The sequence below is a fragment of the Arachis hypogaea genome, chromosome 19 (genome assembly GCF_003086295.3).
Source record: "Arachis hypogaea cultivar Tifrunner chromosome 19, arahy.Tifrunner.gnm2.J5K5, whole genome shotgun sequence".
Classification (NCBI taxonomy): Eukaryota; Viridiplantae; Streptophyta; class Magnoliopsida; order Fabales; family Fabaceae; genus Arachis; species Arachis hypogaea.
The window spans coordinates 159195775-159256722 of NC_092054.1; the positions used below are offsets into that span (position 1 = coordinate 159195775).

Below are 60948 nucleotides of genomic sequence, written 5' to 3' on the forward strand. Positions count from 1 at the left end.
GGGCCCACAAACCACGCAGTCCAGAAGATATCCAACAAGATATTTTGTGGTAGGCCCATGATTGTACGGTATGGACCAAAGCCCCTTTGCTTGGATTTCCCTTTCCATCTGTGTCATAACTCATAACGCATAACCATCAGTCATTTGTTGTAGAAATAGATCCTTTCAATTTCTTTAACAATTTAGAGGATAAAGTATAATTTTTAATTTTTTAATTTTTTAATTTTTTTTAGTTTTATTTATAAAATTAATAATTTATCACATTTTATTTTTTTAATGATTAAAAAAAATTAAGAAGATCTATTTGCATTTATTGCTACTGCACTTTGATATCTTTATTGGATTTCATTGGTGGTGTAAAAAAAGGCAATTGCATTTCAATTATTGATATTGTGTGTAAGTAATAAACGGTAATTGCTACAGTGTTTAAAGTTTAATGTTTATTACCTTAATTTGTTAAAAAAATTAAAATTAATATTTAATTTAAAACTGTTATAAAATAACTAAATAAGGAAGATAAAATAAAGAAATATAAATGAAAGACTCTAGTATTAATATTCACTAATATTAATATCATCCTACCATAATAACTATAATTTATATATTAATACTATATTTGTAATATGAAGAGAAAGAAAAGCTTCGTAGAGAGAGAAGAAATGCTTTTATTGATGTGTAAATGGCTTCTGATTAAGCCTTCTATTTATACTTGTGAAAGTCTAACTTTCTTCAACATTATTAATTATAATCTATCTTGAGAATGTTAGCTTCTCATAGGAATGGGCATCCACGTAGTTATCCTTATCACAACACTCCCCCTTGGATGACCATTTAGGATTATTGCCTCGTTAAAACCTTACTAAAGAAAAACCCAGTGGGAAAAAAACCTTAGTAAAGGAAAAAGAGTACAATATCCTTTAGTGATGGGGACTGCCTCATTAAAAACCTTGTCAAGAAAAACCCAATGGAAAAAAAACCTGATCAAGGGAAAAAGAGTACAGTCTCCCCCTCTTGCCGACATCATTTAATGTCTCGAAATCGGCGCATTCCAATCTCATGTACCAATCTTTCAAAGGAGGATTTTGGGAGTGACTTTGTAAATAAATCTGCCAGATTGTCACTTGAACGGATCTGTTAGACATGAATTGTCCCTTGATTTTGAAGGTCATGAGTGAAGAAGAATTTGGGAGAAATATGCTTTGTTCTATCACCTTTGATGTATCCACCCTTAAGTTGAGCAATGCATGCTGCATTATCTTCAAACAGGACAGTTGGAGCTATCTTATGATCAATCAGTCCACATGATGATAGAATATATTGAATCAGACTCCTCAGCCAAAAACACTCGCGACTAGCTTCATGAATCGCTAGTATTTCAGCATGATTAGAGGATGTTGCAGCAATCGTCTGTTTTGTGGACCTCCAAGATATAGCTGTACCACCATATGTGAACATGTATCCTGTTTGAGATCTCCCTTTATGTGGATCAGACAAGTATCCGGCATCTGCATAGCCAACTAGTTGTGACTTGGATTCATAGGGATAAAACAATCCCATATCAACCGTTCCATGAAGATATCGAAAAATTTGTTTGATTCCACTCCAATGTCTTCTGGTTGGAGAGGAACTATACCTTGCTAGTAAATTCACCGCGAATGATATATCAGGTCGTGTATTATTAGCAAGATACATTAGCGCTCCAATGGCACTAAGATATGGTACTTCAGGACCAAGGATATCTTCATTTTCTTCCTTAGGACGGAATTGATCCTTCTCCACATCCAAAGATCTTACGATCATTGGTGTACTTAATGGATGTGACTTATCCATATAGAATCTTTTCAAGATCCTTTCTGTGTATGTTGTTTGATGAATAAAGATCCCACCTTTTATATGCTCGATCTGCAGGCCGAGACATAACTTAGTCTTTCCAAGATCTTTCATCTCAAACTCTTATTTTAGAGTTTTTATAATTGTTGGAATCTCTTCAGGAGTCCCAATAATATTTAAATCATCAACGTACACAGCAATTATAATGAATCCAGATGCAGATTTCTTTATGAAAACACACGGGCAGATATCATCATTCTTGAATCCGTTTTTGGCTAGATACTCAGTAAGACGATTATACCACATTCGTCCAGATTGCTTTAGACCATATAAAGATCTTTGCAATTTGACTGAGTATAACCCTTGCGAATATTCATTGGATGGTTTGGATATCTTTAGTCCTTCAGGCACTTTCATATAGATATTCTGATCTAATGAGCCGTACAAATAGGCTGTTACCACATCCATTAAATGCATATGCAGTTTATGATATGCAGATAAACTGACCAAATAACGCAATGTTATCGCATCCACTATAGGGGAATACGTTTCTTCATAATCTATGCCGGGCCTTTGTGAAAAACCTTGTGCCACAAGTCGGGCTTTATAGCGCACAACTTCATTTTTCTCATTTCGTTTTCTCACAAATACCCACTTATATCCAACAGGTTTTACATCTTCAGGTGTACGGACTACAGGTCCAAAGACTTCACGTTTTGCAAGTGAGTCTAATTCAGCCTTCATGGCTGCTTCCCATTTTGGCCAATCATTCCTTTGTCGACATTCTTCAACTGATCTTGGCTCAAGATCCTTACTCTCATGCATGATATTTAATGCCACATTATATGCAAATATTTCATTGACAATTGTCTTATTTCGGTCCCATTTCTCTCCTGTAAAGACATAATTTATCGAGATCTCGTCATTTTCACAATTTTCAGGTACCTGAACGTCTTCTGGCGTTATATCAGAATTTTGGACAACTGCAGGTGTCTTTACTATGTCTTTTTCAACAGGAATCGTATTTACCTCTTTTCTCTTTCGAGGATTTTTATCTTTGGAACCGACAGGCCTGCCACGCTTCTGGCGTGTATTTGCTTCAGTGGCAGTTTGTCCAACTGGGACATCAATTCGAATTGGGACATTTTCTGCCCTGCCACGCTTCTGGCGTGAATTTGCTTCAGTAGCTACTTGTTCTACTGGGACATCAATTCGAATTGGGGCATTTTCCGCTGGTATATAAGATTTGGTTATCCTCTTTGTATCGGAAAACGCATCAGGCAATTCATTTGCTATTCTTTGCAAATGTATAATCTTTTGAACTTCTAGTTCACATTGCGCTGATCGAGGATCTAAATGCATCAACGATGATGCATTCCAATTAAGTTTCTTTTCAGGAAGCTTATTCTCTCCCCCTAATGTTGGAAATTTTGATTCATCAAAATGACAATCCGCAAATCGGGCTTTAAATTCATCTCCCGTTTGTATCTCAAGATACCTCACTATAGAGGGAGAATCATATCCAACATATATCCCCAATTTTCTTTGGGGTCCCATTTTGGTACGATTAGGTGGTGCAATGAGAACATATATTGCACACCCAAATATTCTTAAATGGGAGACATTTGGCTGCTGGCCAAAAGCTAATTGCATAGGAGAGAACTGATGGTAACTCGTTGGGCTCAAATGAATAAGTGCTGCGGCATGTAAAATAGCATGCCCCCAAACCGAGGTTGGGAGATTTGTTCTCATAAGCAAGGGTCTAGCAATTAATTGGAGGCGTCTAATAAGCGATTCTGCTAACCCATTTTGCGTGTGAACATAAGCTACTGGATGTTCAACACTTATTCCATTAGCCATACAATAAGCATCAAAAGTTTGGGAAGTAAATTCACCAGCATTATCAAGACGAATTGCTTTAATTGGATTTTCTAGAAATTGTGCTTTTAATCGAATAATTTGAGCCAGTAATCTCGCAAACGCCAGGTTGCGAGAAGATAATAAGCACACATGTGACCATCTCGAAGATGCGTCTATCAGGACCATAAAATATCTAAAAGATCCACATGGTGGATGAATAGGTCCACATATATCACCTTGAATCCTTTCTAGGAATTCAGGGACTCAAATCCAATCTTTACTGGTGATGGCCTTAAAATTAACTTCCCTTGAGAACATGCAGCACAACAAAATTCACTAGATTTAAGAATCTTCTGGTTCTTTAGTGAATGTCCATGGGAGTTTTCAATAATTCTTCTCATCATGGTTGTTCCCGGATGACCCAATCGGTCGTGCCAAGTTATGAACTCATTTGAGTTAGTAAACTTCTAGTTTACAATGGCATGTGATTCAATTGCACTAATCTTGGTATAATACAACCCAGATGAAAGTGAGGGTAATTTTTCTAATATAATCTTTTTATTTGAATCATGAGTTGTGATATATAAATACTCATGATCTCCCTCATTCATAGTCTCAATATGATATCCATTTCGGCGAATATCTTTAAAACTCAACAAGTTTCTTCGAGACTTGGTAGATAACAGTGCATTATTTATTATAAATTTTGTTCCTCCAGGAAACAAAATTATAGCTCTTCCGGAGCCTTCTATCACATTGCCTGAGCCAATAATAGTGTTAACATATTCCTCTTTTGGCACAAGATGGGTAAAATATATATCACTTTTGAGAATAGTGTGCGAACTTGCATTATCCGCAAGGCAAATATCTTCAGAATATGTCCTTGCCATTTTTCTTCAAAGAACAAATGATAATAATGATAAAATAAGTAGAAGTACATGCACAGTAAAATTATTCACATGAATACTTAACAAACACATATATTAAACTATTCCATCATTAATCAAATGGCCAATATTTCCTTCAAGATCCTCAAAGAAATTAGATACATCATAATGAGTGGTGGAATTTTCATCATTTGAAACAAAATTTGTTTCCTTTTCTTTGTCAGCCTTTTTCAAGGATGCTTGAAAAAGATCAACTAGGTGCCTTGGGGTACGACAGGTACGTGACCAATGGCCCTTTCCACCACAACGGAAGCATTTATCCTTAATTGATTTACTTTGCCCATTGTTTCTTTCTTTATCCCACTTCCGGTGAGATATTTTCTTATGAACATAATTTCTTTTTCTTCCATAATTTTTTTTTGTTACCAAAATCTTGCCATTTACCTCTTCTGGGGTTATAATTTGCCGCATTTACTTCAGAAAATGGGGCGGCGCCAGATGGGCGCGCTTCATAATTTCTTAAGAGCAACTCATTGTTGCGTTCAGCAACAAGAAAGCAAGAGCTCAAAAATTTTTAAATTCTTTTTCTCGATACTGCTGCTGCAGGAGCACATTCGAGGCATGGAAGGTCAAGAAAAAATTTTTTTCTAATATATCGGGCATGAGGAAGTATCACCGTCTTTTCATGATTATACCTTTTTTCAGGGTCTTTCCACAGATCTGCAGGATCTTTTAATGTGGGATATTCATTTTTCAATCATACTTCAAGATGATGACGAAGGAAAATCATGGATTTGGCTTTATCCTTCTGGGATGTATTATTTTCAGCCTTAATGGTATCTTCAAGATCCATTGAATCAAGATGGATTTCAGCATCTAATATTCATGATAAATAATTGTTTCCAGATATATTAAGAGCATTAAATTCAAGATGAAAGAGCTTCGACATAATGAAAATTTGTTACCTGGAGTCTTCCTAAAATTTCTTAGAGCTTCGTGCTGATAACGTGTTATAAAATAACTAAATAAGGAAGATAAAATAAAGAAATATAAATGAAAGACTCTAGTATTAATATTCACTAATATTAATATCATCCTACCATAATAACTATAATTTATATATTAATACTATATTTGTAATATGAAGAGAAAGAAAAACTTCGTAGAGAGAGAAGAAATGCTTTTATTGATGTGTAAATGGCTTCTGATTAAGCCTTCTATTTATACTTGTGAAAGTCTAACTTTCTTCAACATTATTAATTATAATCTATCTTGAGAATGTTAGCTTCTCATAAGAATGGGCATCCACGTAGTTATCCTTATCACAACAAAAACAATATAAAAATAAATAATTTTTAAATACTTAATATTTATTTAAAAAGATAAATTTGACAAATTCAAAATCAAAATAAAAGGTGCCAGAGAATTGAGCATAATATATTTTAATAAAAATAACACTTTTAATTTATATCACTTATGAAGAAATTAATACGTAATAATTTATTCAATTGATAAAATCAAACATTTTTATTTAAATGGCTCTTAGCGTGTGTCAATTTGCGCATGTATGTATGTAGTTTTTATCCCAACTCAACTTGTACTAATCCCTTGTTTCCTGTTTTCTGCTTCCGAAATGAATATACATGTTCTATCATTTCAAACCAGTGGCCCATTCCATTCCAATCCAGTAAAAAATTCCTTTAGTAAAGATGACCACACTATACTACATACATCCTTCAACTAATTAGCTTCTAGACTTTCGAGTTCTTACTTCTTATTCCCACGAGACCTGAATCCTGAATTGAACGTGTTATATATCACAAATGCCTTATTTAAGCAACCAATCGTTGAATCAGTATTAATGGACATTGACGCCGTACATGTACATGTTGGAGAAGCTGTTGGGCCAACAAAAGAAGCCACCATAATGAGATGCTCTTAGCAGAATTCGTAGATTGTGGCAGAGGCATTGTACCAAACTACCAATGGCCAATATGTTTGTCTTATAATAATCGAGATTAGTCTCAATGTAGTTCCTGAAGTTGCACTCGAGCCTCAAAGTAGTCCCTAAACTTAAAAGTTCCTCAGAGTCATCTCCGAACTTGCACTCCGGGACTCAAAGTGGTCCTTCCGGCCATTTCAGCACACGTGGCGCAACCGGAAAGCTTAGCTGGCAGCGTGGTTGACACCTGGGACTCACAGAAACGACGTCGTTTCACGCTCACTACGTCCCTCCCTCAACGTTTCCATAACGTTTTGTCTCCCTCCTCTCTACACACAAAACAAACACAACACAGAGTGTGGTTTCTTCTTCTCCCTCCGTCAATCTCCAATGGCGCATGTGCTCCTCCATTAACCAGACCGATTTCAGTGGAAGACGTTGGCTCTGGAGCATCGTTGCTTTCCTCTCCTTCATACACAAAGTTGGGCAGCCTTGTTTCTCTGAAAGAGGTAAGCCAAAAATGAAAAAAAAAATGTGGTTCCTCTGTTTTTTGATGTTGTTATTCATCTAATATTCACAAAGTTCAGGCTTTTTTTTCGATTGTAATTGGTGGGTATGAACGCCTCTGTTCTTTTCTCTGTGTTAGGGTTTGATCATTATTGGCTTTCGTAGTGGTTTGGCCAAGCAAAATTGTAGAGTAGGAGTGTTTCTTGTGTTTTGATGATATAAAAACGTGTTCTATATGTGTTAGGGTTTACTGTTCTTAGTGGAGGAGTTTCCAAACTGTTAATGTGTTTGAGGAGAATGACTCTGATCAATGTATTTGTTTAACAGAGTTTGCATGATCACAGTAGAAGTAAAGATTTTTAGGGAGTTGAATTTTTTTGTAACTCTGATAATGGATTCTGAACTTGACTGATTAGTGAGAGTGATGATGAAAATTGTAGAAGAGAAAATTCATGAATGGTTTTAAACGATGATAAGCCATTATCTGAAGTTTAGCTGAAATGTGCTTCTGTTCTTTATGTGCTTCATTTAACTATTTTTCTCTTGGAATACACAATTATGATACTGGTTAGCTTTTTTTTTGCCAAAAAGTTTCCAATGACTACACTTTTTCGAATAGAAAAAAAAGGTCCTAATGTATATTATTACTATTCTTGAATGTCTTGAAGGCGTGAGGAAGCATTGCCTATATTCAAGAGGAGACTCTTAGGTGCCTTGCTGGAGTTTTCTGCTCAAGAATTGCAGGTTCAGGTACATTAGTTTTTGTCAATGATCTTCTTTTCAAATATTTTATTTATGGCATGTAGGCACAATTGTATCCTTTTGTCTTCTGATTCTATTTTCCTCATCAATCATTTTGGTTTCGAATGTCCATGCTTATCCAAAAATAAATAGCTTCACTCATAGTTAAGCACACCTAGTTAGTGTTTGAAAATGGTTCTTGTGATACAAATATAGTCAGCACTTATATAATATCAGCTCCATTATCAAATATCTCTAGAGTTCTATTAAAAATGTAAAAAATACTCTGCTAAATTGATAATAAGCTATGAGTCAGCCTCATATGATTCGCATGACTTAAAGCTAGCACCTCCATTAGGAAAGAACCTGATGAAAGCATGAGAGTCAATTTTAACTATGTAAAACTAAGTAAACATTTATCAATAACACTAGAATCTGTGGCGATTGGCACTTTCAATACTTATAATTTTCACCTTACAATTTTCAGTCGGATTTTTTAAACCAAAAAATTTATTCCATAATAATTAGAAATTATGTCAATAATAGTAGTCGATTGTCTTTAATGACCAAGGTTAACTTTTTGAAGTTTGATGTAGCAGGGTTTGAATTGCCTTGTTAATTTATATCAATTCTACACTTGTACCTATTTGGTTTAGAATTTTGCAACCTCCATATCAGGTTGGGCATTGCATCATTCCTAAGTCATCCTTCTTATTGTGGTTTTTTAGCTAAAAATGGTGAGTTTAAGTATATAGTTACAACATAAAAATCACTAAAAATATGCAAAAGTAATCATAAAATTAGTGTATGAATTTTTCTTTTCAATTTCCATTTCTGGAAGCATGCCACTTTATACACCAATATATGCAAAAGTAATCATAAAATTAGTGTATGCTGCTTTATAATAGTATACATTATTCTGTTCTATGAGTAGTGTTAGGAGTGGTTGGTTTATCTTGTGTGTGTGTGCTCTTTTGTGTGTCATAGTTGTTGTGGTTTAAAGTGTAATTATTGTGATTTGATAAAATCATGTGATTCATAGTTGGTGTGTGCTCTTTTTTGGTTTTTGGTTGAGTTTGTACAGACTATCTAAAAAAAAATTAATTTTGTAAATATTGACTGCTAAGTCTTTGGAATATTTTTCTGAAATTCCACGGGTTTGTTCAGATAGATTCTACAAGTAATTTCTTATCAAAATAATTATTCTACTTTGGCAACTGCCTAGGTTTTGGCAACCATTTTCTTAATAAAGTAATGCTACAATTGTGCATCCATTCTAATGGTTATGGCATCTAAAATATTATTTTGCTGCCCCCGTTATTTTTGGTTTTGGGTTTATATATTTTTTCAGTGTAGTTAGCCAAGCGTGAGCCTAAATGACAAGGCTAACTGAACTGAGATTTGGAAAAATTTTTTCTTTTTATATATATTTTTAATACATCTTGTTTAAGGCATATCTATTAGTATTTTAAATTTAAACATTAAAATATAAATTGTAAATTTTATGTCTTTTAGAAATAAAAAACATGAAAAGCACAACATAATAATAGGTGTTGGAACAAAGACAAAAAATGTATTATTCATTATCCATTCATTATCCATTCTTTAGGTGTGATCAATTAATTTTTTTTTTTAAATATTGGCAGATGGGTGATCCGTTAATTACGATTATATTTCACCATGGAGGGTCGTTTATCACAGAGGCCGATGGGAGTATGTCTTACAACGGTGGAGAGACTTGTGAGTTGCCGGATATTGATACAGACACGCTGGATGTATTCTTCGTCCGAGACTATCACAAGAAAATTGGGTATGACAAGGTTAGCCAAAGTTGGTGGCTGGTGCCTAATCGGCCTATGCAAACTGGTTTAAGAGCAATAGCAGATGATAATGAACTGATGGAGATGTGTTACCTGGCTCAGCAGAACAAGAGGGTTATTCATGTGTACTACGAACATGGAGTATCTGAGCCTGTGTATATTGAGGAAGCAGAACCAGTGGTTTCTGGCAAGGAGGTGATGCTGATACCAACAATTATCCCCACCCCAAAATTCACCACCAATGCCACAGCTGAACCAATTCCCAGCACAACACCATGCAATCCAACTTCTGAACCAAAGAATACTACTGAATCCACAAAACCAAAGGAGCCACATACCTCATTGGCTGCTGGTAACCGAAACAAAGCAGGAAAAGTTTTCCCCCAACCCACTGCAAGTCTTGGACCTAAGCCCAATCCACCACCAAAGAGAATGGCCCAACCCAGTAAAAGCAAGCCCAAAATTCCACCAACAAAAATGCCCCAACCCACAGCAATTCCGAAACCTTGGTCCAAAGAAAAAGAAACCAAGAAGACTAAAACAAAGAGAGGCTGTAAGAATGTAAAAATAGCAGCAGCAGCATGTGGAAGGAGGCCACTGACAAGAGCTGCTGCTACTGGAAATATTGCAAGAACAACTGGTAAAGGAAAACAGCCCAAGACAGCCTTTGTTGCTTTGTCTAGTTCAGAGGGATCCTCAGACAGCCATGACAGTGACGATAGTGCAGAGGATGAAGCATATAGGCCTGGTGGTGATGGAGTGTCCAGTGAGGAAGACTTGCCTCCGGATAGGTCAGCAGGAAAGAGTAATGTGAAATTGAGAAGTAAGCCAGGGAAGAAACTTATAAAAGGAAAGAAGTCTGTTATGGTTGAAGATGATGGTCCTGTTTGTGCAGACTCAGATTCTGAGGATGATGAAATCATTTTTGGACCGATTCCTAAGTTTGGATCATCATTTACTCCTTATCATGATGTGCAGGATGATCCTTATAATGACTCTGATGGTGGAGACTCATGGCACTCAGAAGAAATGAAGACTCCTCCAAACTCTGAGGATGAGTTGGAGGAATTTGATTCAGATGATGTATTCCCTGCATTTAGAGAAGGAGGGAGGTTTGGAGAGCTTAGGCTAGAGGTTGGAATGACTTTCACTACAAAAATGGAGTTCAAAGAGGCTGTGCGTGAATATTGCATACAAGAGGGTAGAAGGATTTGGTTTAAGAAGAACGATAACGTGAGGATGAGAGCTGTGTGTAAGGATGCGAGTTGTGGTTGGCTTGTGTATGCCTCTAACAATACTGAGAACAACTGCTGGCAGATCAAGACATTCATGGATGACCACACCTGTGCAAGAGAGACCAAAAATAGACTAGCTAATAGGAAGTGGCTAGCCTGCAAATTGGTGAAGAAACTAAGAAAATATCCGAACCTGAGACACTTCGAGGCTGCACAATATTTTAAGACTAAATGTGATCTGGAACTAAACAAGTCTTCACTGACCAGGGCCTTAGGAGATGCTAGATCTGTTGTGTATGGTGATGCAGCTGCCCAATATGGCATGGTGAGAGATTATGGGCTGACACTACTGAAAAGCAATCCAGGATCCACTGTCACAGTTGGGGTTATACCTCAGCCCAACCCTGATGATGATCCAATTTTCGAGAAGATGTATGTCTGTTTGGAGGGATGTAAAAAAGGATTTCTGGCTGGTTGCAGACCCCTCATAGGCTTGGATGGGGCTTTTCTGAAGACCCGGCATGGTGGTCAGATATTGTCTGCAATTGGCCAAGACACAAACAATCATATATATGTTATTGCCTATGCAATTGTCCCTGTTGAGAACACTGAAAACTGGAGATGGTTCTTGGAATTACTCCATCAAGACCTGGGGGATTATAAGAAGAACAACCTCTGTTTTATCTCAGATATGCAAAAGGTATGCAATATTTATTGGTTGTCATTTAAAATGATGTTTACACACTGGGCTGCTGATTATATATGTTGAATTAATCTATTGTGACTTAAAATGATGTTTATACACTGGTTGTGACTTAATACTTCTTAGTTATAACAAGTCACTTATTGTTACTTATTAGTTACCTATTAGGTGTGTTTCAACATGATGATAATAACACATGGCTGCTGTCTATAGTTGCTAAATTAATCTATTGTGACTTATTTATACAGTGGTTGTGACTTAAGAATTCTAAGTTATTTAGTGTCAACCTATCTATTGTAGTTATCTATCTGATGTTAATACACTGGGCTGCTGTTTATATATGCAGAATTAATCCTAGACTGATTATATGCTGCATAATGTTCTGTCAATCTGTTGTTACTCATTTATCCTGTTCTGCATAATGTTCTGTAACAGTGCTGTGTAGGGACTAGTTTGATGTCACTTACATAAGTGTAGGGACTACTTTGATGTCACTTGAACAAGTCTAGGGACTATTTTGATGTCACTTATATAACTGTAGGGACAGATTTGCTGCCCGATAACAACTATCTGACCCCTTCTTTGGTATCTGAAACAGGGCCTTATAAATGCAGTTAAGGAGGTTTTTCCAGATGTGCATCACAGATTCTGTGTTTGGCATCTGTGGAAGAACTTCAACAAGCAATGGAAGGATCTCCAGCTTAGAGGGCTACTCTGGGATTGTGCAAGGTGTACTAGCCAAGATGGCTTCCTTGATATCATCAAAAAGATTGAAAGGGTTAATAAGGAAGCCTAGGAGTATTTGAACAAGTGGCCTAGAGACTCTTGGAGCCGGGCATTCTTCAGTAATGCACCTAAAATAGATAACATCTGCAACAATGCCTGTGAAGTCTTCAACTCCAAGATCAAAGATGCTAGAGCTAAGCCTATTATCACACTCTTGGAAGAAGTCAGAATGTATGCAATGAGATCGATAGCTAGGAACAAGGTGAAGCTGAATTCGAACACTGGAGTTCTACCTCCTATACAACGCAGCAGGTTAGAAAAGATACGGAAGGAATCAAAAAATTGGGTCCCGATGTGGTCTGGTGATGCAGATTATGAGAAGTTCGAAGTACATGGCTGGCCGACCAACATGGTTGTGGACTTGGGAAAGAGGCTCTGCACATGTGGTTTCTGGCAATTGAGTGGTACTGTTTTTTAAATTCATTGTCTTAGTCTTATTATCATTATCAACCTTTGTTGTAGGCTTACTATTGTTGTCTTCGTTGTTGTGTGAATGTTGTTTAGGGATGCCATGTGTGCATGCGTGTGCTGCACTGGCAAGGGCTGGTAAGAGACCGGAGGACTACTGTCACCAGTGGTTGACCATGGAAGCATATAACAACACATATGCCTTCCATATCAATCCAATTCCAGGTCAAGCACTATGGGAAAAGTCACCATATAACAGACCACAAGCACCAAAATTTAGAAACAAGCCCGGACCACTCAAGAAAAAAAGAAGAAAAGATGCTGATGGGGAGCCAAGTGGGAGTAAGAAGTTAAAGACGAAGATGAAAAGAATATATAAAAAAGGTCGATGTCGTTGTTGTGGCGAAGCAGAACACACGAGAAGGAACTGTCCAAAGAGGGCTGCTGCCGAAGAGGCTGCTGCAGCTGCAGAAGCTGCAGCTGCAGAAGCTGCTGCTGCAGAGGCTGCCGCTGCACAACCCACTGCTGCTAATGGTGGTGAAGGTCAGGCCAACTCTGCTGCCCCTGTCCCAGAAGCCCCAACCGAAATCAATCTTGACCAAAGTCAACCACCCTCGGAAGCAACTGATGACTCTCAACAGGTTCACGAGCTTATATGATTTTAAATTTATCATACTCACATCCTTATATAGTTTACTAACTATATTACATTTCTTGGCTGATAGGTTCTACCCTCACCTGTTAGGCCGCCAAAGCTCCCTTTAAAAAGAAAGTTAGCCAAGGGTTGTGAAAAACCAGCTTCAGGAAGTAACAATCCACCAGTAACCACCCCACCTGCTGCTACCCCACCAGGAAGTAGTCATACATCAAGGAATCTCCCACCTAACCCTATGCAAGGTGCAACACAGGGAACTGCTACAAGGCTTGCAAATTTCATGAAGTTTGTGCCCAATCCTGGATTCAAGGCACCCAGACACAAAAAATGAAGATTAAGATGATTATGTTTAGGGAAAGCAAGCTGTTTTTTTGTATCTATTTTGCTGAAGTTGTTTACAATGCCTAAAACATTGTCCCAGTGTTGGGGATTTTAGGAAAAGCAGGCTGTTTTTTTGTATCTATTTTGCTGATGTTGTTTACAATGTCTAAAAGATTGTCCCAGTGTTGGGGATTTTAGGGAAAGCAGGCTGTTTTTTTGTATCTATTTTGCTGGTGTTTTGGCTCTATAATGCCTTTTTTGAATCAAACATTACCAATATGAATATGAATTATGAATTATGATTTTATTCAATTGAGTTTTCTCAGCCTTTTCTTTATATATTATCCTCTGTTACAAATCTAAGACTAGTTCAAGTGCTGTCCATTTCTATTTCATTGAAAAGAAGTCCAGGAATAGAAGTATGCATATAATCAAACACCTTAATTTTCATTTCTTTCAAACGAAAGGATAGGAACAACTACATGAACAAGGAATGCATATAACATGCATGTCATTTGTTTTTTGCTAGATACAGTTGACCCTGCTGTCTATCCAGCTTTAATACAAGAACACCAATTACAATCAGCAGCATGAACACAAACATCAAAATTCCCCCCATTTTTAGAACCCTAAATTCAGCTTCTAATTTACCAAATTTCCAAGCCATCTTCAACTTCCATTCTTCATCATCAACTGAATATCTTGTTCTATCATCACATGGCATGGCATCTTCCAAAACTTTATCAACCCACAAAAATAATCCACACCATTTCTTCCCAATGGTCTGCACATAAAAAAAAATTCAATCAGAAAAATTTATATCCTCCAATACAGCATTCAACAACAACAACACTTACATTGTAGTTTGGGCAATCCAGGAATGGTCTCCCTGGATTAGAATCCGTCCCTGACCACCGGAGCACCGGTCTCGACCCGCAGGCACACCATTCTGGCAAACGAGCTTCTCTATTTCTGTTCATTCTCCTCATGATGCTTCCAAATGATCGTGGGTTGTTCGAGCTCCCAGCTGCATTGCTCGTGGTAGCCATAACCGGCGGGTTTCAGAGAGGGAGAAGAGAAGAACACAGCACCAACGAGAAGAGAGCAGAGTGAACAATGTGGCCTTCAAATTTGGGGATTAGGGTTTTAACTTCACTTGAGGGACCAAATTGAGTCGGAAGAGTTTACTCTGCCACATCAGCTAGCCGTTGTGAGTCCCACATGTCACCAACGCTGCCAGCTAAGCTTTCCGGTTGCGCCACGTGTGCTGAAATGGCCGGAAGGACCACTTTAAGTCCCGGAGTGCAAGTTCAGGGATGACTCTGAGGAACTTTTAAGTTCAGGGACTACTTTGAGGCTCGAGTGCAACTTCAGAGACTACATTGAGGCTTATCTCTATAATAATCACATCTCAATTCCCAACTTAAATTGGGTTGTAAGCCTTGTAATAAAACCTTTTGTCTGTGTATGAAAAAAAAAGAAGCATAATTCATAGATTAATTAGTAACATTGGCTTTCAAATTTTACTTTAGCATTCACCATTTGCACGTACGTGTTTTTTCTTTATAAAACAAATTTACTTTTTAAAATGATCATTTATGCTGTTAATATAAAAAGTAGTTATTTTTATTGATATAACATTACGTAATTAGATACATGTGTAAAACTATTTTATACTAATAGTGCATTAAAGTTAAATTCTTATTATTTGTTAAATGGACATTAAAGTTGAAATAATAACTTGGGCCGTGGAATAAAATATACAATAATAATATTGTGGGAAGAGATGAAATTATATTAGTTAGCGTGAATTATCATGTTGCATCTAACTAATAACACGTGCTCAAGTGACCATGACGATGATGCTATTGATAAACTATGATTTATTTCTTGACATAGTTGACTTCCACTCTCCATCTTTGATCCTTTGTCACTAGTCACTAGTTGTTCTATTATTATTTTGTTTAAATAAACCTCATTAGAAGTGAGCCTCACTAATCACTACACAAGTTCTATATATAGCTAGCCACTTCATTCTCACTTCACCCGTCAAGCTCCTCATAGTCCTTTCCCTTAATTAGCTTATTAGCAAAACTTGGCCAACATCCTATAAATAATGAATGTATGTGTGAGACCTTTTTATTTTGTATCATTACCCTTTAATATTATTATTATTATTTTTGTTTTGTATATGGAGATTGTTATTTATTGGTTAGTATCCTAATAAATGTTTGATTTTGGTGCGTGAGACAGGAAGTAATACTAAGGGTGGAAGCACTACATGAGAGGAAATGTAAGAAAAAAGCCATGAAGATAGTGTCGAATATTGCAGGGATTGAGTCAGTGTCAGTGGACATGAATGAAAACAAGTTGACTTTGACTGGGGAAATGGATGCTGTGGAAGTTGTTGGGAAGCTGAGGAAGCTGTGTCACACCGAAATACTGTCTGTTGGACCAGCCACAGCCACAGCCACAGCCAAACAAGAGCCAAAGAAGAACAATAAAGAGCATACTACAAATCTGGAAGCTTCTATTCTACCCATTCAAGCTTATCATTATTATTACACAAGTATGGAGGAGAATCCCAATGCCTGCGTTATCTTCTGATAACTTATTTCGATTATCCGTTTTCAATTTGCTGCTGTTATTTCTTTTTTTGATGTTTAATGTTTTCTTGCTCTCTCAAAATGTTGGTTATGGAAATAAACTGATGGCCTCGTTAATGAGAGCAACTTTTAATTTTCTCTTCATCATTTGTAGTTACTTATGATTGCAAGTAGTGATTTTAATTTTTAAGTAATGGAAAACGACACAGATTTCCAAGTGGAATCCAAATTCTAAACTTTTTTTTTATGTTAACTTAAATCTAGAACCAATCAACTTTTAAAATAATTTTACATGAAAAATATTACGAATCTTAATTTGTTCTCTTAATTATTTTTTTAATTTTTAAATAAAAATGTTGAATATTTTAACCTTTTTTATATTTTAAAAAAAAATTAGGATTTTGATTTTCAACCGTCATTCATTTTACATTACTGTGTTAGCTAATTAAATATTCTCAATAAAGAAAGGAAAAGTATAGGGTACCAACATATTATCTGTCAACTTATTGTCAACAATAATTAATTATTATATTTTAAATACATATATAAAGAGACACATCCGGAAAATATATCTATAAAGACACTTCTATTAAACACAGCCATACAAAAATATTTTTATTAGACACATCTACAAAGACACATCCATAAAACACAATTATACATAAGAGTTGGCAGAAGTTGGCAGATATGCTATTGGTAACGTAGCGGGACCGATAAAGAAAATGCTTAAAAGAACATCAGCTACATCAAATGACCGTACGTAGGTGTTTAAATTAGGTGCAAGTTGTATGATTATAGATGGTTTATACCAGCAATTTAATGTATTTAATTTAATTTCATAACCAAATATACAAAACAGAACAAAGAACCCGCACATGCTAGAAGGATTGCTCAGAGTATATTACTATATTGTTTTGCTATATAAGCAACCAATCTAAAGATTGATCCACTTGAATTATATTTATTATTTTCTTAGGATTAAAAAGGAAAAATATAAATATTAGGGGGTAATATTTTTTATTAATATTACTCAAAGGATAAAGAGTTTGAGATTGTTTTAGATACCCATTAATAATCAATATGTTTATCTGGTAATCAGATTCCGAAGGACACTTGCATGCATTTGCTGACTTCCTTCATAAACTATTAGCACCAAACATGACCACTGTACTCTTATACATAAAAATAAATATATTTTTTTGTCTAGGTTAAATGAATTACTATTCAGATTTACCATGCATAGACTCAATTAATTTGGCATCCAAGGAGAAGAGCAGAGAGATACTATATGGAGCTTATATTTGAGGCACAAATCAGAATTCCCTTTCATTTTTCATGGCTTGGCTATGTTTTAAACTTTTAATCTTTTTCTTATTATGGGGCTACGTGTGGGCACTTATTGACACATATATCTTATCTCTCTATATGCATGGTCGTGGGGCTTTATTGCAGCAGATATTTAATTTGTTGCCCTTTTTTAAAGATATTTCATTTCTACTTAAATTATTAGTAAGGAGTAAGTGGAAACCAACCAAAGATGACTTATTTAGTTAGTCTCGCCTTGTCGATATTGTTGAACAATAAACTTTTAAATGAAATTTTAATATGCGAAACTAGTCTTTGGTATGCTGGATAGTTGAAAAAGTTAGCTAAAAAAAATATCCAACTATTATTAGGAGTAAATAGATAGGATAGGATTAGAGACTTTTATATAAACTTAACTCTATTTTATATAATATTATTATATAATTTGATAATAATTTAAAATTGAATTAATTTTTATGTAAAAAAATATTAAATTATCAATTAATAATTTTTTTAGTGGTTACAGGTCTTTTGCATTTAGTAAGAAATTTTTGGTTCAACATTCATTTTGAAACATATTTTTGTATAAATATATAATATATACATATATAGAGTGTGAGTTTGTCGGATAGGGTTGATGCTCAACCCAGACAAAAACCTTATTTACTGCGAATCGAATTAACAATCCTACTCGACCGAATTGGATACCGGCGGATACGGTGCATATTACCGCCCCCTAACTATAATAGCTTAGTGTAAAAAATCAATTTAAATTACATAAATTCTGTTTTCTAGGTCAAAGATGGGCCTATATAAAAAATCCTGAATGAGGGTTTGAGAGTGCTTGTTTTAGAGTTTAGACCGACGAGAACAATAATTGTTTTTCTTTTTTCACGCGAAAAAAAAAAGGAATTGAGAATGAGGGTTTTTTATTTTCAATATTAATAACTTTGATTGATTAATTGATTGTCCTTGCATAATAAATAGGACTGATCAAGCTGAATATTTAAGGTGGAGATTATAATAAGCTAATAACAACAACAATTAAGGCGAAAAGAATACAAGAATGATCTTATGAAAACCAATGTCTACCAAGTGTTTGAGACAAGTCATCAAAGGTAAATATCAGCCTTAAGTTGTTCAATGAAGACTAGACTCGGATCCTTTCCTGGATGATCTTCGTGGAGTCAGCAAGTTAATCCTGATGCTGAATCAGAGAAAGTTCATTAGGAGAATTGGAAATAAGCGTGATCATGCCAATAAGTATAAGTTAATGTAGGTGTACTCACTTCTTTTGAACATGAACATATTCATCAGTTTCATCCAGTATGTCCCCCTTGTGAAGAAGGTAAAACAAGGAAAGTAATCAGCATCATCATCGTAGAGAAGAGCTGAACCTAAGAGTGCGTTTTATCTAGTCACAACATTTTCCTATTTGTTTGAAGTCATTTCATGATTCATAATCCATTATTAACTTCTAACTTTACTAGCTAGCTATGAAAGGGTAAACAAGAGAATACCTGCAACAGTTCCTCCATAACATCCTCCATTGTGATGATTCCTATCACTTCCTCGTCCAAAACAGTTGGAAGAACTTGTATTTCTTCTTGTGACATCGTATAACCACTCTCTTCCTCCCACTTTTTGGAATGTTGATGTTGTTCATTGCCTGCCTCCATCATCATCTTCTGAAATGCTGGACTTGGACTATTAAATTCTATATCGCTGGACTCACAGATACAAACTCTCTGACTCTTTTCCAGATCAAAGGAAGAATCGGATTCTGCAGTAACCAACCACATTGAAAAACATGAACCACTTCTTCTTCCCATGCTTGAATCTTTTTGTAATGCCTTAGGATTTTATTTTATTACCTTTAGTATTTTGTGTTGCATTTGATATTTTATTAGTGAGTGTGTTGAGAAATGTAGGCGCACCGGCAGCATGGGCTACAGCATTGTTGTTCTCTGAGTCATTCTCACATTTCAAAACAATGGCCATATGGCTGTGACCCTTTTGGAATTGGTTCAGTATCTCATACAGTGGCCAATTTTCATAAACCCTGCTACATGAGTATCTTCTTAGTATCATGCACCTAACCTCCTTCGAGATTTAAATTATGACACTCGATAAAATCTGATATTTGGGGAGGTCCATTACAAGCATAGCAAATTTAGAAATGTTACGTGTATTATTACCTAACTTGAGAGGATCTAAGTGTTTGATGAAAAGATATCATGATTCTCATACCTGGGAATTTTTCTGATAATCAGATTCTTGATTGGGGTTTCATCTTCTGGACGACAGAACATTAAATTCTTAACCTGTTTAGTTAAAACAACATGAATAAGCAATGATTAATATCAGGAATTCAAGATATAGAAACTAAATCCCCATAACAGTTTCTTCTGTTGCTTACCAATATAAGGCCAATGATGTTACTTGGGTATCCAGAGTATAGAGGTACACGACTATGCCCTTTGTTCATGATCAATGTCATTGTATTCCTGATGAGTTGACAAATTAAAGATGTGTAACTGTGTTTAGTTATTGACAGATCGACAAAATGCATGAATGTCACTAATCTGAGTTTTTCACACATTACATGTCCAGTTTGGAATTTATATCAAGAGAAAAAGTTTCAGATATTGGTGTCATTGCATCTTTGGCAGTCTTATCAGTCAAATCCATGGCACCTGTGATTATAGAGGCTTCATGACAGGACAACTCTCCACCTTTTCCTGCCTGTCATATGAATTTTTATTTCCCTACTTTGCACTTATGCTTTAAATTTAAGAAAAATGTTTGAGGGACTCATATACCAACCAAGCAATGGTATATGATACAAAATACAAAGGATTATAGGAAACAAACCATGTCTGCATGCAAGTCCACAAATGTTTTTAACTCAGATCTTCTCAACAGGACTGAATGCTCCTTCCCTAGAGCCCAATCCAGGATCTGCTCCAATAGGAAGATATTCAGAGGATTAATATTAAAAAATATTCTCCAAATAGAGCCAAATTTACCTTACTAGCTGGATAGGATATAGGGAAGAAGATCAGAAGAAGCAGTTGAACAAAGGGTGCCATTTGTGCTCCTAAGGTTAGTCCGTATCGAGAATATACAGCTTGAGGCACAATCTAGCATCGTTAATTCGAGGATAGGTTAATAAAAATAAAATTATTAATATCATGTTTGTGAGAGAAAGAAATTCACCTCTGCAAATAATGTGACCAGGGGAGTTGATATAATAATAGTAAGCCAAGGCGGCATGATTGGATCCATGAAGATTGGCAGTGCCTTAAAAAAACATGACAATAACATTCATGTATCATAATTATTGGGATTTTGTTGACAGGCCTATTTATTAGAACTTTTATGTAGCATATAGCATACCTCCATGGCCAGTGATTTACCTAAAAGGAGGGTACACAATACAAAATGTCCATTCTTTACAACTGGTAGAATCCTTTCTGCAGATAAATAAAGCAATAACATTAGTTAGCAGTGAGTTGGAATGTTTGCATCACTTTGACTACTTATATAAAAACCTGCATTCTTTTTGTCTTTAGGACGGCCAGCCTTAATGAGAACCTCAAGATCAACTTGGCTGAATGATAACAATCCTAGTGCTAGGCCCGATGTGACACCTGCAAGGATCACAAGCACCACACATGAAATAACATACATCCAGAATGCAATTTCATTATATTTGATATTATCATGATCTTTCAATGTGATCATGGTTGGAAGATGGCCAGGCCAGGGAGACAATAGATGCAATTACTTTTCAACTGAATCATCATCGTTCTTATTGTCTAGTTTAAGGCATAAAGACAATGAGGAAGAAGATAGCATCATCCGGCCTTATTGTCCAGCATTAAGTATGGTATCTATTATGTCATTTTTGTTTCTTGGCCTGCTTCCGAGTAATAAGAACAAAGGCGGAGATAGCATAGTGAAGAAAAGAGAGCAACAAGTAAGTGACAAGCAGATGAGACAATAATCTTGTAGTTTGCCTAACAAATATAAACATGATTCAATTAACTAACCATCTTGCAGTTACGCAGGCAAGAGAATATGAACAAATTTATTCAAGTTAGTAAGTAATCTCGGAACTCAATGGATTAATGCTATCTACTATACGGAAGGACAAATTTCGAAAAAGGAAAAGGTCAACCAAATGGACCAAGTGCTACCACTTTTACTATGTTATACACCTAGGACTTGAAGTACTACTATAGCTTCTATAAAAGCTCACCGACCACAAAACATCATTTTCCCACCAACAAAACAAGGTACTAACAATCAATAATCCACAATCCACGCCAAACATGCTATACTTATTATCTTTTATAGCATTTCTATCATCGCGAGCCCTGCGCCATATCGAATGTCATTGGACTACCAACATGGAATTGGCCTGCTCAAGAGGTCCTCCATCATGGAACAATTCTATGGCAGTGGTAGTAGTAATGGATGCAGCAGCAGGTTTTGGAAGGTGAAGCTTGTGATAACACCAGAACAGTTGGTGGAGATGTTACTTTTAATTCGTTTATCCATTAATTTAAAAAGCACTCAGAACTTTATCAAAACTTTTGACAAATTTAAAGATGAAGAATAACATTAAATCACTTTCAGAATATTTATGACATAACAGGGATGAAAAAAGAAAAGAAAAGAAAAGAAACATCCTTGTGATGTTTGGGGAGGGGGTAAGGTACTTTGCTCTATCTGTTTTTGGAGTTTGCTTTTTTATAATTTTTTATGGTCTGTTAGAATTTGCTTCTTGACCCTTTACGAGTCATTATCTCTCCATGGGTCTCAATTTTCTGGCTTTGTGGAAATTTAAATCCATATAAATGCAATATATAAATTCATGCGTTGCCATGTTGAGTTGATTTGATTCGCTTTTACCCAGAAGTACAGTAATACTGAAGAAACCATAGGAAAATAACAGCAAAAATTTATTAATGGTTTTGATGGTCTAAATCGTAGTATCATTATCACATAACAGAGATGTTTTGGGCCAGTCAATACGGCAAATGTAATAATCACAAAAGCATGGCCGGTCAAACGAATGGCTATTTCTACCAACTCTTCTCCAAAGAAATAGTCTGCACTCTGCAGTGTTACAAAGAAACCATCTTACACTACTCCATTTGGTTTACTTAGTCAATGCAGAAGCCTCTGAGGTCTTGGCATCTCTAGGACACTGAGATACATATGGTTTGAGCTGCATAAAAGAAAGAATGACGCTAATCAGCACTGACAGTTATGGACTATAATTCATCAGCGAAGGATTATGACTTTGATCATTCATAAAAGGAAATAATCAATGAAGTGATGAAGCCATTTTTTTTGCACCCCTTTAGATCACCATAGCAGACATTTTAAGCTCGACAATGTCTATGGAAGTAAAAAAATTACTACTATGATAAAAGAGATCACAACACAATTAGTGCTTGTTTGGGCGCCATTATCTTGATAAAAAAAGATATTTTTTAATAAAAAAATATCTTTTTTTTTTAACGTGTTTAGCAAATTTCTAGTAGTAAAAGTAAAAGTAGTAGAAAAAAAAAAAACATCTTTTTTGAGAAGTTGTAATTTACATATTTTTTTAAAAGATCTTTTTTTCTTAAAAAAAGATGTTTTTCATGTAACAAATAAACAAAAAAATACTTTTATATCGTTATACCCAAACATAATTGATAGATAAAAAAATCTTTTTACATAAGATATCCAAACATAAAATTACTTTTACTTTTCCATAAGATCTTTTAAAAAAAGATAACTCGAAAAAATATATTTTTTTAGAAGCTCACCCAAACAAGCTCTTAATGGTATAACCACATCACGAGAATACTTATTGCCATTGTGGATCCTAATGTTGCCTATAATATTACTATTAGGCTCAACCAGCCATTGTTTGACCAACTATTCCATGTCGCATTTGCATCCCTTCAAGTGACAGAATATCTAAAAACTATTAACTATTAAAGCCACTCACACAAAGCTACTATGTATCGGGATGCACCTAAGCTAAGGGCGAAGGGAGCTGAAGAAACATAAATAATGATATACTAGAAAAGCTTAAAAGATAGAAGAATTAAAGAGCTTAACAAAGAAACAATGTCAAATTATCAAATAGTAGTTGTTTGACTGTTTGAGAGTTGTGTTTAGAGGGGGAAGGGAGAAACGTAAGAGATTTCGAGAGCATTTATCCTTGTTTCCAAGATTTATTAGAGGGATAATGCTACAGGCACTGTAAAGCTTTTACTAACCCCTTTATAAACCATACTTATATTTAAGTAGCATTTGATTCTTGTCATAAAGTCAGAGGTGATAAAAAAATGTTGGGGACAAATACATGTCTTGACAAAAGCTTAATGTTGTCCCTTTGTCGAGACAAATTTTAAGATAACTTGTATGCTTTAAAATAGAGACACGAGACATGTCTTGACTTGTGGGCAGTTATTTCTGTACTATCCAAACGAATAGAAGCCAAATACGTATCTCTAGCATTCCTTCCTTTGCAGCCACCTCAGTCTCCATCCTTTTTGTCCTAAGATAAGAAACAAATGCTACTTTGGACTTCCCCAAGAATGAGGGTTTTAAACTCCCTAATCAATTAAATGAAATTCTCTGACCCCCTCCTTCTTTTACACTCCCTTCCCCGGATATCTTTATTATCTTTTCCCTCGTAGCCATCAGGAGAACCATCTCTTGGCACAAAATTTCCATGGGAACTCATCTCAGCATTATAAATTTGTAATCATGTTGAAAACAAACGGATTAACGAAACACTAGCGAACAATACAAGCTGGGTGTAAAATTCAAACCTTAAAATCTGTCAAATCAGGGACTACATAGTTTGGCAATTTTTCTTGCACTACCACATACCCACCTGCAACAAAGTGCAAATTTACATTCAACTTGACAGGCAAAAAGGAAAAAATGAATCAAAGAAAAAAAATAGTAGAAAGTAGCTAATATATTTATGAAAAAAAAAACTAAAAAAATTGATGGATACTAGTAAGCATATGACTGATTTCTACAACTAAAAGTTCAGTAGTGAATCTAGAGTCATGACAAAACCAAACTTTCTAACAGCAGTGTAGGTACCAGGAAAGGTTGTGATAAAGTTAGAGAACGAGAGAGAAAGAAAGCTAAGAGTGACAAGAAAGGTAAAAACGATAAAATGAATCAATGCACAGTCACTGTATTACCAGGGTATGCTAATATACATGTATGAGTTACACTTAGATAAGTCTAACTGTTCATCTAGTATAAATGTATAATTAACTAGACAGCTGCTAACTACTTCTAATTCTAACTGACTGAGCTGGCAGCTGAGTAAACTACAATCCCTCAAACTATCACGTGAAGAATTGAGCATTATTCCATGGCAAGCAGCCATCAGCAAATCAAAGTCATAGAAACATGAAATTATGATAAAAATTGAAAAAAGGTTCCCAAGTTATACATCGATATTAAAGAAAGGAAAAAATTTCACATAAAATAAATATTTAATTCATTCATTTCACTAGAATTAAGAAGCTTCCAACTTGTATAAACAAACAATAACAGCAAAGAGAAGGTATAGCGATTCTTATGAGACTGAAGAGAGTGAAAAGAATTAAGAAACAAAACAACATGAATCTGGGTCATCTAATTCATAATTTTTTTAAAAGAACAAACAATGACAACTGAAATGAAGGAAGAATAAATCAAAATGGCTTCGGAGAGCAGGAACCCATATTCCCAATTCTGACATCCATGGACGTGGACAAAAGATAACATTTATAAAGGCCAAGACGAAATTAAGAAAATTTTAAAGTCAACTATACCTTTACGGGTATGGAAACCAGTAGGCTTGCAGTTCTTGCCCTTGTAGTAACCTCGTGGAGCACGTTTTGATGATAGGATGTCCAATGAAGAAGTCCTCTTCCTTCGAAAAGCTCTTCCTATGCCTAGGATCAGCCCTAGAGGCATCTTTTCTTCTCCTCTTCAATAATGAAGATAAGACATGAAAGAGATGTTTGCATACATAAGGAATAGCAGAACAAAAGAGAGAAAAATACATACCTGAGGTGTTGAACAACTCACACTCTTGTTTTGTCCCTGTTGGGGAGCTGCACAATTCACATTGAGAGTTTATTTTCCCCCAGTTAAGAATTTGTATTTTTCTAAAATAACATATAGAATAAAATCATGAATAAACACACAAAAACACAAACATGCTCTCAGGTAAGAATTCAAAACCATCAACCAAGGTCATTATCACAGTAATAACATCATTTTCACAGCAACAGCAGCAACCATACCAAATCAATAAGCTCATAACATAACATCAACAAGAATTAACATACCAAATCAAGAATTTCATATCTCATAAGCCACAACATAGCAGCAGTAATAACAAATGAAATAACAGAACTATATAAGCAACAGAAGCGAAGTTACAGAAGCTTTAGAAGGAACGGACGATGGAAGCAAAAGTTCGCAGTGAAGAGACCAAAATTAACAGAAGCAGCAAAAGAAAAAAGTACAGAAGCAAGGGAACAAAAGCAACTAAAAAGCAGAAAAATGGAAAAAAGAAAAAGAAACAAACAAACAGAAGCAAAAAAGAGAAAATACGAACCAGTGAAGGGACGGCGTAGGGTAGGAAAACACACGACGGCCGGCAGGAGGAAGGGAAGAACAGCAGCAGCGGCAGCCTGAGAAGAGAAATGCTGGAATGAGGGGGAAGAAGTGAGACTGTGGAGGGTTCCTGCCGAATCAAGCCTTTTTTTTTTTTTAATACTACCATCCAAATTTTACAATTGTCTTCGTACCAAAATATTTTGTTTAGAAAAAGTATTGAGAGCCCATACTAATCGTGTATAATGGATTAAAAAAAAAAATATAAAGAGTTAATAGAGTATCTATACAATATGTATAATGAGGTATAGGGATGTTCGGATCCAAATATAGTTAGCTTCTTTCATATTTGAGCCTATGTTTTACAAGAGTGCCACCTAGTCTTTTAAAATTATGTTTCACCAAAATAGTTATTTCTTCTGGTTATTCACCTTTTTCTTCTATTTTAATGGTCATTTTAGTAGATATGCATATGGTTATTTTAATTTTTATATAGATAATTATTTTGATTGGATTGGATTTAGTTATATATAATTAAAATATGTTAGATGTTCAATCCATTAGGTATGCAGATGATTATTTTTATCCTTAAGTGGATGATGTGGCGTGTGGCAAGCTCAGTAGAGACAATGAAATTAGATGATTATTGACGAAGGTAGGGTGGCTACTGATTGAAAAAGAAGAGAATATTGAAGTAAAATGCTTTAGTAAATTAGGATTTGATATGGTTATTTTTTAAAATAACTATCTGAATTTTTTAAAAATTTAAAATTTAAAATTGGATAATTTGAAATTTGATATGAAATAATTGAACTAGAGTTTTTGAATTTATTATTTATTTTTATTGAGCTAAATAACCAACCTATTGTACACATTGTCGAGATTTTTCATTAGCTCCCTAACGAGATTTTTTTTTATCATTAGATAATGAATTATGTGTTATAAAAGTATTATTTTTTTTTAAATGTGGCTAAATAAATAAAATAAAGTGAAACTCAATTGAGTTCACGTAAAATTGATAATTGAAAACTATTAGATGATTTGACTAAATTTTTATCTCACGATAAACTATTAGATTATCCGATCATTAGTTCATCCCATTAATTCAATTTCACGATCGATTAAATTATTAATTTATTAATTCAACTAATAAATTATTAGTTAGTAAAATTAATTTTATATAAATAAAAAATATAAATAATTAATTAATAAATATTAAACTTAAATTAATAAAAAATATATGATAATGATTAATTATAAATTTTTTAAAATACCGAATAAAAAATTTTAGTTAACATTAAATTTATATTAAAACAATTAAATATTAAATATATATTAAAATAAGAGAAAATTTAAAAAATTAGTTATTTTATTAAAATTTAATTAACACTTAACTAGTTAAAAAAAAGTGAATAATCTTATACTATTAAAATATTAATAATAATTAATTAATAATTATAAATCACATGTATTGATACTTAACACTCCTCTTAAAATAATATCAATCAAATATTAAATATATATTAAAAAAGAAAGTTCATACCAATTAGAGGTGAAATTTGTTAGAAGAATCCCGCTACATTTCTTCTTCTTTTCATGCTATCTTTCTTCGTAGTTTCCTTAATTTACATATAATTGGTAGCTTCCTAAAATATGAATCAACCCTTCTTGTGGTCTCTATATATATATTGTCGTAATTATTGAATGTATCTCATTCTCAGGTCAATCACTTTGATTCTCCTTCTAGACTCTTCTTCTTCTTCTCCTAGTTCTTCAAGAGCTCTCTCTCTCTCTCTCTCTCTCTCTTTCTCTTGGTTCCTTCCTTGGCCTTCTATTCCATGGCTTCTGATCTTCAAGCGAGGGCCAAAGAGGCATTCGTCGATGAAGACTATGATCTCGCGATGGACCTTCTCACTAAGGCCATCGCTTTTGAATCTAACAACGCTCAATACTATGCCGATCGTGCCCAAGCCAACATCAAACTCAACAACCTCGCTGGTCACCATTATATTCCCTCTTTTTTCCATTGTGTTTTCGGGGTTTATGATTGCTTTAATGATTCCTTTCTTTTTTTTTTTCTTTTTTTTTTGTCTACAGAGGCTGTTGCTGATGCAAACATGGCAATTGAGTTGAATCCTTCTCTCCCAAAAGCATATTTGCGGAAAGGGTGAGAACAGTTCTGCCATTTTTTATTATTTCCACCTATGATTATCACCACGAGTATTGTATAGAATGTCATCAATGCTATTAACTACATTCTTATCTTGCATTGTATTATTATAATCCTTGTTGCTGTTGCTGTTGTTAAGTCCACTCTCATCAAACATTTTTGTTGCAGTACTGCATGCATGAAGCTTAAGGAATATCAGACAGCTAAGGCAGCTCTAGAGATGGGTGCTTCATTGGCTCCAGGGGATTCAAAATTCATTGATATGCTCAAACAATGTCATGAGCTCATTGCTGGTAATAATTTGTTCTTTCTTTATGTAATGTGTTGTTACTTTTTCCAGTCCAACTTTTAGATTTCATTTAAGCTGTGATATAGTACGATATGTCATGACTATCGAGAGATAAACGTGGATGCATTTAATTTTATGCTATGAAAGTGACACGTGTTTGGTGGTCTAAAATGTTGAACAGAAGAATCTGATGTCACACCTATAATACCAGAAAAGCACACGACAACTCGGGGTGTTTCTGCCAAAGAACTTGAGCAAGTGAATGACGTTTCACAGCAGATGACAATAGCAGTTGCTAAACCTAAATACAGGTTGGTGGAACTTGTTTGTTTCATGTGCCAATTGCCATGGTGCATGCAGATGTTTTTCTAATGTACTTCCTGTAATGATTTAGCCTTATCTTATAATATGGCTTCAAGCCCTTAATACTATATTTGCATTATAATGGTGAATTTTGAAAATATAATATCAATGCAGGCATGAATTCTACCAAAAACCTGATGAGGTGGTGGTTACCATTTTTGCAAAGGGCATTCCACGGGACAGCGTGACTGTTGATTTTGGTGAACAAATAGTAAGTGCTGCATTACTTATTGCAGGATTTTGTCAAAGCATATGTGTTATTTTTGTTACAGTTGCATACATCTTGACAAACAAGTAAACAAATCACATTCTAAACTTGTTTATTTATTTTGCTCTAGCTAAGTGTTAGAATCGATGTACCTGGTGAGGATGCATATGCTCTTCAACCTCGCTTGTTTGGAAAGGTGTGAAACAGAGCTTCCTTGTCAGTTGGTGTAACTAAGAAATTTGCATTGAAACTCTTTTATGTGATTTTTCTATCATGTGTAAGTCAAGTGAAATCTTTGGTTTACCTTAATCAGATCGTACCTTCCAGATGCCGATATGAAGTTTTGTCTACCAAGATGGAAATCCGGCTTGCAAAAGCAGAACCTATCCACTGGGCAGCTCTTGAATTCCGTGGAGGTGCAACAGTTCCACAGAGGGCTATTGTTTCATCAGGTAACCTCAATTCTGGTTAAGTTTTCATCTCTCCATGTTTTGTTGGATGCCTTAGATACTCTAATTAAGTGTTATGCATGTTGCTTTGAGTACAGAATCTACCCTGGATTCTGTTATTTGAAATGAGTTGTGCATGTTGTCACTTGAATTATGGTCCTTTATTAGTACCTGCATCGTTTCCTTTCTGATGTGGATTGTACTCTACCACCAATTTTGTAGTTATCAACGTTCAAAGGCCTACTTACCCTTCCTCTAAACCAAAAAGAGTAGATTGGGATAAGCTGGAAGCTCAAGTTAAGAAAGAGGTTAGTTTAGTCTACCACTCGCCCAAATTTTTAATGACTCTTTGGATTGTATATTTGTATTGCACTTTTTGGTCCTAAGGGTCTCAATTTCAGGAAAAAGATGAAAAGCTTGATGGTGACGCAGCGCTGAACAAATTCTTCCGCCAGATATATCAAGATGCAGATGAGGACACCAGAAGAGCAATGAGCAAATCATTTGTATGTATTTTATCGTGCAATGCCTTGTCTTTTTTTGCTTTTCATATTCTTTTCCAAATATAACAATGAAAGTATGTTGCAGGTGGAGTCTAATGGAACCGTACTGTCCACAAACTGGAAAGAAGTGGGATCCAAGAAGGTTCAGGGAAGTGCTCCTGATGGCATGGAGTTGAAGAAATGGGAATATTAGTTTTGGATCAATATTAATACTTGTACATCATTTCATTTATTATTGGATGCTCATTAATATTATTTTTGGCAGATAACATCTGATTAAGAAAAAGAATTTTTTGTTACATCATATTTGAATACTTCAATTTAATTGTATATCTTAGATTCTTTGATAAGAATCGATAATATGGACCAATTTGTAGACTTTTTATTACGTTACGGGAATACATCGATAATATTTTTATTTAACTTTTTAAATTATAAATTTATCTCTTAATCTCTATAGTTATCTTAAAATAAATATAATATTGAGATATAATTTAATCCAATATATTTTATATTAAATATAATATAAAAATTTAATTTAGTTTTTATTTTTTAGTCTCAATTTCATTTTTAAATGCAGTTATATTAAAATGTATTTTTCAATAAAAAAAAAGAAGATTTTTTTATAATAAAAATAAAAATATCGTGTACAATATATACTTTCTTAAAACGAGATATATTTTAACTTCTATTCGTATCTTATTTACCTGTGAATTAAATCATATTCATAAATTACTTATTAGATGCCAATAAATATTATGCGTCTTTATATTATATCATAAACACTTATTTTTATATATGATGGTGTGAAAATTGAAAATCGAAATTAAATATTTTAGATACATATCGAATAATATTTGTTAAGTTCGTCAAAGATACAAATAATGATGCTGATATGAAATTATATATTTGGCTTTTATAATTTTTTAAGAGTAATATTAAAGATATAATATTTATACATTTTTATATATATCGTATTTATATTTATATGTTTATTCCTTTTAAAATTATTTATTTATTTTAATAATAATAAATAAATATAAAATAAAAAAATAAAGTATTTTAGACATATTTATTGTATCTCAAAACATTTTTATTATCGAAAACAGCTGCTTAATTATCCTTATTCACTATAATGTGCCTCTTATTTTGTCTAAAATAAAACTAGATATATCGACATAAAAATTATTCGAAAGACAATAAAAGAATTAGTTTAAAATAGTCTAAAATTATCTTATTAACAGACTATTAGTTTAACCGAGACGTTGTTTATGCAGAGAGCGTAACTTGTTCGGTGCATGTGGATCGGAAGCTGATATAAGTATCGCTCTACGACCTCCTTATTAAAAAAGATAAAAATATTTTTTACTTAATTAAATGTAGCTAAATTCAAATAATACATCTCCAATTACGCGTAACGATGGATTTGTCACTGGTGGCAACTGGAGGGCTTGAGTAGTGGCGTCATATCGCAGAATGTAGATGGTGACGTGTTCCCTCCTCTACAAATCTAGAATCTCTAGCTATCATATATTCATTTACCGATGGATTTGTCTAACTCTATTCCTCTGCTGCGCTGTATGTTATCCCCAGAAAGTTAAGGATTCATGACAAAAAAGAAAAAGGAAGAACAACAAAGAAAAGGATTGTTCCGTGAAATATCACAACTGTCTTTTAGCAGACCAACCTGTGTATTAATCAGGATAGATAGCTTAATTATAACGTGTGTATGCATGTTGCATGTTATTAAAAGCTAAATATTTCTTTGCGACGATCTGCATTTTGTTTTTTGTAACTTCACATGTAAAAGCGCAGGTAATAGTAATAATAATAATTAATGATACGTTTTTACTTATTTTAGAACAAAATTTAGGTATATTATTCTTTCACAGTTTTAACATTTTAGATATATATTGCATATTTGCACCATTGATGAGTATTAGTATTAATTATCAGAAAGCATGTGTATCCTTATAAAATTTGGTTGCACTAATTAAATAAATAAACATGCATAAATAAAATTAAAGGTGAAACTCTTAATTAAGTTAATATAAGATTTAAGAAATGCGACACATGCACGTAGTGAAAGTAAATAATTTTGACGTGGACGGTATATATAGTGATGAGTTAAAGTTTAGAATGTAGATATATTTGTATGTTTAAAATAAAAAAGTAGTAATAGTATAGTTTTGAACGGAATTGAAGTTGTTGTGATGAGAAGTTGTGGGTTGTATTGCAATCTATATATAGCAAAATGGAAAGAGAGAAGCGAGCGATATGTACGGAAATAAACAAGCCTAAGACTGAGCTTCGTTTCCGACAAACTCAGCTCGATCTTCTCCTTATCCTTCTTCTTCCTCCTCCTTCCAAATTGCTCCACAATTCGATCATCGCCGCATGCATACTCTTCTTTTTTGATCCATTTTCGGGTAAGCCTCCTTCTTATCGCTCTATTGCTATCATGCATATCGTCGTTCTACAGATTCGCTTTTCTTTTGCTTCGTTTTCGTTCATGTTATGTGTTTTCTTCTTGGGCCGAATGGGCCCGGTTGCTGGGCTTGAAATGTTGGCATCAAGTACTTGATTTGCTTCTCACTATTCAGCTATGGCATGTGAAAGAGCCTCCATTGTTGTTATTAATCCATAGGTTGAACTTGAACGGTGAAATCAATTCATGGTTCGATCCAAACAAGTTTGTGTCACTGCTTAGATAACGTACAATTTCTTAATAACCACATGGCCTTTTTAGTTTCAAATAATATGTTATTTTATTTTCCCCCTCTTTTTTTGTTATCTACAGTGAACCCCATGTAGTTCACAATTCAGTGAAGAGGTGTGTCGTCATTTGGTGGTTTTGCCGTTTTGGTATGTTCAGGATTCTGATCCACCCATGAGGCCATGATTGGGCTTCACAACTTTACTTGTTGCGTTCTTAGCTACTCATATTAAACTAGGCCGGGAATTAATGCATGCAGATTCGTAAAATTATATGGTGTAATTCGGATTCAAGCCGTGATGTATCTGAATTGAGCGGCTAGGATACTCATAAGTAACTGATACAACAACCTTTTATCATGAAAAATTGCAGGCAGAGATGGTTGCCTTCGGGAAAAGGTTGAAAGAAAGACAACTTGAAGAATGGCAAGGGTATGTTTATTTTCTGCCTACCTGCCTGCTGTGTTGGGATTTACAAACATCCCAATCAAATATCTGAATTCAGAACTTTGAAGAACTTGCACCCTGGATTCAGTAACATTTTACATGCATGCTAATGATTTTAACTTTTGTTTTAGATATTACATAAATTACAAACAAATGAAGAAACGAGTAAAACAGTATGCTCAACAAATAGAACTCGGAACACTAGATAGACGACATGTACTAAAGGATTTCTCAAGGATGCTGGATAATCAGGTCTGTTCACATTGTCCATTCTATGATTACTAGTCTCTTATTATATGAACCTTGGACCTTTTTCTATCTCATTAGTTTTAACTGCCCAATTTAGATTCCGCTTACATGAGTACATGCCAAACATGAAATTTTTATTTGTTTATCGAATGTGTCTCATTCATAAATTGATTCTCTCTTGTTTTGTTATTACAACGCAGATTGAGAAGATTGTCCTTTTCCTTCTGGAACAGCAAGGAGTTTTGGCAAGCAGGATCGCAAAGCTTGGAGAGGAGCAGGATGCTGTTCAGCCGGAGCCTGAGTTACAAAAAATAGCCAAACTACGCGAAGATTATAGAGCAGTGGGGCAAGATTTATTGAAGCTTTTCTCTTTTGTAGAGATCAATGCTATTGGTCTGCGCAAGATATTGAAGAAGTTTGATAAACGTTTTGGCTATCGATTCACCGATTACTATGTCAAAACTCGTGCTAACCATCCTTACTCTCAGCTGCAGCAAGTTTTCAAGCATGTGGTAATGCCTTTAGTTCTAACACAAATATTTATTTGGGCCTTTAATTTGCAGAATCAGCTACATCCATATGTAGTTGATGTTTATTGTTTCCAGGGATGAATATTGGCTAACAGATGTGGAATTTGCAGGGATTTGGAGCTGTTGTGGGAGCCTTATCTCGCAATCTCCATGATCTTCAAGACCGCCACGGCAGCTACTTATCAATTTATGATCAGCCTACTCTTCCCCTTCAGGTCGTTTCAGTTGCACTGTTTTTTTACTTGCAATATTCTTAAGCAAACATTTGTGCTGACTAGAACCTTGCATTATATGCAGGATCCTGTCATTGATTCAATAAGAGCAGCCGTTGACAGGTTAACCAACTCAACTAACTTTCTTAACTTTCTGGGTCAACATGCACTCATTATGCAAGAGGAGCTGCCTGCACATACTGATGAGCCTATCGATGATCAAAAATATCATTTTATGTCTCTTATTCTGAACCTGGCTAATACATTTTTGTATATGGTGAACACATATATCATCGTCCCAACGGCAGATGATTACTCTGAGAGTCTTGGGGCTGCACCAACAGTTTGCGGTATTGTGATTGGAGCAATGGCTGTTGCGCAGGTGTTTTCTTCCGTGTATTTCAGTGCGTGGTCAAATAAGTCCTACTTCAGACCACTTATATTCAGTAGCATCACCCTTTTTCTCGGAAATGCCCTGTATGCATTGGCATATGACCTTAATTCAATATGGATCCTCTTACTTGGTCGTCTTTGCTGTGGGTAAGTGTGCTTTTATTCATTTGATGATTGATGAGCATAAATAACATTTAAATGAAAATTGCAGGTTAGGTTCTGCCAGAGCCGTTAACAGACGTTACATCAGTGACTGCGTGCCCTTAAAAATTCGTTTGCAAGCATCAGCAGGTTTTGTTAGTGCGAGTGCTCTTGGAATGGCTTGTGGTCCTGCATTGGCTGGGTTACTGCAAATAAATTTTAAGATCTACAAGATCACATTCAACCAAGATACCTTGCCCGGGTGGGTCATGGCTGCTGGCTGGCTCATGTATCTAATATGGTTGTCGTTCAGTTTTAAGGAACCTTCTCATGATATTGAAGAGAATCATAAACCACGTAAATCCAATGCTGGTACTGAATTCATGTCTCTGCTGATTATTTTTACATTTTCTATCGAGTACTTAAAAAATTGCTAATTAGGCTGCTACCCAACAATGCTGAATGCTATATTGCTTTGCATTACACAGCACAACTACTAAACCAGTCAAATAAAGTATGCAAGGGAGGGAGTTAGCCTTAAAATGTAACAATCTCTAATTTCTTAATTAGGGAATTGGTGAATCTGCTGCCAAAACGTAATCCTTTAAGAATCACAGACTTGTCTAAATTATAGGGTTGCCCCTGTATATGGCTTTAAGTCACTTGGATCTTTATAAAATTCATGTATGCCTTAAATTATGTTTAAGAAGTTTGTTCATTCTGTTAACCATCGCATAAATAATGGAAAATGACACATTTGTCCTTCACAAGCAGAAAGCAGTGCACTTGAAAAAGGCCAAAAACAACCATTGCTGGTTAGTTCAGAAAACAAAGCAGATGAAGAAGCTCCGGAGGATTGTGATGGTAGTGAAGAAGCTCCACAGGAATCGCGTAAACCAGCAAATTCAATTGGATCAGCATATAGACTCCTTACTCCTTCTGTAAAGGTTTGTGATCAACTATACATGTTACAAACTTACATGAGGCTGTGCTATTTAAATGCTTAGAAATCCTTGATCCAAACTTACTCAATTTACAATTTGGTAGCCAGTCATCTTTACCCAAATTTTAATTACACAAATCTAAGATACTTAGGCAAGCCCCGAAGAATCTTTTCTTTCCTTTTTCCCTCAGCTCCAGTAACCATTAGATCGCCCGGTTCAAAGCAACCATAACGAGGTGAGAAAAGATGTTCAATTGAGATCACGAGATTGGTAGGCAAGGGATGCCAAATGCTGATGAATATGACACTGGCAAACAGAGACACGTGGCTTCAAATTGTCACTAATTTGGCGCCACACCCAGAGACGGAGGGGCAGAGAGAAAGAAGAAAAGAAAAGGTTGACAAGGAAAAAATGGTTAAATGGGCTTAGTTGTGTCTCAAATTTGAGTAATATAATTAAAAACGAGCGACTACCAAATTATAAATAGACGAAGTTTAAACTAGGAGCTTCCAATCAATTAAATACACACCCTCATCTAATGAGACTCTCTTTAGAAATCTCATTGAATATTTTACCTATACAATATGACCCCTAACTACAGAAACTTAGTGGGCAATAGGAAGTCTTTAACAATTATCTATACAATCTTATCAACGAGGTTGCCTCACACAACCTCATAGGATATTTTTGCCAAGTTACTAAGTTGCTACTATTTGCTTTTGACCTTGTAGTCGTTACTAATTATCAGAACTTGTGAATTATATGGCTTGACCCTTATCCTTCTTTGATGTTTGCAATACATATTTCATCTGAGAAATTTTAAGTCATGTCTTCAGGTTCAGCTATTGATATATTTCATGCTCAAATATGCAATGGAGATTTTGCTATCAGAATCTAGTGTCATCACAACATACTATTTCAGCTGGTCAACGAGCACAGTCGCCATTTTTCTTGCATGCCTCGGCCTGACAGTTCTTCCTGTAAACATTGTTGTTGGAAACTATATAAGCAATATGTTTGAGGACAGGTATCGTGTGAAAAAAACACTTACGAAGATAATTTATGACGTGGTTTTGGAATTTTCAGAAAGATGCATGATAATACATTTCCCATTTTTCATTCTTAAAACAAAGCAATAGAAGGACTAACACCATTCTATTGACCTGTTTGTAGGCAAATCCTGTTGGCATCAGAAATTATGGTTTTCATAGGCATAATCTGCAGCTTCAACTTGTTTTTTCCATATTCTGAGCCACAATACATCTGTTCAGGTCTGCTGATGTTTGTTTCTGCTGAAGTACTTGAAGGTAAGATTTTATCTGTCATTTATTAGCTTACAAATAATGATCAGAAGCGAAATTTAATCATGCAGTTGTTACTCAGAATAATGTGACAGAATGCAACGGTAGCTAATAATGATCTGCATATGTGGTGATCATATTAGGGGTTAACTTGTCACTCCTTTCAAGAGTGATGTCATCGAGGCTTTCACGAGGAACCTACAATGGAGGGCTCCTTTCAACGGAGGCCGGCACAATCGCAAGAGTGATAGCTGATGCAACCATCACACTGGCTGGCTACGTGGGTGTCAGCAGGCTCCTAAATATAACCCTTCTTCCTTCCCTCTTCATTTGCATAGCTTCCATCTTAGCAACATTCTACACTTATAATTCCTTATATTGATTTTGCTGCCTGGATCGATGCCTTCCAAGGAGAGGATTTGATTTTTAAAACAATTCACCTCCTTGTCATTCTTGAATGTTTTCATGCAGTTCTTTCTAATTTCTTTTGATCTAGCTATCAAGGTCCTTTAATTTGGGCTACACAAATCTTAGATGTTATTCATGTAGGTTGGCCAATTGTAAATTTTTAGCTGAATGTTCCTCAAACTAACACAAATGGATTTTCGTCTTTCAGTTTTTCTTGGGTTTTTTTAGCGGAGAAAACCTTGTCGCCAAGGAGTACCAAAATATTTTCATGGTTTCTTTGTGCCGCTGATGCACTTACCAAATAACTTCATTAGCCAATAGTAAAAGAAAACGATTATTTCTTCTGAGACAGTTACTAGCTACTAGCTAGTAGCTAGCTATATATGTGCACTATGCACATCAAGGTGGTGGTTGGTTCCTTTTTTTATTTTAATTTTAATTGGTTTGGATTTATTATTAAGTATATATATTGTATTGTGTATACAAACGTCATGTTAGTTGGGCTTCAGTTTTACTTGTCGAACTACTGTCATCTATGACCATTGTAAAAATTCGTTGAATTAATTAAGCTTGTAAATATCATCAACCATGAGAATGGTATAGAGCATGTTTGATTCCTTTTAACTTTTTGACAATAAAACAAAAGAATTCGGCTTAGCAAAGCTACTGATGAATCAAACGATTAACTTATATATATGGTATTATGCTGTCATAATCCTTTATTATCAATATCAGGATTATAACACGATTCCGATCGGTAAATGGCCAAGAGGAATATATTGTTCGTTATTAATTAGGTGTGTGTATACTACTATACTGTATATATACATAGTACATTTGAAGAAATAATACCCTTTGGAGTTCATTAGCAGTTGAAAACTACAGGAAGCAGTATGCTGTAACATTTGTGAAGAAAAACAAAAGCAAAAGTCCATCCATAAGTACTTCTTCTCATATTTCGTGGATTCTGCGATGTAAGGTTCAAATTAGAGTAAAACGCCTTAATGTCAAATATATTTATTTATTTATAGATACAGTTACTTCATATTAATACACTTCTTATTGTATAAGCCAAGATTCTAATAATAATGAAGATTAGTCCTTAAACTATGTTCACGGGACACAGCAATTTAGTAACCCGTGAACCCAAAATAGTATACCACTATGGTGCAGACTGCAGAGCAGACAAAAGAATAACTGCAATCAATTTAGCCAAGCGACAAAATCTTCATAATGAGAAGGACGCTTTTGGATTCTTCTTCCTTGCTTTGCAACCAAAGGTGAGAGTAAGAGACACCCGTGACACACAACAAAGTTAAACAAATTGAACAAATTAAATAATAGGCCAAGAGAAGAGATATTAATCTAGCTAGCTTTAAGATTTCATGATGTTATATAAAATAATAAAATATATTCTCTTCCACCCATCAAAGGTGGCCCAGGTCACACAAGAACGAAATACAGAATTATTGATCCCCTCATGTCTCTCATTTTAATGCCAATCAATTTCTAGTTTTTCTTTCCCTCTTTCTTTCATGTTAAAAACCACAAGACAAGAAGAAATTTTTATACCTAATGATTTAGATCCAATGATCTATACTTAAATATGTTTTCTTATGCTTATAGAGGTTGCATTTAGCATGTCATATATAGGTACCATTGATGTATGTACATGAAAACGAAAACAAAATTAAAAGAAAAAATCTTGTCCACTCTCGAGAAAATGAAATATATTATTCACAATACAAGTTGGCGTTGGCATCACAAATCATTTAGATTATCCGTTTCCAAGGGAAGGAAACAAGAAATGTGCATGTAGAAGTAACTAAGTAGCTAGAGTAGAATCAAGAGTAGTCAACTTCATCATCATATATCTACAAAATAAACTTTCTTTGTGGCTGTATTTCAAATCAAAAACAAAAACAAAAGCACATTCGGACGATATAACATTTTCAATTCAGCCATTGATAATACTGTCATTAGCCTCACAATTTCTTCGCATGAATATAGAACCGTGTTCAAGTTTTGGACCTTGAAACCCTTCTAATCAAAACCAACAAGCAAAGCACACGGTACAACACAAAGAACCCAATCAAGAAGTAAACATTGGTCCATTTTTGACTTTCTTGGAGCCCCCTCTTCTGCAACACATCACCCCCAGTTACCATACAAACTTGATTCTCTTGGTACCATATCAAACACCTTGTGGCCAAACAAGAGTACTCGTTGATGAGTAATGCATCAAGTGCATACTTGTACATGGACAAAAAATGCATGAAAAGCCAGTACTTTGGTAAACTCTCCTTTGAGATGAAGTACCCAGAGAACAGAAAAAATGCTGCAAGAAGCACTGTTAATAGTGATGTGCCAGCAATGTAGTTAGGTGCCAGGGAACTCAAGAAGAGCACAAAGGAGTTTGCCATGAGAACAATTACCCAAATGACCAAAACAAAATAAGCAAAAGAAATCCAAGAAGCACATAAACCAACTAAGAAGTAGACTGGGATGGAGTATATGATTGCAACTACAAGCAAGTATGGCAAGAAAACAAGTGTGTTTGCAATGAGATATGATGAGAGCCTATAAACCCCGCTTGATGTTTCTCTAAGCAAGATTGGCCTCTCATTGATGAAGATTGGAAGGGTTTCTGTTGTGGAAGATAGTAGGAATGTTAAGGTGAATGCAAATAAACCAAACCTTTTCTCAATTCCTTCCTTATCAAACCCTATGTTGATGTAAATTGTTCCCAAAACAAGCCCTACAAGAAGTGCCTCTAAGGTGTTTGTTAAAAGGAGTTGCCTTGTTCTGTATATTATCTTCCAAAACCTGCCATATAGAGTGCATATTTCATGGATTCTGGAGCTCTTGTACCTTATTATCTCTTTGGATCTATGTCCATTGTTATCAGATATGGAACTTGCAGCTGATGAACTTTCAGGTGATTCAGGAATGCTTGGTGGAGTAATAGGCTTAAGCTCGTTCAATTGACTTAATATTTCCATTGCATATTCCAATGCATTGAGTTGATGGGGCACGGTAAAGCCATTCGAGTGTAAGAATGCTTGAAGTGATGCAAGGCTTCCGTGGTGGACCACAGTACCCTTGGATAGCAACAAGATCCTATCAATGCAAGAGAGGATCTTGAAGCTTGGTTGGTGAATGGAGAGAACAATTGTCCTGTGACGTGAAACGCAAATGGATTTGAGAATCTGCATGACCTTGAATGCAGAGGTGCTGTCAAGGCCTGAAGTTGGTTCATCAAGGAGCAACACTGCAGGATCATGGAGAAGACTAAGGCCTATGGAGATTCTTCTATGTTCTCCACCTGATAGACCATGAGAGAGCCTTGTGTTGGCCAAATGAGTTAACCTCAGTTCACTGAGAAGAGAAGAAACTATGGCTGCAATGTCAGAGGTTTTAGGCTTGAGGAGGTGTGCTGAAAATGCAAAAGTCTCGGACACTGTGAGCAAAGGGAGGCATGCATCATGTTGTGGAACATATGCTGAGAGTTTTCTGAATGTGGAAGGAATAAGAGGGGAATTGTTGAGTTCAAGAGTTCCATGTGATGGAAGTGTTCTAGCAGAGAGAATGTCTAAGAGGGTGGATTTTCCTGCACCACTTGGGCCAACAATGGCAAGGATTTCAGAAGGGTATGCAGTTAAGGAGACCTCTTTGAGGATGTAGGTTGGTGGGGTTGTTGTGCAGTGTTTGAAGAGTAAGAGTGGTACAGCAAAGGTGGTGGTGGTGGTGGTGGTGGATTTAGTGTAGGAGATTGAAGTGGCAGTGAGCTTGTAGGTCTTAGCTGTTGGTGATGGCTTTGTTGGTGGCTGGTCTTCCATGGAGTCTAGGGGGTTGGTGTTGGAGACTGGAGAGAAGAATCTGAATTGTTAATTGTGTTGGATGTAACAATGATCAGCTTCATGTAACGTTTTGATAACAGAAATAAAAAAGGGAACTAAAATGGCGTTTTGCCATATTTGGTGGCTTGGGATTAATTGTATTTTATTCTTCTTGAATAATAACAATAATAAACATTAGTATTATTGAACAAAGAACTTATTAGCTAGAATCCGTGAACCATACATTGTTGCATTATTAAAAATCAAGTTGGAGTAGCAGTAAAAATAATGTTTATTGTGACTTTTCAGTGGTGACTTGTGAGTTTGAGAGTCAGATCATGACATGACATGTAGTATACTAAAAAGTCTTAACAATAATATGGTGTGTATGTATATCATATATTCTTTTTGGTGTAAAGACTAAACAAAAGAAAAGAGGAAATAAAGTAAACAATAACAAAAGGCAAGAACTTATATGAAGTCCCTAAGGTATATCATTTATGAGCAATCGAAGCAGCCAAGGAGATGGTTGAAGGCATTCTACTGTCTTAATGTTATTATGGGTTCCAAATTTTGCCAATTAGTCTGTTATAGCATTTGCACTCTGCTGAATAAGCACCAAACGCAGCTTTCAACTTCTATGATTTTTGAACTCGAAAATTTTTTTGTAGAAAACCCTTCTCTCTTTTTTTTTTTGGGTGTAATAAACGGGGTCTAAGCTCAGCAAAAAATTACGCACTAATTATACGAGACAGAGATGTCTTTTATTCATCATCTACTAATAACTGGACTGTTTCTCTAAGAGGAGTGTCTCAAAAATAGAGCCTTAATTCTATATTTACACTTTTTTGTGCTAGGTAATCATCACATTGGTTGCCTTCTTTAAAAATATTCACAAAATGGATATTCCAATTCTTGTCTTTCCATGTGTTGATGTCTCTAATTAACCAAGAAAACTAATCCTTTAATGTAGTTGTCGTTTTAATAATTACTTTTCAAATTGGAAAAGATTGACTTGCCGCATGAATATAAAATGTTTCTGTTTAAGAGAAACTTACTTCTCAAAATTCAAACCCATAATTTATCTTTATTTTGAAAAAGATGGCGGATTAATTTTTTAGTATGGCTAAGTTAGCAAGGTGAGAATCTCGAAACGCAAGGCGACTAAACCTCTTGGAAGTGGTTAGAGTTTTTCAAGAGGTTAGATGAAGCCCTTGGGTAATGGCTGCACTACTGACGCACCAATCTATCAATCTCGTTACAAGTGGTAATGGAAAAATAGCTCACTTGCATCGTGTAAATAGAAATGCAGGCAACCACAAACTTTGCAAGACAAATTCACCCGACTCTATTAAAAATTTTTTCCTTCTATAAAGCTAGACACTGTCAAATTTTGTCCTAACACCTCATTGAAATCAACCTTTGATGCTCTAGAGTTTTCGAACACCACTCTCAAATATTTTTCAAAAAAATTGAAAAATTTTATAGAAGAAATGCTTGTGACCATATTCTTTCTCTGCCTTGAGACATTATGAGAACATATCGCTTTAGGTTTCTCAAATTCAACTTCACTCCAAAGGCTTTACAAAACAAATTTAAGGTTTGAATAGCTCGTTGAACCTGTGTCCTGGTTGGTTGCTTTACAGAAGAGTACCAAGTCATCAGCTAACATTAGGTGTGATATTGTTGGACCCCTCTAGAGACAGCAACTGGTTCATATAGCCTCTGCTTTACTTGCTGAGAAATATAGCATCTCTATCACTCCATACACATCGTAAAAAGTCAAGGGGATAGTAGGTCACTTTGACAAAGCCCTTTTTTTGGGTCCAAAGTTATTCAGCTTATTACCATTGACACACCTCATAATTAGACTAGTGACGACAGATAAAAATCCAAACATAGATAGAATTTGTTCTAAAAAATTTCAAATAATTCTATCATATACTTTTTCTTATCAACTTTAAAAACAAGAGTTTCATGAAGTGAAGAGCTTCTTGTGCAAGAATGGTGTTATGTGGAGTTCTCCTTCCCATAACAAAGCTACCTTGCAGTGATCCTATAATCTCAAACGAATAAAATTGCAACCTGTTCACCACCATTTTCGTAATAACCTTGTAGATAACATTACAAATAATAATTGGTAAAAAAATCTTTCATCTTTATAGGATTATCAATCTTTAGAATCAGAACAATCAAAGTATCAAAAGAAGAAATATCCAGAAAGGTATTAGAAAAAGCTTGGAACACAAATTGTCAGACACTATTACCTACAATAACCAAACATAAGTTGTTGCATAATGAATATTATGAATTTTTTTTTTGAAACGACTATCTTATGATTACAAGATAATTTAATTGAATTGAATCTTCTAAAATTAAACAATAAGTTGTAGCTTGTAACCTAATAAAATAAGGATGAATTTGATGTGAATTTAAATTATATTTAAAAGTTTATTGTTAGTCAATAAATTACTATATATAAAAGATAGAATTCTAATTTTAATTTTACTTAAAAAGTATAAAGAATTAAAGATGATACTCTAGTAGAGTAGTTTTACAAAGCATATCTCTCGACATATTTTTCACAAATCTTCTGGTGTTTTTATTTGGAGCCCTTATTTGTCGTTACACTTCTCTCTTCTATTTTGGGTCAGGTGCTTGGGATTCCATACCCAAAGACTGTTGGATCCATTAGTTGTTGGGCCTGACTACTAACTTTGCTGATTTCTCTTTTTGTTAATAAAATAATATTTCATATTAAACAAAAACAATGAATACTTTTACCAAAAAAAAAATCCCTCTAAAATTCCCTCTGTATTTTCGTGGGATAAAATCTGTCGAAAATATCCGTTTGTAATAAAAAAAGAAAAAGTCTAGGACCAGCAACTTTATTAAATTCTGGCTAGCATGTAACAAGCAAAAGAAAAGTGAACCATTGGATAAAATCTCACACCAATCTCACACCATTAAAATCATCATTGATGGCTACTTGATGGCTACAAATTACAAAAGTTACTGGCCCCTAATACTCCTTATAAAAAAATTTAAATTATAATTAAGAATTAACTAACATGTATTTTTAAGACACATGATAAATTTATTATTAATAAAAAAATTTTAATATTTTCATTTAATAAAAAATAATACTACACATTGAAGTCTTTTTATGAACAAATCTAAACAAATTATACAATATATAAGACTTAGAGTAATTTTATCTATAATTTATTTTTATTGATATTAAATTAATTTGATTAGACTTAATTAACAAAAAACTTAAATTTATAATATTATTCTTTAATAAAAATAAAATAAACACATTAAATTTTAAATATTTTATATTTTTTATGAATTTTTTTTAATTTATAAACTAAACATGTACTTTTAGAATACAAGATAAGCAAACCCTTTAAAGACCCAAATTTTTTTTAATTTATAAACTAAACATGTACTATTTGAAGACCCAAAATAACTAAGCCGTATGAATAATTTCTCACGCTAGTGCTGGTTATTAAGAGCAAGAACATACTAAATCCACGATATGTTTCCCTTGTCTCGAAACAAAGCAAGCAAGATAGATGCAAATCGTGACATGTGGAATAGTTTCTCTTATCTATGTTTATATTATATTATATTATATTTATGTAGCTTAAGAAAATCCCTCTAATAATGAAGCCATAATAAGGTATGCAAGCAAATGCAATGAACACAAAACTATAAGCATTATATTCAATTCCCAATCATATTGTCCCCTGACGAGAATGTGATTATCCAAACAAGTAGAAAGCAAATACGGAAAAACGGTTTCACATGAGTCTCCCCGTGTATCCATAATAGTGCGTTGATATAAATGACAGGTTATTTATGTATTTTTCTTGTTTTCTTAATCAATATAATGATTTTAGATTTGAATTCACAGAACAGGGAAATAAAAAGTTATTGCTGCTGAAGATATCCTATCTTATTCATAATTTTTTGTTTGATCGAATTGGATTAATCTAATAATAATAATAATAATAATTGAATACTAGCAAATAATTTTATCAGGATCTTTAATGCTCCACCTTGTGTGTTGAATTTTTTACTTTAAAAAAAAAAGTTTTATCAGGATAAAAAAATATAATAAAAATTTCCTTTTTCTATATATCTATTCTTCCACATCAAGGTAACTAATTCTAGTTACGTACTAATACATAGATGAAACGTGGTTAAATTAATTTTGGATCCTACACTCGTCATTTCTTAAATTTTATATCTCATCTAATAATAAAAATTAAATAATTAAATCAATTCAATTATAATAAGAATAAGTGAGGATCGGAAACACAGAAAATCTAAAGGTCTTGGAAGACAAAAATTGTGTTGGATCGATGTTTATGATACAGTGTATGTTCAATGGGTGCATTGCATTGCATAGCACGTAGATTTTCTGATCCTCAATCTTTAAGAGAACCTACACCTTATGTTAGTTGTATCCTCTAATAATAGCTTATGATAGATAACTAACACTAGGTTAAATATCATAATATAAGTTGGTGCAAAGAACCTAGCTTTGGTATTTGCATTGTCTCTTGTGCGCGCGCTGACTTGTCGTAAGTGATAAGCATTCCTTTTCTTCTGGAGAATTCAACTTTTGTTAATTATAAGTAAGTAGATAATGGAGTTCATTTTAAAGGAATATGAAGAGTACTGACTGGACTGGAGTAGTTAGGTACGTTGTTTGCAAATGCTGGGGAGTAGTTAGCTAGTCTTGGTTCTGCTATTTCGTCATACATGGAAAACAAAATCACCTAACCAACCACACCACGCAATATTCAGAAGCATTGATGAATCCAATTCCTTTGCAGTTGTTGCATGATGCAAGCCCAAATGCAATGCTGCTTCTATATATTATTTTATTACCACCTCAGTCTCTGGTGCTAACTAGTAAATCTACTTTAATTTTCCATTACAAAAGCAAGGGCTACTATTTCTAGCTACTGCATGCCCCTCTCCTATCTGTTCTCATCTGATCAAATTAAAGTTTTTCAGAAGCCACTCTCTGCCAATATATGAGGTCACTTGGATTATATATGTATCTGATGCACCAACCATCTCACACCCATGCCATGCCTACCCTCTATAATTTCTCTACAATCCCATCATTAATTTAACAGTAACTTCTACAACCTGCTATCAGTCCATTATTTGAATACAAATGCCATACGCATTCATTATTGGGAGTTGCGACTCACTCAGGGACCCAAAAACTGACATAATAAGTATTTATACACAAACAGCAGTGTTGTTCTCCTCCATGATTTTATATTTAATATAACTCAAATCAATGGAATTTAGGTTGCTTTGAATATTTTGAATTTGATAGCTATGTAATCCAAAGATCTCCATGACGGAGTAGCAACATCAAGCATGGCACAAAGTGAGAATCTGACATGAGAGATAAAATTAGATTCTTTTTATCATGGCCCATCAATGTGTACATTGACCAACAGAAAGAAAGACCCTAATATCACACTAAACCTTAATCTCATTCTTTCTTTACAAAACCACCATCTTTGGTTTCTAAGTAGCTGCTACTTTTTCTTTTTCTTTCTTACCATTAATTACAATCTTGTAGGGTTCTCTTTTCCTGGCAGATCTCAATTTTCAAAATTTAAAGAGCGTGTTTGTCTTCAAAGGAGTTCCTCATCCAAGGCACCGACCTTTCTTCAACACAATCAGCGTTTGAAGAATCTGAAAAACAAAGCCAGTAAAAAACCATAATTAGCTTAAGTAAACCAATCATTAATTAATTAAGGAAATTAAAGTCCAATTAAGTACCTCGGGAGTTAAAGGACCTCTTGCAATGAAGGATGGCGCCTTGGATCCCATCATGCTGCAGCAGTAGAGTATCATCACTCCTGCTGGCCAGAGAACCGACTCCGACCAACGCCGCCGGCGATGACCTGCTCTTCCCCAGATGCCTAGAAACACCTCTCATCCCCGCCGGAAAACTACTGTGTCTTGCATTTCCTGAAGAAACAGAGGCCACCGTAGGCGACGCCGTGGTGTCACCATAGTTCCTGGAAACTCTGACATAGAAAGGCCTTATGAGCTTCAAGTATTTCTGCAATGATTCCTTTGAAAATCTGTGTGTTTTGGGTTGCTCGGTTCCAAGTTTGGCTCCAGAGCTTCTTGTGCTGTTGACTCTGCTGAGTGTTGGAGTAGAAGAACAGCTATGGAAGTCTTGTACATGGAGCTTGAGCGCGAAAACCTTACTAGTACTGTGGAGCCTTCCGCTAGAGTGTGGTGGATTGTCCTCTGTTTTTTGCATTGTGTTGGTGCGTTTCCTGAAGGTGAAGATTCTGAAGCTGGGAGCGGATTTAAGGAGAGCAATGGGGGATTGGGGCTTTGAAATAGGCTCGATTGGGAGCACCTTTCGCTTGGAGATGGAGGGAACATCATCAGTGTCGTGTTTGGTCTGTTTTGGTGTTTGCATGTCATGGAGGGTGAGCTCCAAGTCGAAGAAGGAGTCTTCTTCGTCGTCGTCGGATTCAATGTCGGTTTCAACCACAAGATGAGGTTGTGCTGTTGTTGTGGTCATTGGACTGGGGTTGTTCCTCCAGAACTTGAGGAAGTTCAGAGAGTCCATGGAAGAACAGAGAGAGAGAGAGAGAGAGTACTCAACTGTTTCGAGCTTAGGGTGGGTTTTATAGGGAGGGATGTTGGGTGATGGTTGAATCAGAGAGACTAGAGAGCATTGAATGTGCTGCCTGCTTGGGGAATCAGAGAGACCAGTCTCCCTTTTGCTTTTTAGACACTCATCACACGCTGCTTCTTTTTCTTTTTATTATTTTTAACTCTTCCCTTAATGCCTCACTCGCTTTTTTTTCCTTATATTTTTATACTATTTAGTCATTAAATCATGTTTATTCAAGTGCTTTATTAGTAATATAAGAAAAATAACTATAAATTTCAGGTAACTACATTTAACTGTCCTTTCAATAGTAGTTGGTAACACATGTAAAAAGAGTGAGAAAGGAGAAAAATAAAAAAGTAGTGCGAGTCTTGCACTACATTTGTAGAAGATGATGCAAGGATGCTGACGGGAAACTTCCAAAAAGGGTAGAGAGGTGGTAGTAAGTAGTATTGTAGTAACAAAAGGAAAAGATAAAAGAAAAAAAAGAAAAAAAAAAAAAAGAGAAAAGACGGGTTAATGAAAAGAGAAGAATCATAAAAAAGAGCGCAAAGGTCTCCCTGCTGCTTTTTAACCTTTCCTTTTCTTCTTTCTTTACAGAGAGACCTATTGGCTATTTAGAAATTAAAAAAGAAGCTGAAATATGAGTCAGAAAATTAGACCAATTTTATAAAAAAATGTGACTTTTATTTCTACGTTTACAAAATCTTAAAAACAAACATGGAAAATAAAAACACAAATGGAACGGTCCTTAAACTTCTTTCTTTACAAGGAAAAAAGGCAAAGGGTAAAAAAGGTTCAAAGCTGGGGTCACGCATGTCCTGTTGCTTTTAGGACCCCAATCTTAATAGTCTTACACCCCACCCTCCTAACTCCTAAGTTTTGAAGAGGTCCAAGTCTTTGTTTTGTGGTTTGAATGAGCACGATGGTCCAAAGTCTTTTTGCTACAAAAGGTTTGACTTGTTATCTTGGTTTGGATAGTCTTGCACTCTTCCTTATCACTTTTATTTTATGCATTACAAAACTGCTTCCATAAAGTGTGACTCTGTGTGAGTATAAAATTTGAGGGAAAATGTGAGTCCATGAATAAGAATTTTCAGTCTATTCTTGTTGGAATCCAATCCAAGGTATTCTTTTTCACTGTTGAATCAAATGTTTACAATAAGATAAGAAGTTATAGCTATTAGTGAAAATGTAATTTCTATTACTCGCATCATGATTTAATGTAGACCTTACTAAAATAGGGTATTAATTAATGCATGACCAGAAAATCTAAGTAATTAGCCAGTATCATTCGAATTCTGGCATAATTAAACAATGTGAATACTTTGACTAAATTGGTTTAGTTTCGCGTCCAAATCAATGATTCTGCTCATTGAAGTCAGTCAATTCAACAATATTGTGCGTAAGAAAGTAAAACTCCCTTGCTGATTTTACTGAATGCAACACAATTTGATGTCCCTGATTAAGTTAACCACACCTCCTATTTCTAGCACATTTCTTAAACAATTTGCACATCCCAGCTAATGAAAGCAACATTCCGAGGCCTACTATAAACCCTTTTATGCCATGCAATATTACCATAGCTTGCATAACTTCTTACGATTGTAGTCTACTATACTAATAGTCCAGTATTCGAGTAGTTTTCAGGAATTACATAGGTTTAGACCCGTATCTAGTTGTGGAAGGTGTTATTAGCTGTGAATAACAGTTCAATAGAATAATCAGAATCAGCAGATACAAATAAAAAAAGAAAACAAAAAAGAAAAAAATGAAGACCTCTAAAAATTCTCTCATAATTATTATTAGAGAAATATAGGAAATAATTTGTAGTTTGCTAACATTAGTCAATTCTAAAATTTAAGTTTATAATTCAGAATTTAAAGTTAAGAGTTTATTATTTAAAATTTAGATTTAAAATAAATACAATTATTTTAAAAAAATTAACTGATATTGACTAAAAAAATTTAATTACTTAATTTTATTATTATTATAAAAAGTAATGAGATGTTTTCTTTATTTAATCTAAGAAAGTAAAAGGAGAAAAAAGGAATAATCATATGCAAAGAATCAAGAAGTAATATTTTGATCAAAGTTCTGAAAATCGAATCAATGATTGAACTACTATTTTAAAAACTGATTCACTAGTTCAATTTTTTAATCGGTTCAATCATAATTTAACTGGAATAATTGAATTATAAAAAAATATATAAAATAATAAATAAATACACAAAAATTATAAATACTAATAATTAAATTATATTCTTATTATTATATTAATTAGAATGTTAAATTATATTACTATTATGTTATAACTATAATCATTTGATTAATATATTTTGGCATTTTATAGTTTTTAAATTCAAACTAAATTTATTAAGAATTAAAAAATTTTAGTCTCTTCAAAGTTTTTTTTTCTTTTAACCACAATGTATCTTTTAACATATTTTTATTTTAGGTTTTATGTATTATAATTTATCTATATTAGTATTTTAAATACATGTCTATCTTATGATTAAAAAAAAATAAATTACATAAATCTTAAAAAAAATTTCATAATAAGAAAAAAATTTATTGGACCCAAATGACTAACCTCTCTCAAGAGATATTAAATTAAATAAAATAAATCTTAGAAAAACAATCTTAATAAAAAGAGAACTACCCTATTTTGCTTCCATAGTAGATATCCCAGCTTCCATCCACGGCTAATTTTTTTTATATTGGAAGAGTGTGTGAGTTGTGCTTGGATATTATGTATACAGGTGTTAGACACAGGTGTAGGACAGAAAAAAATCGGACCGTCCGAATTTTTTGTTAAAAAATTCGTTGATCATAAATTGGACCATCCGATTAGTTTGTTTTTTTTTTTTTATTTGAAATGAAATCGGACCCTCCATTTACACTTTTTGTTTTTTTTTTTAATTTTTAAAAACTGAAAGCAGACCTTCCGTTAACAATTTTTGTCTTTTTTTAATTTTTCCTTTAAAAGAAAACGGACCCACCGTTTTTTTTATTTTATCAAAAATCAAAACGGACCGTCCGCGTTTTATTAAAAAAATATTTTTTTGTAGATCTTCTTTAATCGGACAATCCGAATTCCTTGATCTAAATCTCTCGGTTCGATTTCAGCCTCCTGACACCACATCCTATTCTCCATAATGCTGTATCATCCTATACCTTCCTCCATATTAAAAATAAAAAGCGTCCATCCACGCTTCTCTCTTTTGTATTCTGTATTTATTTGTTATTTTCTAAAAAAAAAAAAAAACTACCCTATTTTGCTGCTGCAGTACTACCGTGTTGTGCAGTTCTTTGAATCTCAAGTTCCTTACTTGTTTGTTATCATAGTCAGTTTTCATGCCTTTGAAAATGGATCCTAATATCAATTCCAATTTCCTTAATAAATTTAGATTTAGCCAAGTTCCCATTATTCCCAATGTAGAGTAACAGTGCACTGATCTTGTAAATGGGTTGGAAACCATGAACTATGGATCAACGAATGACCCTTTTGATTTCTTCTTCCATCTGATCAAAACAATGCTCAAAATCCTACTTTTTTCATTGTCACTATCAGAACCCTTGCTCCTCTTGCTTTTCATTTTTTTATTTTTGCTATTTTTTTAAATGAGAAAATCGAATGGGTTCGAGTTCGATCCGATCGACCAATTCCCTACCATTTTCTCGATTCACAAACGTTTTTAATTTGACGATTTTGCATTGCGGATCGAATTGTATTGTTAGACGATTCTCGGTCTGATCGGTCTAATCCGATGCGATCGAATTTCCAAACATTAATGTTGAAATATCAAATGGAAAAAGTTATTTAAAAGAAAAGAACTAAATTTTTTTTCTGGATGTGAACCTGAAGTGAATAACCTAGTGACCTACAGATAAATAGAGTAAAAGCTGCAGCAGTATGTAACTTGGGAAAATGCTGATATTATGCATTGTAGTGGAATATTGCTATTGTGTGGTCGTTATCCATCTTGTATTCCTTGTTAAAGCATTTTTCTTTCCGATCAATCGATGACAATGGAAAATCACCAACAGAGTATTACCAGTTTCTTCACACACACGGCATTCTCATCAAACAAGCTACGACATACATCTTAACCAAGCCCTCTTTCTTTTATTTCTTTTCTTTTCATAATGTTTGAAAAGCAGAGTACTCTTTAGCTCGTAAAGTTTTTATTTTTTAAAAATAATTTATTTTTTTTTAAATAAAAAAGTTCAACACAATAAGGTAAAGTAAAAGAAAAGAAATAAAAATTCATAATGTTAAAAATAACAATCTCTAGTATTGCCATCAATAACCATAGGATTTGTAAAGGATCTGTTAATAATATCCACCACACTTAAACTTTGATTTTTGAAGATTCTATCAATTTTTTTCTAGCCAAATTGTCTAGATGATCGCAAAAAAACTAACCAACCACCGCTTCTGTTCCATCTTTTTCGTTGATATATCCGTTCAACTTTCATAGTGTTGAGCGTACCTAAAATAATTCATATCCTTCCAAGAGCAAACAACCAAGCACACCACACCTGCCAAGTGAGCTCACAACCAATGAACAAGTCAAAAGCACTTTCAATAGATTTATGACATAAAACACACATGTTATCATTTTGGCCAATAACACCTAATCTACACAGTCTTTCCCTTGTATTCATCTTACCAACCAGTGCAAATCAAGTAAACAACTCAACTCTTGGTGGGACAAATCCTCTCCAAATAGTACTAGTGAAACTATAGCTTGTGATATCCGTGGGAAGTACCTCTGCCTGCAATACCTACATAAAGGAATTAGTAGAACAAATACCTTTTTTTTTATCAAATTTTCAGATCACTCTGTCCTCTCTCTCAGTTATCAGTTTCACTGATTGCAGAACCGCATGAAGCTGGTTTAATAGTTCTACCTCCCATTGAAATAACTCTCGTCACCACTGGAAATTCCAAATCCACTCTAACACATCCCAGAACCCACAATCCCCTATGACAGATCCTTGAAGATTTGAGACCGAAAAAAGTCTTGGAAAAGTCACTTTCAGAACACCACAAGGTAACCAGCTATCCTCCCAGAAGCGGATTATCCTGCCATCCCCTAGTTCCATAGCCAAGCCTCTGATCATCTTCTCTCTCACTTGTGGCTCTCTGATTTGTAATTGACAAATATCCTTCTAAGGACCCTCTCTTGTAGGTACAAGCTGATCACAAATCATCTCAGAAGGATTCATGTTATTATAGGAACATACAATTTTCTTCTAAAGTGGACAATCCTCTTTCGAAAATCTCCACCACCACTTGAACAGGAGCGCTGTATTCCGAATTACTGCGTCACCAACTCCCAAACCTCCTGCCTTTTTGGGGCCTGTATAACTTCTCATTTCACTAGAGGCATCCCGTCCCTCCTGTCCTCCTTACTCCACAAAAAGCGTTTCTGTGAGGATATTATTTTGTCTGCTACTGCTTTCAGCATTTTATATAAGTTGAGATAGTAAATAGGCAGGCTATTAAGAACAGATTTAATGAAAACCAACTTACCTGCTTTATTCAGAGACTTGCTTTCCATAGACTTAGCTTTTCTTCTACCTTATCAATCACTGGTTTCCATGTCTTGACCACCCTCGAATTCGCCCCTAGAGAAATGCCAAGATATCTGACAGGTAAATACGCCTTTTTACATTCCAACTAATAATATTTAAATGATCACAATTCATAAAAATAAATTAAATAATTAGAATGTTTAATCATCCTACCTCACATTGATGGGTCCCTATCCCCAAGCTTCTTCTCTTGAACTTGCGCCACAAAACCATCATTCTTCTGTTGAGGTTGGTTCTTGGGGTTTGTTGTTGCACCGGCTTTATCAAGCTCCTTTTGTGCTCGAGAATCCATTGACAATGTTTCAATAGGTGAGTTTTGAAGCGAAATAGGACGCTGCCTTTTGTGCCCTGCTTGGAAAAAGGGAGTGCTCTGATCCTTGAAAGCCACCTGTGCTATTCCCAAAGAGCCAAGGGTGGATGGATAATTTTTCTTTTTCTTTGACCCCACCTTTACATTTGATGAGGACTTCACCTTTGCATTTGATGAGGATCCATCATGCATGTTAGTAGGCTCAAGAGAAAATTTTTTACTCACCAAGTTAGAGTATATTGCTACGTTCTCCTTGCCTTTTCTACTAACTGTAACCCATTCACCCTCTTTTGCATGAGTATCTTTATTCATGTGTGATTCTTGCAAATTATCATGTATAAGATCCGCTGCTCCATGCTTCTCCATAATTGGAATTGATTTGGTGTTAATTCCAAATTCAAAAGTTGAAATTTGATTTTTTATTGGGATTTGACTACCTTCCGTCATTTTCTTGTTATCCACCGAAAATAGTGACTGCAAATTTTGTTCTTTCACCGTGCTTTCTTGTTACGTGCCCAAAGCAGCTATATTTTTCTCAATGCCATTGTTGTTCTCTTTCAGACATTCTCTTGTTACGTGCCGAAAGCAACTACATTTTTCACAAATTAAATTCAAGTGCTCATATTTTATGTCATACATACGACCATCAACTTGAATTCTCTTTATGACTGGAAGTCCCAAGTTGATTTGCACACATGCTCTTGCATACTTTTTCCTCTCCGCGGACCTGGTGGCTAAGTCGATGTAGATCGGTTTTCCAACCGCTGACGCAATCATTTTCATGGCTTTCTCTTGACAGTAGATGTTTAAACCTGTGATCCTTATCCAAACCATGGTAGACCCAAATGTGTTTTCACAAGGTCTGAATGAAGAACTCCAAAGTTTAACCGCAACATAACTACCAGTAATCATCCACGGTCCTCCAAGGAGAACCTTTTCTCGATCCTCCAAGAGATCAAATTTGATTAAGAAATAGACATCTGGTACCTCATATCCTCCTTTGATTCTCCAGGCCTGTACGTGATCGCCGTATAGTTAAAATTTTTTCCAAGAACTTTGATCACAATGGCATCTTTGTAGGGCTCTGCCAATATCGCTTTTGCTTCTTCCGTGAACGTCACAGTTGGTATCTCCGAGTCACCTTACTTACCTAACTACTGTAACCATCTTATCCCTATCAAGAGAATCAGTAACCTCCAAAACTCTCGAAACACCAACAACTTTATCTCTAAACGATACCCTTTGACTTTAAGTTTTGTTACTGTCCCATTTAGTCCCCTCCTTTTTTCACCTGATGCATGCCCTTCCCCGCTCTCCCCTTATTGCTTCTGCCGGCATGGCCGGCTACGTCGCTATTTGCCACCTTCAAAGACTCATCAGACTCTCCCCCGCTCTCACCGCTCTCCACCAAGTCAAAACTTATAGTATGAGCATTTTTTCGTTTTCTTTCTCCTCTCTTTCATTATCACCTTCTCTTTCTCCACCTCTACTTTTTTTTTTCTTTTCCTCTTTTATTATCATCGTTACCATCATCATCATCTTCTTCCTCCTTCTTGTCTTCCTTTTTTTTCTTTTTATTTTCATAGTTTCTTCTGTTTCACACTCCCATAATTCTTATTGTTTTATTTTTTAAAAAAATAAAAAAAAATTATGTAACTTTTTATTTTACCTTTTTATTTATTTTTTGACAATAAACATAAAATAAAAAAATACGTCACTTTATAAATAAAAATATAAAAATTCTACACAAATAAAATAGAAAAAAAATAAAAAGAACAAAATAAACTGTAATATCAAATTAAAAACTTTAAAAATTTTAGTGTTAAAATTAAAAAAAATATTTTAAAATTATAAAATTTTATGGTAACAAATTTTAAAGGTTATTTTTCATGTGAAAGAAAAAATGTGTGTATGGTGTGCATATCTATGAGCAATTTTTGTTGGTTTAATTTTAAACTAACTTAATTAAACTTAGTTAATAAAAATAATTAAATGTATAACTAGATTCATTTGATAAAATAGAGTACACATTAGATAAAGAAAAAGTCTAGGGACCAAAAATTTTGTTAAATTCTGGCCAGCATGTAGCCAGCAATAAAAAGCAAGGTTGCGAGAACCGGACCGGTCATCAAACCGGTCAAGTGACTGGTTCAATAGTTTAATGGTTCAACCGTGGTTGAACCGTGATTGAACCGGTTTAATATATAGAGTGAAATTATAAAAAATTGAATACATAATTTTAAAAAGTTAAATTCAATAATTTTGAAATTAATAAAATTCAAAATTTAACAATTTCACAAAATGTACAATACATAATTTATCATTAAAAGGTCATAAACAACTTCAAATGACAATATTCAAAACGCACATAAATGACAAGGTATGACAAGGTAATTGCAGTAAGGTAACCATTGCTACTTAAATCTCTCCTTTAATAAACAAAAACTTCCATAGAAAGTTATATCACTTACGACTTTTCATCCCCAAATTTCCACCATTCAGGCTCATACCATGCCTTGCCCCTGAAAAGCAACCAAAATGATGCTTATAAGCTTAATCCAAAACTGGCAAGATTCAACTTGTATTTGGTTACATATTTAACATTTGGTGAAGGAGAACCAACAACAAACAGAAGCATAACCATAGGCAGGCAAGGGGCACGGATAACTTATCATGAAATAAAATATATGAAATCATAATTCACAAAGTACTCTTCTGATATCACTTCTCCAGATTTCATGCATCCAATATATGCCCCATCCTGACCGCGGCGGCGGTTAAGAAGGTCAATTAATCCCTCTGTTAGGCCAGTCAACATATAAAAAAATGTGTCAATAATTTCATATTGGAAAAAAAACAGTTAACTGCTTATCAAAAAAAAAAACACACACACACACTATATATAAGGAGATCAAAATATAAACACTCTTTACCCAGATCAATGTCAATACTGTCATCAACTTTCACATAAAAGTCAGCATCCCAGTTCTGAACTGCAGTACTAAAGAAGATTTTTGCTTTCTTAGGCAACTCTTCTTGAGCTTCCTCATGACCTTCCTGATATAATGAAAACAAATTATCAATCTCTACATTTAGCTTGTTTAACAATATCCAAAGGCAAGTAAGCATGTCAAGATAAATCAATATCAACAATATCTTTCACATAAAATTGTGTCTATAAATAAATGTCCCTCAAGGGATTACCCATTGTGCATCTATACTAAGTCAAGTGCATATTATATAATTCATTTCTTCCTGTTTGATAAAACCACCCACCACAGTAAAAAATATCAAACTAATTTGAATTTTAGCAAATTGTAACCAGTTTTTGGTGCCTATTTGAAAAAATTTTCACTTACAAGAATCAAGAAATCCTTTGTATGCAGGCATGCAACAGCTCCAGGGGAAGAGGAAGACGACGGACGCTCGAGGAAGAAACAGCGTGCCTGCGACTGGTGAGTCTGAGAGCGAACAGGGGTCGGTGCGACGAATGGCGCAGCGGCAATAGAGGCACAAGGCGGTGGTGGAGGCTAGGCTTGGGGGCAGGCTTCCCGGATTAGTAGATTAGGAGGAGGCGAGTAACGGCGAGGACGCGGTGTCGGCGACGACCAACGAGTAGGCGAGCTCGGCGACGACCAAGGAGGAGGCGAGCTCGGCAACGACGGTGGTGGTTGCGGTGGTCAACATCGTCGCTGCTGTGGCTGCTCGTTTGGTGGTGGTGGGCTGGTGGGTATGCGACTGCGAAGAGGCTGATGGCTGTGTGTGACTGGGTGGTGAACTGTGCTTGGGTGGTTTCTGCCTTCTGGAGCTTGGGGCCGTGGGTGATCTCTGGAAGGTGGAAACTGATTAGGGGATTTAGGGCTTCCTTTCGTTTAGGCGTTTTTTTTTTTTTTTTAAAAAGAGCCAAAACGATGCCGTTTAATCTTTTAACTTCCCTTCCAAAAACCGCAAAAAAAACCGGACGGTTCTCCCGGTTCACCGGTTAACCGCCGGTTCGACCGGTTTTTCCCCCGGTTTTTTGCCAGACGATTTCTGGCCTTACCCGGACCGGCTAGGTGATTGGTTCCCGGTTTTTCCGGTTGAACCGGCCGGTCCGGTTCGGTTTTCAGAACCATGATAAAAAGTGAGTCATTGGATGAAATCTCATATCAATCTCACACCATTAAAACTATCATTAATAGCTATTTGATGATTACATATCACAAAAGTTGCTGGCCCTAGCATTTTTCTTAGATAAACGTGGACGATACAATTAACAGGTTAAATTAAAACAAGGAAAGACATCTGAGTGATAATGAACAAACATGCACTATATAAGATTTTCACCATTCATTCGGAAAGAAAAATGAAATTAAATTACATTGCATTGAAGGATCGGTTACGTTATTCATTCTTAACCATAACTAAAGTCGGAACCTGAGGCTCCAAAGTCGCTATCCTTTTCTAGCTTCCTTCTGTTTCGCTCTTTTCAGTTTCACTTTGATCACCTTTTGGTTTGTGCATCTCATAATTCTCCAATCATAATAATAATAGTAATAATAATCCATATCGATGGGGGAATCATCGTTGATGCACAAGATCCATGACTCTTCATCGGCATCGTCGTCGTCTAGCTCAGAGGACGAGAAGAGGCCGGCGTTGGCACGCCAAGCCGCCACTGTGAAGGCAAAGGCGAAGGAGAAGGCGATCCATTACAAGGCGGAGGTTAACCGCCTCTTCGGCCGCGAACAGCCCGTCCACAAGGTCTTGGGAGCTGGAAAGGGTAACTGATGACTAACTCAGATCCGATCCTAATATTTTGATGGATTAGTTGTTGAACAAATTTGTTGTACGTGGTGCAGCGGCTGATATATTCCTATGGAGGAACAAGAGAAGCTCAGGGATGGTACTTGGTGCCGGCACCATGTTGTGGTTTTTCTTCGAGAGAATGGAGTACCACCTCATCACTTTCATTTGCCATTTCCTCATTGTATCTCTCGCAGCTCTTTTCTTGTGGTCCAATGCTTCTGTCTTTATACACAAGTATGTATATATATATGCCAATTCTTTCTCTTTCTTTCTTATAATGAACTCTATTTTAATTTCTTCAAATAATTAAGTAGGGCCCCCGTGCAAGTTCCACAAGTCGCAATCCCCGAGGATTGCCTTATTCACATAGTCAAAGCTCTGAGATTTGAAATTAACAGAGCCTTCCTTCTTCTCCGAGAAATTGGAACTGGCCGAGATATCAAAAAATTCCTTACCGTACGTAATTTATTCATTTCTCATTCAGATTAATTAATGCATTCTTCTATTCAAGCTTTCTCTATGCATGTCATATCCCATCCAGGTTGTTGGTATATTGTGGCTCATCTCACTTGTTGGGAGCTGCTTCAACTTCCTCACCTTGTTTTACTTATGTACGTTAATTATCGAGACACTCTTTTCACGCATTATTTGCTCCTACATATATATCGTCATTAATATTCTGAATGAATGATACACAGGCTTTCTATTACTGTTCACATTGCCACTGGTGTATGAGAAAAATGAAGACCAGATTGATGCACTAGCAGAGAAGGCAATGATTGAGATCAAGAAGCAATATGCGGTGCTAGATGCTAAGGTCTTGAGCCAGATACCAGTGGCCGGGTTCAAAAAGGATTAATTCATTACAATAAAAACATATATATTTCTTCTAAGTTTCTCTCACTTCATACTGTCTTCAGATCCCAAATTTCTTTTCAGGATTTATTTTCGGAGGATTGTCTTGGATTCATTCTGTATTAGTTATCTTATATAAATTAAATGTGAAGGTTAATTATATGACATGGCAACGGTACAATTAACCACCTAGCTAGCTAATAGCTAATAGCCTTTGCCCATGTAGGTAATGTAAGAGCATGTCATTATATATCCAGGATAACGAAATTCCTATTGTTTTTGTTTGTCTAAAGGGAGAGGAATAAAAATAAAATTAAAAGAAAAATTAATACTAGTAGCTGGTGCTCTATAATATATTTTAACTTGCCATGTTGTATGTTCGAGATAGATCTCGTTATCATTTCCTCCGTTTTCTTAATAACTCACATGATACCAGCCACTCTAAAGTAGCTCTCTTCTTAAAAATTGATTTTATCTATTTCATTCTTATATATAACATGAAAATGACAATAGTGGGAAGGTTATTCTACTAGAAGTCTCTGATATGGGTTGTGAGATAGATCGGAGACTTGCGAGATGAGACGATTGTCGGATAGTCTTGGAACAGTAGGGTGGTAATTGCAAAGATATTTCAACGCCTAAGTCAGAATGGATTTGAGAGGTATAAGGTGTGTGGGATGAGTGAGTACATCTAGCTCCCCTTTATATAATTTGTGATAATTATCTTATCTTTGTTTAGCTAAGATAAGAGATGAATTTGAATTTAAATATTAGATTAGGAAAGTTATTCATTCGTCTTTGGCCCGTGAAAATGACCCAATTTTAGAAATATCGAGTTTGGTAACCATTTTGAGAAATGACCCGAAGATCGAATCCGAAACAATTATCTATATTATTTTCGCGAGTAAACTATAATTTCTACTCACTAAAGTTAAAGACGCTGACATATCTACCCATAGAAAAAGGAAATTACTATTTGTACTCATGAAATATGGGTTCGCACAACAAAATTATCGAAACACTAAAAAATTACCTAAAATCCCTAAATTACTCTTATTTTCACCACCACTTTTCTAATCTCAAATCTCACCACCACGCCCTTCACCCAGCCACCTTTTTAACTCTAACCCTCTTCACCCAGCCACCACTTCCTTTCTCTCCAAAACTCACACACGGAGACATTACACACACACCCCCACCTGAGAAAGAAGAAGAGAAGAGGAGGGGGAGGGAGACCGCACTGACAACGTGGGGACTCGTCACCGCTATCGCATCATCGTCGCTATTGTTGAGGGAGCCCGA

General features: G+C 35.0%; 8 protein-coding genes and 1 long non-coding RNA gene across 14 annotated transcripts; 4 read left to right on the top strand and 5 right to left on the bottom strand.

Annotated features, from left to right (window-relative positions):
* Positions 1–16002: 16002 nt before the first annotated feature.
* Positions 16003–16302, top strand: LOC112776777 (heavy metal-associated isoprenylated plant protein 12). Its single transcript, XM_025821015.3, has one exon. It carries the CDS (start codon positions 16003–16005, stop codon positions 16300–16302), a length of 300 nt encoding a protein of 99 aa, XP_025676800.2.
* A 2328-nt stretch (positions 16303–18630) lies between these two features.
* LOC112777515 (DUF21 domain-containing protein At2g14520-like) lies at positions 18631–21449 on the bottom strand. Its single transcript, XM_025821902.3, has 12 exons — positions 21161–21449; positions 21006–21082; positions 20826–20909; positions 20636–20749; positions 20481–20567; positions 20212–20351; positions 20026–20113; positions 19857–19930; positions 19481–19668; positions 19127–19389; positions 18896–18942; positions 18631–18813 (listed from the first exon to the last, which is right to left on the bottom strand). Exons 1-12 carry the CDS (start codon positions 21351–21353, stop codon positions 18747–18749), a joined length of 1422 nt encoding a protein of 473 aa, XP_025677687.1. The 5' UTR covers positions 21354–21449; the 3' UTR covers positions 18631–18746.
* Positions 21450–22557: 1108 nt separating this feature from the next.
* LOC112777516 (uncharacterized) lies at positions 22558–26462 on the bottom strand. The gene is made up of 5 exons (XM_025821903.2): positions 26254–26462; positions 25698–25744; positions 25460–25617; positions 24452–24516; positions 22558–22845 (listed from the first exon to the last, which is right to left on the bottom strand). Exons 3-5 carry the CDS (start codon positions 25602–25604, stop codon positions 22777–22779), a joined length of 279 nt encoding a protein of 92 aa, XP_025677688.1. The 5' UTR covers positions 25605–25617; positions 25698–25744; positions 26254–26462; the 3' UTR covers positions 22558–22776.
* Positions 26463–27952: 1490 nt separating this feature from the next.
* LOC112779495 (protein SGT1 homolog A) lies at positions 27953–30657 on the top strand. 3 transcript variants are annotated; one of them, XM_025823791.3, is made up of 10 exons: positions 27953–28250; positions 28350–28419; positions 28591–28715; positions 28893–29022; positions 29189–29285; positions 29413–29478; positions 29596–29734; positions 29954–30039; positions 30133–30237; positions 30320–30657. In XM_025823791.3, exons 1-10 carry the CDS (start codon positions 28091–28093, stop codon positions 30425–30427), a joined length of 1086 nt encoding a protein of 361 aa, XP_025679576.1. In that variant the 5' UTR covers positions 27953–28090; the 3' UTR covers positions 30428–30657. The 3 variants fall into 3 exon arrangements, with proteins under 3 accessions (XP_025679576.1, XP_025679578.1, XP_025679579.1); XM_025823793.3 differs by having other exon boundaries at positions 28896–29022; XM_025823794.3 differs by lacking the exon at positions 29413–29478.
* An 839-nt stretch (positions 30658–31496) lies between these two features.
* LOC112779329 (SPX domain-containing membrane protein At4g22990) lies at positions 31497–38163 on the top strand. 3 transcript variants are annotated; one of them, XM_025823571.3, is made up of 11 exons: positions 31497–32663; positions 33323–33381; positions 33528–33648; positions 33846–34157; positions 34286–34390; positions 34473–34927; positions 34992–35293; positions 35693–35868; positions 36702–36892; positions 37039–37172; positions 37310–38163. In XM_025823571.3, the coding sequence occupies exons 2-11, from the start codon at positions 33329–33331 to the stop codon at positions 37546–37548; spliced, it is 2088 nt and encodes a 695-aa protein (XP_025679356.1). In that variant the 5' UTR covers positions 31497–32663; positions 33323–33328; the 3' UTR covers positions 37549–38163. The 3 variants fall into 3 exon arrangements, with proteins under 3 accessions (XP_025679356.1, XP_072084051.1, XP_025679358.1); XM_025823573.3 differs by having other exon boundaries at positions 31498–32663; positions 35696–35868; XM_072227950.1 differs by having other exon boundaries at positions 31497–33381.
* Positions 38164–39287: 1124 nt separating this feature from the next.
* LOC112776114 (ABC transporter G family member 4) lies at positions 39288–41615 on the bottom strand. Its single transcript, XM_025820119.3, has one exon. The coding sequence runs from the start codon at positions 41411–41413 to the stop codon at positions 39593–39595; it is 1821 nt and encodes a 606-aa protein (XP_025675904.1). The 5' UTR covers positions 41414–41615; the 3' UTR covers positions 39288–39592.
* A 5231-nt stretch (positions 41616–46846) lies between these two features.
* Positions 46847–48601, bottom strand: LOC112777529 (membrane-associated kinase regulator 5). The gene is made up of 2 exons (XM_025821916.3): positions 47234–48601; positions 46847–47146 (listed from the first exon to the last, which is right to left on the bottom strand). Exons 1-2 carry the CDS (start codon positions 48042–48044, stop codon positions 47067–47069), a joined length of 891 nt encoding a protein of 296 aa, XP_025677701.1. The 5' UTR covers positions 48045–48601; the 3' UTR covers positions 46847–47066.
* An 8016-nt stretch (positions 48602–56617) lies between these two features.
* LOC112776492 (uncharacterized) lies at positions 56618–57869 on the bottom strand. The gene is made up of 3 exons (XR_003190005.3): positions 57363–57869; positions 56937–57060; positions 56618–56802 (listed from the first exon to the last, which is right to left on the bottom strand). It is a non-coding gene; the product is annotated as an uncharacterized lncRNA (long non-coding RNA).
* Positions 57870–58211: 342 nt separating this feature from the next.
* LOC112780125 (reticulon-like protein B1) lies at positions 58212–59983 on the top strand. 2 transcript variants are annotated; one of them, XM_025824465.3, is made up of 5 exons: positions 58212–58765; positions 58845–59025; positions 59106–59247; positions 59333–59402; positions 59490–59983. In XM_025824465.3, the coding sequence occupies exons 1-5, from the start codon at positions 58555–58557 to the stop codon at positions 59648–59650; spliced, it is 765 nt and encodes a 254-aa protein (XP_025680250.1). In that variant the 5' UTR covers positions 58212–58554; the 3' UTR covers positions 59651–59983. The 2 variants fall into 2 exon arrangements, with proteins under 2 accessions (XP_025680250.1, XP_072084007.1); XM_072227906.1 differs by having other exon boundaries at positions 58384–58765; positions 59103–59247.
* The last annotated feature ends 965 nt before the right edge of the window (positions 59984–60948 follow it).

What these genes read in the sequence shown, in the direction of transcription:
- LOC112776114 (XM_025820119.3), bottom strand. Translation starts at nt 41,413, where the DNA reads ATGGAAGACCAGCCACCAACAAAGCCATCACCAACAGCTAAGACCTAC.
- LOC112776777 (XM_025821015.3), top strand. Translation starts at nt 16,003, where the DNA reads ATGAAGATAGTGTCGAATATTGCAGGGATTGAGTCAGTGTCAGTGGAC.
- LOC112779329 (XM_072227950.1), top strand. Translation starts at nt 33,329, where the DNA reads ATGGTTGCCTTCGGGAAAAGGTTGAAAGAAAGACAACTTGAAGAATGG. An exon ending in TCCTTACTCCTTCTGTAAAG is followed by an intron (nt 35,869 to 36,701) that starts GTTTGTGATCAA and finishes TCATGTCTTCAG; the next exon opens with GTTCAGCTATTGATATATTT. An exon ending in AGCAATATGTTTGAGGACAG is followed by an intron (nt 36,893 to 37,038) that starts GTATCGTGTGAA and finishes ACCTGTTTGTAG; the next exon opens with GCAAATCCTGTTGGCATCAG.
- LOC112777516 (XM_025821903.2), bottom strand. Translation starts at nt 25,604, where the DNA reads ATGCCTCTAGGGCTGATCCTAGGCATAGGAAGAGCTTTTCGAAGGAAG. An exon ending in TGGTTTCCATACCCGTAAAG is followed by an intron (nt 24,517 to 25,459) that starts GTATAGTTGACT and finishes ACTTTGTTGCAG; the next exon opens with GTGGGTATGTGGTAGTGCAA. An exon ending in CTGATTTGACAGATTTTAAG is followed by an intron (nt 22,846 to 24,451) that starts GTTTGAATTTTA and finishes TCTTTTATGCAG; the next exon opens with CTCAAACCATATGTATCTCA.
- LOC112779495 (XM_025823791.3), top strand. Translation starts at nt 28,091, where the DNA reads ATGGCTTCTGATCTTCAAGCGAGGGCCAAAGAGGCATTCGTCGATGAA. An exon ending in CAAACTCAACAACCTCGCTG is followed by an intron (nt 28,251 to 28,349) that starts GTCACCATTATA and finishes TTTTGTCTACAG; the next exon opens with AGGCTGTTGCTGATGCAAAC. An exon ending in AAAGCATATTTGCGGAAAGG is followed by an intron (nt 28,420 to 28,590) that starts GTGAGAACAGTT and finishes TTTTTGTTGCAG; the next exon opens with TACTGCATGCATGAAGCTTA.
- LOC112777529 (XM_025821916.3), bottom strand. Translation starts at nt 48,044, where the DNA reads ATGGACTCTCTGAACTTCCTCAAGTTCTGGAGGAACAACCCCAGTCCA. An exon ending in GAGGTCCTTTAACTCCCGAG is followed by an intron (nt 47,147 to 47,233) that starts GTACTTAATTGG and finishes TTTGTTTTTCAG; the next exon opens with ATTCTTCAAACGCTGATTGT.
- LOC112780125 (XM_072227906.1), top strand. Translation starts at nt 58,555, where the DNA reads ATGGGGGAATCATCGTTGATGCACAAGATCCATGACTCTTCATCGGCA. An exon ending in GCTTCTGTCTTTATACACAA is followed by an intron (nt 59,026 to 59,102) that starts GTATGTATATAT and finishes CAAATAATTAAG; the next exon opens with TAGGGCCCCCGTGCAAGTTC. An exon ending in ATATCAAAAAATTCCTTACC is followed by an intron (nt 59,248 to 59,332) that starts GTACGTAATTTA and finishes TATCCCATCCAG; the next exon opens with GTTGTTGGTATATTGTGGCT.
- LOC112777515 (XM_025821902.3), bottom strand. Translation starts at nt 21,353, where the DNA reads ATGATCACATTGAAAGATCATGATAATATCAAATATAATGAAATTGCA. An exon ending in TGGTCACATTATTTGCAGAG is followed by an intron (nt 20,750 to 20,825) that starts GTGAATTTCTTT and finishes TAACGATGCTAG; the next exon opens with ATTGTGCCTCAAGCTGTATA. An exon ending in ATAAATTCCAAACTGGACAT is followed by an intron (nt 20,114 to 20,211) that starts GTAATGTGTGAA and finishes TCAACTCATCAG; the next exon opens with GAATACAATGACATTGATCA.